Source organism: Castor canadensis, chromosome 15 (genome assembly GCF_047511655.1).
Source record: "Castor canadensis chromosome 15, mCasCan1.hap1v2, whole genome shotgun sequence".
Lineage (NCBI taxonomy): Eukaryota > Metazoa > Chordata > Mammalia > Rodentia > Castoridae > Castor > Castor canadensis.
Window position 1 is genome coordinate 44393323 of NC_133400.1, and position 72089 is coordinate 44465411.

Below are 72089 nucleotides of genomic sequence, written 5' to 3' on the forward strand. Positions count from 1 at the left end.
TGTCATCCATGAATCTCTTTTGTCTGCAGTATATAACAGTAGATAATATAACAATATTCTCACCTTGAAATTGTTTGAAAATTAGAAAAAAAAACAAATAAAAGCAACAATGGGTATTGGGTGTTGATTGGGAATACAGAGGACACAAGCTAATCTCATTTCAGATTGGAGAGCTCCCCAGCACCAAAAGTTGCTGCTAGGACCAAACAAATGTGTACCTCCATTTTAAGGCATCAAACAAATTTTATTTCTTCCTTTTTTTCAATGCAAATATTTTTTAAAATGTGAAAAAAGAGAAATTATTGATAAAAGCTCTAAGAAAACTAGGAATAGAAGGAAAGTACCTCAACATTATAAAAGCTGTATTTGACAAACCTACAGCCAGCATATACTTAATGGAGAAAAACTGAAACCATTCCCTCTAAAATCAGGAACCAGACAAGGATGCCCACTATCTCCACTCTTATTCAACATAGTACTGGAAGTCTTAGCCAGAGCAATTAGGCAAGAAGAAGGAATGAAAGGAATACAAATAGGTAAAGAAACTGTCAAAATACCCCTATTTGCACACAACATGATCCTATACTTTAAAGACCCAAAAAACTCTACTCAGAAGCTTCTAGACATCATCAATAGCTACAGAAAAGTAGCAGGATAAAAAATCAACATAGAAAAATCATTAGCATTTCTATACACTAACAATTAGCAAATTGGAAAACAATGTATGAAAACAATTCCATTACAATAGCCTCAAAAAAAATCAAATATCCAGGTGTAAACCTAAAAAACGATGTGAATTACCTCTACAAGGGAAACCATAAACTTCTGAAAAAATAGATTGTGGAAGACTATAGAAAATGGAGAGATCTCCCATGCTCATAGATTGGTAGAATCAACATATTAAAAATGTCTGTACTCCCAAAAGTAATCTACATGTTTAATGCAATTTCCATCAAAATTCCAATGACATTCATTAAAGAGATTGAAAAATCTACTGTAAAATTTATATAGAAACATAAGAGGCCATGAACAGCTAAGGCAATACTCAGTCAAAAGAACAATGCTGGAGGTATCATGATACCTGACTACAAACTATATTACAAAGCAATAACAATAAAATCAGCATGGTACTGGCACAAAAACAGACATGAAGACCAGTGGAACAGAATAGAGGACCCAGATATGAGGCCACACAACTATAACCAACTTGTCTTTGACAAAGGAGCTAAAAATATACGATGGAGAAATAGTAGCCTTTTCAACAAAAACTGCTGGGAAAACTGGTTAGACGTCTGCAAAAAACTGAAACTAGATCCATGTATATCACCCTATACCAAGATTAACTCAAAATGGATCAAGGATCTTAATATCAGACCACAAACTAAAGTTGATACAGGAAAGAGTAGGAACTACTCTGGAGTTAGTAGGTATAGGTTAGAACTTTCTCAATGAAACCCCAGCAGCACAACAACTAAGAGATAGCATAGATAAATGGGACCTCATAAAACTAAAAAGCTTCTGTTCATCAAAAGAAATGGTCTCTAAACTGAAGAAAACACCCACAGAGTGGGAGAAAATATTTGCCAGCTTCACATCAGACAAAGGACTGATAACCAGAATATATAGGGAACTTAAAAAACTAAATTCTCCAAAACTAATGAACCAATAAAGAAATGGGCAAGTGAACTAAACAGAACTTTCTCAAAAGAAGAATTTCAAATGGCCAAAAACCACATGAACAAATCATCACCATCTCTAGCAACAAAGTAAATGCAAATTAAACCACACTAAGATTCTACCTCACCCCTGTTAGAATAGCCATCATTAGCAACACCACCACCAACAGGTGTTGGCGAGGATGTGGGGGAAAAACGTACCCTCTTACACTATTGGTGGGAATGTAAACTAGTACAAGCACTCTGGAAAAAAATTTGGAGCCTACTTAAAAAGCTAAACACTGATCTACAATTTCATCCAGCAATACCACTCTTGGGGATATACCCAAAAGACTGTGACACAGGTTATTCCAGAGGCACCTGCACACCTATGTTTATTGCAGCACTATTTACAATAGCCAGGTTATGGCTATTGAAGAAAATGTGGTATCTACATACAATGGAATTTTATGCAGCTATGAAGAAGAATGAAATGTTATCATTCGCTGGTAAATGGATGGAATTGGAGAACATCATTCTGAGTGAGGTTAGCCTGGTCCAAAAGACCAAAAATCGTATGTTCTCCCTCATATGTGGACATTAGATCAAGGGCAAACACAACAAGGGGATTGGACTATGAGCACATGATAAAAGCGAGAGCACACAAGTAAGGGGTGAGGATAGGTAAGACACCTAAAAAACTAGCTAGCATTTGTTGCCCTTAACGCAGAGAAACTAAAGCAGATACCTTAAAGCAACTGAGGCCAATAGGAAAAGGGGAACAGGTACTAGAGAAAAGGTTAGATCAAAAAGAATTGACCTAGACGGTAACACCCACGCACAGGAAATCAATGTGAGTCAATGCCCTGTATAGCTATCCTTATCTCAACCAGCAAAAACACTTGTTCCTTCCTATTATTGTTTATATACTCTCTTCAACAAAATTTGAAATAAGGGCAAAATAATTTCTGCTGGGTATTGAGGGGGTGGGGGGGAGATGGAGGGGGTGGTGTGGGTGGTAAGAGAGGGGGTGGGGGCAGGAGGGAGAAATTACCCAAGCCTTGTATGCTCATATGAATAATAAAACAATTAAAAAATAAGTAAATAAATAAATAAACTGCTAGATTAGGTTGCTATTGAAAAGTATGAAAAAAAAGAGAAATTATATCAATGACTTTATTTTCCAAGTTCTTTTTTGTGTTTCTCATTTAAAGATGAGATTCTGATATTTTTCCTGACTTTTAGGATCCCCCTAAAGTGTGCTATTTTATGAAGGAGTTGAATTTTATCAAATTTTAAGGTAAATGTGGAAAAATGTCTAAGAATCCAATGAGCCTCCAAGATGTTGAGCAAACAGACTGTCAGTACAGGCGCGGGGAGATTGTGGAGCAGGGTTTGGTTTTCAGAGTCTTAATGTCTTTCTGTCTCCATGTTCTTTCTAACCTCTATTGCATGACTTTGATCTCCAGGCAGGATTCTTTGTACTGCACTCGTTCCCTGTACTATGGATGCAGTAACTTTTCTTCAGCTCTCTCATGATATACGGAGCTGTCATTACAGCTACTGTGTGTGTGCCCTTATCAGCTGACATGTGTGGCCTTTCTCATTAGTGCACATACGCATTAGTGTGCAGCCAAAGAGTATGCTTTTGCATCCACATTGGGTACTTAGTAAGCACTCAATGTCATATATATTTAAAGAATGCACGTATGGATTGCTGTAATTCAGTTTCCCCAGTTGAATCAGATGCACTCGCATTTGGAGAAATAGTTGAATTTTAGTGCAGTAGAGACAAAAAAGACAATGAGTACATAGCACATGTGGACGAGTTGATATTTCTCTGCATAATTGAGTTTTAAAGCAAAGGACTTGGCATCATATTCAAAGTGAGTTTCACCATTATTCAGTTTTATGTATTCCTTAAAACAGAAAGTTTTGACAGTGAAGCAGATTCCAGGCCATGAATACAGTCATGTGATTAGAAGAGGGGCTCTTTGTCATTGTTTCTTCACTTATTTCTTTGTATTTTCTATTTTTGTTTTATTTTCAGAAAAATGTTAAATTTAAAATCTCTGGTAATACTAATGGAAATTACAAGTTTGAATGGACAGGATGCACATTTTGCCATTCTTATCTGGTTTTCATGTTGAGGGTGATGGCTGGTTTGAAAGCAAGCTTAGGAAGTATTCTCATCTTTACATTCTGAAAGTACTTTTATTTCTGACGTTTTTTTAAAGTGTTGAAAGAATTCAACATCAAGGACAATGAGCATGGGTATTTTTTGTTTTTGTTTTGTTTTGATGAAGTATGTGTTTGCATAGAGGTGTGTACATGTATAAATATGTGTATTTTTTCATCATTTTTACCTCTCAAGGAACTTGTCCCTTTTTAATTTATCAAACTCACTGAAATAAAATTATTCATCATACTCATGGATTTTGCATTACTGATCCAGGCAAATTGACTTTTGTCTTTTAATTTAAAATCAATTTTGCTAGTTACATAAATTTTACAAGTCTTTTTAAAGTATTACCATTTTATTTCATTTACTTTATGCATTTCTGTATTTTTTCATTTTCCATTTCATTGACTTCAACTTTTACTTTGTGCCATGGTGTTTCCTCTACTTCCTCTGGATTAATTTATTATTCTTATGTGATTTTTTTAGATGGTGCAATAGATCATTACATTGGTTTTACACATTTTTCTTTTTTATTATGTCTAAAGACCTCAGTTTTTATCTAAGCACTATTTAGCTGCACCCACAACTAGTGATTTGCTTTTGTACTTTCATTTCATTCAAAATATTTTCTCTTTTCCCTGCTGTCTCATATGTTATATGTTTGAGGCATATCTTTATTTTGCAAAGTGTTATTTGACTTACAATATCTGAGGAGTACAAATGTTACAGTTATTCATTCATAATTTAACAACATTTTCTAACAATTGCCTTCTGTAAAATTATAGTTTAATTCTTGAGACTGTTCATGCTTTTATTTTATTGATAAATTACTTTTCGAAATGGGATCTTGCTATGTTGCTGAGGCTGGTCTTGAACTCATAAATTCATGCAATTCTCCAGCCTCATTCTTCTCAGGGTTTCTCCAGGTGCTTTGAATCTGTTTTCTTTTCCAGGTGCTTTGAAACTGTTTTATGGCCCAAAACATAGTCATTGTTGATGATTGTTCCACTGTTGTGAAAAAGAATATGGACTCTAATGTGATTGAGTGCTCTGTTAAGTCAATTATTTAAACTTTGTTATAATATTGCTCTAGTTTTCTATATTGTTCTTCTTTTACTCTCTACATGTTCTGTTGGTTACTGACAGATGAGTTTTAAAATCCCAAACTCAATTTTTGGATCAATTTCTTCTTTTAGTGTTTTTAATGTATACTGGAAATCAAGGCTGTATGCCATGATTAATTTCACTTTGTCTTGACGAGACTGACTGCGTAATAACAGACAGCAGAGATGTCCACAGATTCTAGGCTCTAATGAAATATAGTGGAAACATTTAAGTATAGATAATTTTAAAATTATGTTATACAGGGAAAGGAAAAATATCAATCTTTGGAGGACATTCATTCCCTGATGTATAAAGTTTGAAAATAGTTTAAACACTGTGTTTTTTGGCCATTACAAACCATAATTTACACACACATGCACACACAGATGCACATACACACACTATACCTCTTATTTACGTACATGTGAGTATACAGGTAATCAACCCATTGTTTGCTAAGTAATATGTTATTTGTTTTTAATCAACCTATAGTAAATATATCTTAATCATGCATGTAAAATAAATAAACTTTATAAAGTGCAACTTCCATGTGAGGACATTTGGGAGCCCGAGGTGAAGGGAGAGGAGCCATTTTTCCTCGTTAGACTGAAATTGAAAATATTGTCTCACAAGCCAGTGAAATACATGTTTGCAAATTTATGACTTTTTTTTTTCACAAAGGCTGTCGTTTTGAATTACTAGAACCTTTCTTATCAAAACTTGAGAACCTTCCCACCCTCAGAGGCCCCAGCCTCACTGCCATTACATTTACTATCCCTAGCTGAGACACAAAGGGCTACAAATGTCAAGTATCTTGAACACATCTTGGTAACTTATTTTCTCCCTTGAGAAAATAAACTTCCATTATTTTACCCCTGGATTTTCCCTTTCGAATGTGATACTGAGGGTCAGTCTTCTCCTATCAAATGTCCATACAGACATTTCTACCTTAAAGATATATATATGCATTTCTGGAAAAGTTTAAACATTCCAATATCCATACACTAAAATTCAGTTTTTTGAGCCAAGCATGGTAGGTCATGCCTGTAACCCCAGATACTTGTGAAGCAGAGATCAGGAGGATCTAGGTTTGAGGAGGGCTGAGGAAAAAGTTAGTAAGACCCCAAATCAACCACCAATCTAGACTTGGTGATGAACCCCTGTTATCTCAGCAACATGGGAGGCACAGGTAGGAGGATCACAGTCTGAGGCCAACCTAAGTCAAAAAACTCAAGACTCTAGCAAAAAAATACCTGAAAGTAAAAGAGTGCTGGGGGTGTGGCTCCAGTGGTAGCATGCCTGCCTACAGAACATGAGAACCTAAGTTCAAAATGAGTACTACCAAAAAATTTAAAATTAAAAATAAGTAAGGTTTTTCATAAACATAGAGAAAGCAATAAAATAACCTACAAAGCCACCATAAAACCATGGTAGTCTTAATAAAAGCATTAGCTCTGATGTATGGTAATGATAGCTATACCTAAATCTCAGTGTTCTTCCTTTCCAGTTCCTTTGGGCCTCATTTATTTTTTTGACACATAGATCTTTAAAAAAACTCTCTGTTAATTAAAACCATTTAATCAAACTGAAAGTTATAATTCCGTCCAAATCTTCTGTATCTATCATTTATATTAACACATGAAACAACATCTTTGCAGCCTCTATATCTGCACCCGTTGCTTCTTTGTAGAGCTTAACAGTGAAAGATGAAGACATTTACAAAAACACTAAATCAGACACTTCTGACACCAAAAGGAGACACTTCCCAGGCTTTCCAGGTATGTTTAAAACATCTGTATATATTGTTATATTGCTGATCCATTTTCTTAATTGTGTGACAGTTTCTTCCTTTCCCTTTCTAAACTTTCACGTGTTCTGCAAAACTCTGCTAACCCTCAAAGACTGCTTCCCTTTATACTGATGTCACTTTTGTGTTTACTTGTCCATAATGAGCTGATTCCAACTGTAGCTAAGCAAACTCTACCAAGTATTTGGTACTCTTCCAAGTACCAAGCACAGAGAATTTTAAAGGAGGATGTAAGATATTAAGACCATAGACTATATCTAACTTTCATGCCCTTTAAGGGAAAAATCCCAGGTTAGCCAGCTGTGTTAGGCTTCCTAGTGACTGAAGAAACCATCTTTAGAAAAGAAGAATCCTTGGCCTGCTACACAGAGTTACACAGGGTCCTCTTTTACCATCCTGTCTTCAGTTCTTAGGTCACCTTGCTTTCTTCTCCTCCACCATTTACATGTCATCCTCCCCAAATCTCCCCACTGCTCAACCTTTCCACTATCTCTTTCTAAGAATTTCCTTCCATACTTCATTCTTTTCTGTTAAAACTGATCTGAATACATATGTGCGAGTATCAGAAAGTTTGACCATTTATTATTATTGGATATATGTTAAGATTTTTTCAAGTCTGTGGTTAAATTTTAAAAATAAAACACTGAACACCTCTATAAAACTATTTTTTGTTTTCTCCCCTGATTCATTTCTGAAATTGAATCAGAGCTTATAACTTTCTTGAATGTGTTTTTTATCTATTAAACTACATTTTTGTAAGGCAAAAGACCTTGTTATCTTCAAAAAGAACTTCTTTAGTATTCTGGTTTTTCCTTCCTATTTCTTTGTTTCCATAGTGTTTTAACACAAGAAAATATTGTATTTTCTTGGTCTCCTTTATAGTTAAAAAAAGCTCCTCTTTCAAAAGCAATGGAATTATTTTAAACTACATGCTCTCAGCTTTTTGTGACTTTTAAAAGTGAGATTTATTGGCTAGAAAAATAATACCACCTGTCTTCATAACCTTTCTCTCCTCTTTCCCAGATACAAATTCTCCAAACCTTATACTAATAACCTATAAATGGTTATGATGTGAGGATGTCATTTAGTGCCACTAATGAGGTGAAGTAGCATTCTAAAGCAGTCTATTGTTCGGAGTTGTCCTCCTATTGAGGCAAGCCACCCCCTTTTTGTCTTAGATTGAAGAAGTTCTACAGAATTATAGTGGCAAGACTTAAATTATGGAAGAAATGAATAAGACAAGTTCTGGACTATTTTTAGTACAGATGGAATTATCAACTCATTTTTTTATTAGAAAAATGGAATTGTGCTTTCCAATGTATGATTCACTACTATTTGGCAACAAAATTTAATTTTCCCCTGGAAACTGATTTATTTACTCTGATGGGTTCCAATTTCCTTCCTATGACCAAGGACTGCATTTGAGGGATATCATGGTTGTAACTTGTAAGAAACAGGCAAGTCATCAAGAGAGAGAGGACTGCTTCATGCATTAAAATATTTTCTACACCATTTGATATTTGATCATGTATAAGAGTTAATTTGATTAAAATTAGTTTTATACAATATTTCCTGCTATTAAAACATGTTAGAACTATTTTGTTCATTAACTTGAGAAAACAGATGATTAAGAAAATGTGGTTAAAATACCACCAAATATTTTTAAAAATAAATTTAGGCAAGTTCTTGGCTCATGTCATCAACATAAATTTCAACCAGAATGAAAATTTACATATAAAGATTACACCATAACATACAATTGAATAATTCAAGGAAGGTGGTGTTTTTCCATTCAATGCCAAAGGAAAAATAATGAAAAGAAAAAATCAACAGAGTTAACTACATAATTGTTTCAATGTCTGTATTACATTACAAATAAGACATAAGTAAAATTAAAACTGAAAGAAAAACATCAAAAATACTTGAATGCCATATGATATTGGGGCTACTAGCCTTTTAAGGAGAGAGTTATTTTGGTTTTTGAACTTTTCTTGGTGGGGTTGAGGTTCGAACTGAGGACTTCATCTTTGCAAAGCAAGTGCTCTATCTCTTCAGCCAAACCTCCGATCTGTTTTGCTCTCATTATTTTGGAGATGGGTCTCACAAACTATTTGCTTGAGCTGGCCTCAAACCAAGATCCTCCTGATTTCAGTCTCCCAAGTAGCTAGGAGTACAGGCATGAACCACTGGAGCCTTTCAGGAATGAGATTTTTTAGCAACCATTAAGAAACATTTAAGGTTTTTGTGGATAATTGAACAAAGTTTTTCGTAATTTATAGGAAAATAAGTTCAGTTGCTGGTGCATATATAGAAAAAATTAATTTGTCTTGAAAAAATATAAGATAACAGTATTTTTTTGCTATGAATGTGTACTTTTGATACACATTTTAAGATGTTTGAAATGTTTTATAAAAAATAGTAATAATAATAGTAATAAAATTGGCAGTAGTGTACCTAGCACTCTGATTAACCAACCACTAGTACCGTTGATTCTCTGTGGTACCTATGGATCATATCTTCCTCCACTACCCAGCACAGAACTAATAGATTTCCTGAATTTTGTGTATGACAACTATTCTTTAAAAATAATTCTACTTTTGATATATTTATTCCTATATAATATATCACTTAGCTTTTCTGGTTTTAAGCTTTTTCTCATGTTCTAAATTTTCTTCTTTGACTTTCTTTGACCTCATTTGAATCAACTACAGCCATGACTGCTGCCGTTTGACCCAGGTTAGTCTCCCTTGCAGCTTCCTAGGAAAGTATGTATAGAGAAAACTATTTGAGTGTTATGTGGAGCCTTACACCTGGACTCTCGTACCAGGAATATACCTGACCCTTTGATGTTAAGTAAAACTAGACACATTTAAGAAAGATGTAGTCATTTGGTTCTAACCAACATATACACTCCATCTTGTGATCCAGGGACCAATAAGTGCCACCTAGACCATGCTTCTATCAGTAAGTCAAGCAACAAATTGCAATCTCTGTGGTCCTGGATTGGTCTGCCTTTTTCTTCAGTCTCCCAGTGGGGGCATAGACTGGGGACAGGCTGCTCAAGAACAGGTTCTCTACTTTCTCTTAATTTAAAGTTTTTGAAATTCATCTATGTTGGAGTCTGTAATTGCAGTTTATTCACTTGTGATACTGCATAATATGGATGCACCAAACCATATGTTACATTTAACTCCTAGTGGATGTTTATCAAGTTTCATTTTTTAATCCCTTTATGTTTACTAATTCTATGAGCAGTCCCATGATAAGTATATCTGTGAATTAAGTAATTTCAAAGTTCTATCATTATCCTGGCTCCTCTCACATTTTGAGGATTTCATCTTTCTCTTAATTATAAAAGGAACCTCACCATTATTTTAAAACTGTCTTACATTTATCCATTTTTATTTTATTTTTCTGTTATCACAAACAAGCCTTGAATGGAATAGTTAAATAAATACTACATTATTATGGCACATTTTAAAAACAAGGAAAGGTGTTTTTGTTTTTTCAGGTTTTGTTTGTTTGTTTTGAGACAAGGATTTAGTTCAGTGTCTTGAATTTGGTATGTACTTGGAAAACATTTCATGAACAAGTTTCTCTCTTCCCTCTCCACAAGATACAAGTCTTCCCTCTTCCCTTAAGTTTTGTATTACTGTTTTGCTGAGTTTACCTCTTGCTGTACTTTTCTCTCCTATAAAAATGGTTTGAAGGATTTCATATGGCAACTGGGCACAGCATTAGTTTTGCTTTTGCCTTTGTTTTTATAGAGTGGGAATCAATGGGTCAGTTTTTAAGATGTCACTCTTTTAAATGATTGATTTTTTTTCAAAATTAAATTGTTTTTATCTCCAGCTCTTGTGTTTCTGAATACATGCATATACATGAGTGTGTGTGTGTATGTGTGTGTGTGTACACTAAGGTAGAGTCAGCATTTAATCTCCCCACGTAATAGTAGTGATAAAAATTCATTGCTAATAAGATGGATTACAACTGGGGTCCATCATCTCTTTGAACTTGCTCATAAATACATTCTAAGAATGTTAATTACAGCAGAAAACTTTAAATGAGAGTAAAAAATGTATACTAGATGTGCTTCAAATATTAGGATGAGAAAATCATTAAAAATTACTTGCCTACCTAGAAAGTGTTAGGAAGCTGTTTGATTTTACATATATTTATTATCTTACACATTATCAAAACTTTTAAATGATTTCCCAAGTCCTTTATTCACTCAAGTTTTAAAAAATTTCTTTTTTATAAATTTTGACTGATGATGCTCATGAAGAAACCTCAGTGACTTTTGCTATAATTGAAATGAGAAAAACTTCAAACAGTAAATTTGATGCTGTTGGAACTAAAGATTTCTATTGGCAGAGGAGTGCAGTATCAAACAATAATTAAATTGCAGTAGGACTTGTGAGGGTCCTCCAGCAAACCCTCATGGAGCCTTTTTCCTCTCTCTTCATGGGCTTGTTATTACCATGCTGCTGTCATCACATTGCCTTTTATTCTACTTTTTTCTATTATTATATATTCTCAAATCTGTGTCCCTTGTAGACCCAAATCTTCACTATATAATATCTCTTGTTCTCTCACTAGCATGTCACTTTCCCTCTTATCAAGTTCTTCTCTTCTTAGTCAAACTGAAGCTGACTCCTGTGTTGCTTTGAAAGCTGGTGCTTTTCTGAAGTAACAGGTGTCTACATTCCAATAATTTTAATGTTTTATTTTGATTTTAATTGACATATAACAACTGTACATATTCATGGATGCAGTATGATGTTTGCACATGTGTGTACTTGTGCAGTGATCAAATCGGGGAGTTTATCATACCCATCTCCTCAAACACTTATCCTTTCTTGGTGGTAAGAAAGCTCAAAATGATCTCTTCTAGTTGATTTGAAACACACAATGTAATATGGTTAGCCATTGTTACCTGCTGTGCAATAAACCACCAAGATTTATTCCTCCCATCTAACTGTAACTTCACACCAGCTCACCAATATCTATATGCTGTTTTCTCTTCAAATTCCATAAAAATATTACCAAATATTTTTTACTATTTCAGAAATTTACCTTCTTTTTATTTTTTGAAAATTCAGTTAGCATATAATAATTTTACAGGGGAATACATGGTAATATTTACATATGTGCTTATAATATATCCTGGTTAGATTTACTCCCTCCATAATGCTCCTTCCTCCCCTAGAAATTTACCTTCTTAGGCAAAATCTGTGTGTACTACTGTAATGGTCAGGAGGACATTAATCATGTCCACCAGGCTAATGAAACAGTAAAAACATAAATGCATGCTTCCAAGCATTGAGATGTTACTTAAAGAGGTATAAATTATAACCAGACATTAAGATGGCTTCTTTTATGCCTAGAACTGCCTGATTGTTGTCCTTTTGTTTTTGCCAAGTGAAAATTAAATAAGTTCTGTTGGGGTCTGAATTTTTCCCACCCCAAATTAAGATACTGGTATTAACCCCCCTGACTCTATAGTGGAGTCAGGGTCTTTAAAGATAGTAAGCTAAAATAAGATCATTAGAGTGGGCCCTAACCTGACATGGCTGGTGTCCTTATGTAAGAGAAAATTAGAACACAGTTGTGTACAGAGGAAAGACCATGCAAAGTCACAGGGACTAGATGATCTTCTACAACTCAGGGAGAGAGGCACAAGTGAATTGAACCCTCATAACTTGATCTTTCACTCTGAAATGCCACAAGTGCAACAAAATACATTTCTGTTGTGTAAGTCACCTGTTTGTGGTGCTTTGTCACAGCAGCCTAAGAAACTGCAATAGCGTCATGGTGCTCCTGCAGCTCACAAGTTTCCCTGTGTGGCTCAACTTCCCTTTCTTCTTAAAGTCCAAGGCAGTCTCATTGCCCATGTGTACAGGTCACACTCTGCTCACTGTGGCTTGGCTTTGACTCTGCCTGTGACAGCCACCAAAGCATCACAGCAATAACAGTGATAATCTGTCCCAAACACCAAATTTACATTTGAAGCTCAACTTCAAATTTTATTTGTTGAAGGATTCATCATTTCTATACCTACACATTATGTATTCAAAGAAGCATTTTATGAATCTAAGCTCAGGGTGCCCAGTGGGGAAGCACTTGACTAGTGGGAATGAGGCACTTGGTTTCATCCCTGTACCAAAACAAACAAGGAAACAAAACTAAACCTACCTAGGACAGTGTAAATTGTCTTCCAGAATCCTTTTGCTCATAATTATTTCCACTTCCTTAATAAACTTTACTTTTCCTAAAATTGTTTCGAGCATTTTTGTTTTTTCTTTTACAAAAACAAAAAACAAACAAACATTGGACATTTGCCGGACATTTTTATTATTATTTCTCTTTTTCATATGTGCATACAATGTTTGGGTTATTTCTCTCCCATTTCCCCACCCCTTTCCTTTCCCTCTACCCCCTCCCTCACCCCCACCCTCTTGCTACCAAGCAGAAATTATTTTGTATAAGCAGTAACAGGAAGGACCAAGTGTTTTTGCTAGTTGAGATAAGGATAGCTGTACAAGGAGTTTACTCACATTCCTTTATTGTACATATGTATTACATTCTAAATTAATTCTTCTCAAACTAACCTTTTCTCTAGTTCCTGGTCCCCTTCTCCTATTGTCCTCTGCCACTTTAAAGTTTCTGCATTAGTTTCTCTGCAATGAAGGCAACAAATGCTATCTAGTTTTTTGGGTGTCTTACCTATCCTCATACCTCTAGTGTGCTCTCACTTCATCATGTGATCAAAGTTGAATCCCCTTGTTGTGTCTACCCTTGATCTAATGTCTGCATATGAGGGACAGCATACAATTTTTGGTCTTTTGAGTCAGGCTAACCTCTCTCAGAATGATGTTCTCCAGTTCCACCCATTTACTTGCAAATGATAAGATTTCATTTTTCTTCATAACTGCTTAAAATTCCATTTTGTATAAATATCACATTTTCCTAGTAGATTCATCAGTAGTGGGACTGTTCCCATAACTTGGCTATTATAAATAGCACTGCAGTGAACATGGGTGTGCAGGTGTCTCTGGAATAACCTGTGTTGCATTACTTTGTGTATATCCCCAGGAGTGGGATTGATGGATCATATGACAGGTCTATGTTTAGGTTTTTAAGAAACCTCCAATTTTTTTCCAGAATGATTGTACTAGCTTGAATTTCCACCAGCAGTGTAAAGGGTTCCTTTTTCTCTGCATCCTCACCAACACCTGTTTTTAGTGGTGTTTTTAGTGATGGCTATTCTAACAGGGGTGAGGTGGAATCTTAGTGTGGCTTTAATTTGCATTTCCTTTATGTCTGGAGATGGCAAGCATTTTTTCATGTGTTTTTTGGCCAATTTAATTTCTTCTTTTGAGAAAGTTCTGTTTAGTTCACATGTCCATTTCTTTATTGGTTCATTAATTTTGGGAGAGTTTAGTTTTTTTGAGTTCCCTACATATACTAGTTATCAGTCCTTTGTGTAATGTGTAGCTGGCAAATATTTTCTCCCACAGCTTAGAGACCATTAGTTTTTTTGAGCAGAAGCTTTTTAGTTTTATGAAGTCCCATTTATCTATGCTATCTCTTAGTTGCTGAGCTGCTAGGGTTCCACTGAGAAAGTCCTTGCCTACACCTATTAGTTCCAAAGTACTTCCTGTTCTTTCCTGTATCAACTTTAGAGTTTGGGGTCTGATATTAAGGTCCTTGATCCATTTTGAGTTAATATTGGTATAGGGTAATAAACATGGATCTAGTTTCAGTTTTTTGCAGACTTCTAGCCAATTTTCCCAGCAGTTTTTGTTGAAGAGGCTGTCTTTTCTCCATCATATATTTTTGGCATCTTTGTCAAAGATAAGTTGGTTTTATTTATGTTGCTTCATATCTGGGTCCTTTACTCTGTTCCACTGGTCTTCATGTCTGTTTTTGTATCAGTACCAAGCTGTTCTTACTGCTACTGCTTTGTAATATAATTTGAAGTCAGGTGTTGTGATACCTCCAGCATTTTTCTTTTTACTGAGAATTGCCTTGACTATTTGTGGTATCTTGTGTTTCCAAATAAATTTAACAGAAGATTTTTCAGGAGGATTCCAAGATAGTGGCTAGAGGGAGGAAGCAGAAAGTGAGCCTCCTATAGTGAAATCTTGGAGAGATGCTGGAGACACACTTTGCAGGCAAATCACCGAGAATAAGCAAAACTTTTACCCCTCCATACCTCCAGCCAGTGCAAAGAATCTCCACTTCACTTTAAACAGAGAAACAAGGAGGGCCCTCGGGTCACCAGATGCCTGCACCCAGATGGCTTGGGAAGACATGGACAAGGTGAGCTTCATGATACCATGGTACTACCACAGATAACCCTGGGCCAGAGCAGCATAGCCCCCTGGACAGACAGATCTCCACCCAGGGAAAAAAGAGAAACTGGGTAATAAGCAATAAGAACAATAAAGACATGTGGGAAATAGGGTGGGGCACACTGAGTGCCAAAGATTGGGGGAAGGGAATCCTTCCCAGAACTGTAAATAAACAAGCTGGGCAGGAGTCGGGGTGTGCACCCAGCAACCAGGAGAGGGAAAGCTTGTGAGAGTGGTGGATGGAGGAAAACTCCACAGGAGAGGAGGGAAGACTCACTTCCCACATGAGCTGTAAACAAATATGGCAGCTGGCAGGAGCAGCAGCACCGCCCAGTAATCAGGAGCAAGAAAGTTTGTAAAAGTGGTGGTGGGAGAAAAACTGCACAGGATAGGGGGGAAGACCCACTTCCCACATGAACTGTAAATAAACACGCAGGCCTGAGAAAGTGGGTGCAGTGTCACTTTCCCCAGTGTGCTTGGAAAGGGGAAAGCTTGTAGCAGAGGCTCACACACAGGAGAACTCTGAGTAAACAAAGCCTGCAGGGCCAGGTGAGTGCTAAGCTCATGCCAGAGATCTACATGAACAATGCCTCCAGCAACAGCAGGCTGACAGCAGCAGGCAGGCAAGCCACAGCTGCAGATACGATTCTCAGAACTGTCTCCAGACTCTTTTTTTTTTCTCTTTTTCTCCCTAACTTTGATGAGGGAACAACTAAATTACACCTGAATGCTGAAAAACTTACTGAAACTGTATTGCATTTGAACTTGGGACACTTGGTGGGTTTTATTTTTGTGTGTGTGTGTGTAGTTTTATTCTACTTTATGTGTCCCCTTTGATGAAACAACTACAGAACAACATCTGAGGGACCATCTCCAGGATTGGAGACTGAGACAGACAATCAAATTATTAAGACTGAAACTTCATTGCATTTGAACTTGAAGGTTTTATGGGTTTTTTTGGTTTTTTTTAACTTTTTCTATTTTTCATTTTATTTTATTTTTATATAGAGATATTTCTTTCATTTACTTATTTTTTATTTTTATTCTTATCTTAATTTTTATTTTATTTTTTATTTTCAATCCTCTCTCTGTCTCTCTAATGCCTGTTCAGCTTACTATCGATTAGAACACTAACACTCCTTGTTTATACCTTTGAAACTTTCTTGTCTGATTCTTTGTTCTGTTTTCTCCTTCTTGGCTGTTTATTTTTTTTCCCTTTTCTTTGACTTCTTACTTTCCATCTCCACTCACACTTCCATTCTAAATATGATCATTGTTTTTATTACAAGCTAGAAAATACTTAATTGCACACAGTACAGGGTCAGTAACAACACCAAAGACAATGAAGGGAAGACAGAAAAAACAGGAAAACCAGTTTCCCCACAGCAAAAAATTAGTACAAGAACCACAGGGGAATGAAGAAAACAGATACTCAGATCCAGACTCCAACAAAATGAAGATAAACTATGCCAAAGGACCCAATGAAGCCCACAAGAATAATTTAAAAGAAGACATGCTACAGGTACCCAATGAGAATTTTATAGTGATGATACTGGATAGGGTCAACCGAAATGTACAGGAGACACTCAAGAAATTCTAAGGCAACAAAAATAGAGAATTTGAAAAAGCAAAAGAAGAAATAAAGGAAACCATAGAAGCACTGTATAAACACCAAAGTGAAACAGAGAACATGATGAATAAACAGATAAATGAACTCAGGACTAAAATAGGCAACATTAAAGAGGAAACTAACCATGATATGGAAAACCTCAGAAAAAAGAACAAAGCAGAACTGCAAAACAAAACAGAAGGCCAATCCAGCAGAATAGAACAAGAAGAAGACAGAATCTCAGAACTTGAAGATGAAATGGTAATTAAAGGAAAAACCAAAGAATTATTAATTAAAAATCTCAAGAACTGTGAAAAGAAAATGCAAGAACTCACCGACTCCATCAAAAGACCAAACTTGAGAATCATGGGCATCGAAGAAGGAGAAGAGGTGCAAACGAAGGGAATGCATAATATATTCAACAAAATAATAATGGAAAATTTCCCAAATCTAGAGAAAAATATTTCCATACAGATGCAAGAGGCCTCCAGGACACCAAACAGACCAGATCAAAATAGAACTACCCCACGACATATCATCATTAAAACAACAAGTTCAGAAACTAGAGAAAGAATATTGAAGGCCGTAAGAGAGAAAAAACAAGTAACATACAAAGATAAACCCATCTAAATCACAGCAGATTTCTCAACAGAAACAGTAAAAGCAAGAAGAGCATGGGGTGAGATCTTCTGGACACAGAATGAAAATAACTTCAACACCAGGATACTCTACCCAGCAAAACTATCATTCAAAATAGATGGAGCAATAGAAGTCTTCTATGATAAGCAGAAACTAAAACAATATGTGACCACAAAGCCACCACTACAAAAGATTCTTCAAGGGATTCTGCACACAGAAAGTGAAACCCAACTTAACCATGAAAAGACAGGCAACACCAAACCACAGGAAAGGAAAAAACAAGACAGAAGAGAGTAACCTTAACTTAGGTACACACAATCAAACCTTCAAACAACTAAGACAACTAAATGACAGGAATCACCACATACCTATCAGTACTAACACTTAATGTTAACAGACTTAATTCACCGATCAAAAGGCATCGCTTGACGAAATGGATTAAAAGGGAAGATCCAACAATTTGTTGCTTACAGGATACCTATCTCACTGACAGAAACAAGTATAGGCTTAGGATGAAAGGCTGGAAGAAAATTTACCAAGCCAATGGCACCCCAAAACAGGTAGGAGTAGCAATACTTATCTCTGACAAAGTAGACTTCAAACCTACATTGACCAAATGAGATAAAGGACATTCCATACTAATAAAAAGGAAAATAGACCAAAAGGAAATAATAATCATCAACCTGTATGCACCCAATGTCAATACATCCAATTTCATCAAACATACCCTGAAAGACCTAAAAGCATATATAAACACCAACACAGTGGTTGTGGGAGACTTTTAACACCCCATTATCATCAATAGATAGGTCATCCAAACAAAAAAGTCAATAAAGAAATCCAAGATCTAAAATATGCAATAGATAAAATGGACCTAGTTGATGTCTACAGAACATTTCGTCCAGCTTCTACACAATATACATTCTTCTCAGCAGCCCATGGAACTTTCTCCAAAATAGATCATTTTCTAGGGCACAAAGCAAGTCTCAGCAATTATAAGAAAATAGAAATTATACTGCGTATACTATCTGAACACAATGCAGTAAAAGTAGAACTCAACAACAAAAGTAAAGACAAAAAAAATGCAAACAGGTGGAAACTAAATAACCCATTACTTAATGAACAATGGATCATTGATGAAATAAAAGAGGAAATTAAAAAGTTCCTGGAAGTCAATGAAAATGAAAACACAACCTACTGGAACCTATGGGACACAGCTAAGGCAGTCCTGAGAGGAAAGTTTATAGCTGTGAGTGCATATATGAAAAAGACTGAAAGATCCCAAATCAATGACCTAATGATACATCTCAAACTCCTAGAAAAACAAGAACAAGCAAATCCCAAAGCAAATAGAAGGAGAGAATTAATAAAAATAACAGCTGAAATCAACAAAATAGAAACCAAAAAAAAAAGTTATACAAAGAATTAGTGAAAGAAAAAGTTGGTTCTTTGAAAAAATAAACAAGATCAATAGACCCCTGGCAAACCTGACTAAAATGAGGAGAGAAAAAACCCAAATTAGTAGAATCAGGAATGCAAAAGGGGAGATAACAACAAACACCATGGAAGTCCAAGAAAGCATCAGAGACTACTTTGAGAACCTATATTCAAATAAATTTGAAAATCTTAAAGAAATGGACAGATTTCTAGATACATATGATCATACAAAATTGAACCAAGAGGAAATTAATCACCTGAATAGATCTTTAACACAAAATGAAATTGAAGCAGCAATCAAGAGTCTCCTCAAAAAGAAAAGTACAGGACCTAATGGATGCTCTGTTGATTTCTATCAGACCTTTAAAGAAGAAATGATACCAACCCTCCTTAAACTGTTCCACAAAATAGAAAGGGAAGGAAAACTGCCAAACACATTTTATGAAGCCAGTATTACACTTATCCCAAAACCAGCCAAAGACACCTCTAAAAAGAACTATAGGCCACTCTCCTTAATGAACATTGACAGAAAAATCCTCAACAAAATAATGGCAAACCGAATTCAGCAACACATCAAAAAGATATTCACCACAACCAATTAGGCTTCATCCCAGTGATGCAGAGGTGGTTCAACATATGAAAACCAATAAACGTAATAAACCACATTAACTTAAGCAAAGGCAGAAACCACTTGATTATCTCAATAGATGCAGAAAAAGCTTTTGATAAGATCCAACACCATTTCATGATAAAAGCTCTAAGAAAACTACGAATAGAAGAAAAGTACCTCAACATTATAAAAGCTATACATGACAAACCTACAGCCAGCATTATACTTAATGGAGAAAAACTGAAACCATTCCCTCTAAAATCAGGAACCAGATAAGGATGCCCACTATCTCCACTCCTATTCAACATAGTACTGAAGTTCCTAGCCAGAGCAATTAGGCAAAAAGAAGGAATAAAAGAAATACAAATAGGTAAAGAAACTGTCAAAATATCCCTATTTGCAGACGACATGATCCTCTACCTTAAAGACCCAAAAAACTCTACTCAGAAGCTTCTAGACATCATCAATAGCTATAGCAAGGTAGCAGGATAGAAAATCAACATAGAAAAATCATTAACATTTCTATACACTAACAATGAACAAACTGAAAAAGAATGTATGAAAACAATTCCATTTACAATAGCCTCAAAAAAAAAATCAAATACCTAGATGTAAACCTAACAAAAGATGTGAATGACCTCTACAAGGAAAACTATACACTTCTGAAGAAAGAGATTGAGGAAGACTATAGAAAGTGGAGAGATCTCCCATGCTCATGGATTGGTAGAATCAACATAGTAAAAATGTCGATACTCCCAAAAGTAATCTACATGTTTAATGCAATTCCCATCAAAATTCCAATGACATTCATTAAAGAGATTGAAAAATCTCCTGTGAAATTTATATAGAAACACTAGAGGCCATGATTAGCCAAGGCAATACTCAGTCAAAAGAACAATGCTGGAGGTATCACAATACCTGACTTCAAACTATATTACAAACCAATAACAATAAAAACTGCATGGTACTGGCACAAAAACAAACATGAAGACCAGTGGAGCAGAATAGAGGACCTAGATATGAAGCCACACAACTATAACCAATTTGTCTTTGACAAAGGCGCTAAAAATATATGATGGAGAAATAGCAGCCTCTTCAACAAAAACTGCTGGGAAAACTGGTTAGCAGTTTGCAAAAAAATGAAACTAGATCCATGAATATCACCCTGTGCCAGTATTAACTCAAAATGGATCAAGGATCTTAATATCAGACCACAAACTCTAAAGTTGATACAGGAAAGAGTAGGAAATACTCTGGAGTTAGTAGGTATAGGTAAGAACTTTCTCAATGAAACCCCAGCAGCACAGCAACTAAGAGATAGCATAGATAAATGGGACTTCATAAAACTAAAAAGCTTCTGTTCATCAAAAGAAATGGTCCCTAAACTGAAGAGAACACCCTCAGAGTGGGAGAAAATATTTGCCAGCTACACATCAGACAAAGGACTGATAACCAGAATATATAGGGAACTTAAAAAACTAAATTCCCCCTAAAACTAAAGAACCAATAATGAAATAGCCAAGTGAACTAAACAGAACTTTCTCAAAAGAAGAAATTCAAGTGGCCAAAAAACACATGAAAAGATGCTCACCATCTCTAGCAATAAAGGAAATGCAAATTAAAACCACACTAAGATTCCACCTCACCCCTGTTAGAATAGCCATCATTAGCAACACCACCAACAACAGGTGTTGGCAAGGATGTGGGGAAAAATGAACCCTCTTACACTGTTGGTGGGAATATAAACTAGTACAACCACTATGGAGAAAAATTTGGAGGCTACTTAAAAAGCTAAACATTGATCTACCATTTGATCCAGCAATACCACTCTTGTGAATATCCCCAAAAGAATGTGACACAGGTTACTCCAGAGGCACCTGCACAGCCATGTTTATTGCGGCACTATTCACAATAGCCAAGTTATGGAAACAGCCAAGATGCCCCAGCACTGATGAATGGATTAAGAAAATGTGGTATCTATACACAACGGAATTTTATGCAGCCATGAAGAAGAATGAAATATTATCATTCGCTGGTAAATGGATGGAATTGGAGAACACCATTCTGAGTGAGGGTAGCCTGGCCCAAAAGACCAAAAATTGTATGTTCTCCCTCATATGTGGACATTAGATCAAGGGCAAACACAACAAGGGGATTGGACTTTGAGCACATGATAAAAGTGAGAGCACACAAGAGAGGGGTGAGGATAGGTAAGACACCTAAAAAATTAGCTAGCATTTGTTGCCCTTAACGCAGAGCCACTAAAGCAGATACCTTAAAAGCAACTGAGGCCAATAGGAAACGGGGATCAGGAACTAGAGAAAAGGTTAGATCAAAAAGAATTAACCTAGACGGTAACACACACGCACAGTAAATACATGTGAGTCAACTCCCTGTATAGCTATCCTGATCTCAACCAGCAAAAGCCCTTGTTCCTTCCTATTTTTGCTTATACTCTCTCTACAACAAAATTAGAAATAAGGGCAAAATAGTTTCTGCTGGGTATTGAGGGGGTAGGGGGGAGAGTGAGGGGGCAGAGTGGGTGGTAAGGGAGGGGGTGGGAGCGGGGTGTAGAAATGACCCAAGCCTTGTATGCACATATGAATAATAAAATAATAAAAAAAATTAAAAAAGCAAAAAGATGCTTAAAGAATACACAAAAAATAAAAAGAATTTTCAATCTCTTTGATGAATGTCATTGGGGTTTTGGTGGGAATTGCATTAGACATGTAGATTGCTATTAGGAGTATAGACATTTTTACTATTTTTACTATATTGATTCTACCAATCCATGAGCATGGGAGATCTCTCCCTTTTCTAAAGTCTTCCTCAGTCTCTTTCTTCAGGAGTTCATAGTTCTCATTGTAGAGGTCATTTACATCCTTTGATAAGTTTATACCTAGGTATTTGATTTTTTTTGAGACTATTGTAAATGGAATTGTTTTCATATATTCTTTCTCAATTTGTTGATTATTAATGTATAGAAATGCAAATGATTTTTGTATGTTGTTTTTATATCCTGCTACCTTGCTGTAGCTATTGATGGTGTCTAGGAGATTTTGAGTAGAGATTTTTGGGTCTTCAAGGTATAGGATGTTATCATCTGAAAATAGGGATATTTTGACAGTTTCTTTACCTATTTGTATTCCCTTTATTCCTTCTTCTTGCCTAATTTCTCTGGCTAGGAATTCCAGTACTCTGTTGAATAGAAGTGGGGATAGTGGGCACCCTTGTCTTGTTCTTAATATTAGAGGGAATGGTTTCAGTTTTTCACCATTAAGTGTAATGCTGCTGTAGGTTTGTCATATATAGCTTTTATAATGTTGAGGTACTTTCCTTCTATTCCTAGTTTTCTTAGAGCTTTTATCATGAAGTGGTGTTGGATCTTATCAAAGGCTTTTGTAGTGGTACCTTTGTGGTCATATATTGTTTTAGTTTCTCCTTATCATGGAGGACTTTTATTGCTCCATCTATTTGGAATGACAGTTTTATTGGGTAGAGTATCATAGGGTTGAAGATATTTTCATTCAGTGCCCAGAAGACCTCACCCCAAGCTCTTCTTGCTTTTAATATTTCTGTTGAGAAGTCTGCTGTGATTTTGATGGGTTTATCTTTGTATGTTACTTATTTTTTCTGTCTTACTGCCTTCAAAATTCTTTCTGTAGTCTCTGTTTTTGTTGTTTTAATGATAATATGTTATGGGGTAGTTCTATTTTGGTCAGGTCTGTTTGATGTTCTTGAGGCATCCTCTAGATTTGGGAAATTTTCTCTTATTATTTTGTTGAGTATATTATGCATTCCTTTTGCTTGCATCTCTTCTCCTTCTTCAATGCCCATGATTCTTAGGTTTGGTCTCTTGATGCAGTCAGTAAGTTCTTGCATTTTCTTTTCACAGGTTTTGAGTTGTTTAACTCAAAGAACTTAATAGTTCTCTGGTTTTTCCTTTAATTACCATTTCATCATTGAGTTCTGAAATGCTGTCTTCTGCTTGTTCTAGTCTTCTTGATTGGCCTTCCATTTTGTTTTGCCCTTCTGTTTTGTACTTTTTTCTGAGGTTTTCCATATCCTGAGTTACTTCCTCTTTAATATTGTGTATTTTCATCCTGAGTTCATTTATCTCTTTATTTATCATGTTCTTTGTTTTACTTTGGTGCTTACACAGTGCTTCTATAATTTCTTTTATCTGTTTTTGTGCTTTCTCAAACTCTCTATTTTTCTTGTCTTGGAATTTCTTGAGTGTCTCCTGCACATTTTAGTTGACTATATCCAGTATCATCTCTTTAAAATTCTCACTGATTTCTTGCAGGATTTCTTCTTTCAGGTTGTTCTTATGGGCTTCATTGTTTTCTTTGCTATAGTTTATCTTCATTTTGTTGGAGTCTGGATCTGGGTATCTGTTTTATTCATTTCCCTTTGGTTCCTGTACTAATCTATTATTGGGGAAAAATGATTTCCTTCTTTTTTCCATCTTCCCATCATTGCCCTTGTTACTGGTACTATCACTGTACTGTGAGTAATTCAGTATTGTCTAGCTTGTAATAGTAATAATGATGATATCTAGAATGTAAGGGTGAGAGGAGAGGAAAAGCAAAGAAGGTAAAGAAACAGGAAACAAAACAAAACAAAACAAAAATGAAACAGAGGCAAAGGAATAAACAGGAGACATAGTGTACTAACCAATGGTGAGCTAAACAGGCATTAGAGAGACAGAGAGATGATAAAAAAAAAATCCCCAAGTTCAAATGCAATAAAGTTTCAGTCTTATTAGTTTTGGTGTTAGTCTTTCTGAATCCAGTCCTGGTGTTGGTGCCTGAGTAGTAGTCTTGTTGTGTCATCAGAGGGAAAAAAAAATAATATATATATATATTATATATATATTGGGATATATATATATATCCCAACTTCAAATGCAGTACAGTTTCAGTAAGTCCTTTAACATCCAGTCCTGGTGTTGGTGTTTAAGTAGTAGTTTTGTCATCTCATCAAAGGAAAAAAAAAGAGAGAGAGAGTATGGAGAGAGCCTTGTGAAGATCTATCTGAGGTTATGGCTCATCTGCCACATAATGTCAGCCAGCTGCTGCTGCAGGCTTTATTTACACTCACCTAGCCCCACAGGCTTTGTTTATTTAGAGTTCTCCTGGACACATGCCCCTTTTGTTTTCTGCAGTATACAGCCCTATATGACTGTTGAAACTGCAGTCTTTTTTATTTAGAGTACACATGGGGACTTGCCCCTCCCTCACTCTCCAGAACTCAGGGTGCCCCACCCTCTTTGCTACATGTCTTTTTTAGTTCAGCTGCTTGTTTATTATTCAGTTTGTTTGTTTTTTCCTTTTTTCCCAAGACAGGGGTGAGCCTGTCCAAGGGGCTATGCTGATTTGTCCCAGGATTGTCTGTGGGATAATCGTGTGCTGCTTATTTGCTCACCTGTGGGTCTGCCATGCAGGTTAGGAGCTGGTGTCTGGCAGCATGGAAGCCCTCCTGGTTTCTCTGTTTAATGAGGATTGGGGATGCTATGCACATGCTGGGGGTGTGGAGGTGTCGGAGTTTTGCCTCTCCTTGCTGGTTTTTCCTGCCAGGTGTATCTCTAATATCTCCCCAAGATTTTACTTTAAGCAAGCTTTCTGCTTCCTCCCTGTAGTCACCATCTTGGAATCTAAGAATTCAGTTTAAATTCCAGCACTTCTATTTACTCTAAGGGTACATTTTTCAACCAGTCACTTAATTTTCTCAAATACATTATATACTATTCCTCCTTTTTATGGTTCTCTCAAGAACTGACAGTCTACAGCTATGGTAGTGGAGATTTCTCCTGCAACTTCTTCTGTGAAATCCTTGCATCATACTTGTCAATATCTTAGCAGGCTGTAAAGTGCCCAAGCTCTCTGTAACTTTTCTGGAATCATTCACTGCAAGGCTAAGCTTTTCCTACCAGAATCTGGGGTATTCCGGATCCCGAAACTCTCAGGCTTCCCCTTTGTTTGTTCTTGACAGTCAGTGTTGTGTGCTTTTCTTTTTGCTGATCTGGAACTAGGTCTGTATTGAGTTATTTATTCCTTTCAGGCTTTTCTTGGAGTTTATTCTTTCACCTTTGGACTTTTATTGCCTTCCTTTCCCCATAATCATGAATAATGTTCCTTTCTATCTATGATGTTTTTTCACAGGGACTTAAATTCTGGAAAAATGCACTCTATTAATTTCTCAGAATTTTTTCAGTTCTCTTCCCTCTTCCGTAGAATTCATGCTACACTATCTTTACATTTTCTTATAGAGAAATATCTCTTATAACGTTTATTTTTCTTTAACCATGATTCATATGTAATTTCAATAATAGACATAATTATTCCCATTTCTCTAATCAAAGACATATCCAAAAATTGAATGATTTTTCAAGTTCATGCATGTATTAAGTTTTGGCTATGACATGTAGAGCCAGGTCTTTGTTATTTCACAATCCAGTTCAACCCACTCATTATATGGCTTCTTTTTAAAGAGAATTTTAATTTTGAATTCTGTAATATTCAATGTATTGTATATAATTCATTCCTAAGAATGTTTATTATTTTTTTCCTTATAAGATAAATCTATGGTAATTTGTACAGGGTATAATTTAAAAAATAAAAAAAGAAGAAGGAAATCTGGTAGTATAAAATGTATTTTATACTCACAGCATAAAAAATGAATATTTAATACATACCCTACATATTTTTATATAGCTTTTCTCATTCTGTTTCTTTTTTTCTTAATTTAGGAGAAGCTGGGCTTATGGTAGGCATTTAAATTAGATATGATCAATATGGATAAAATTTATTTTTTCTTTCCAGATAACATATTGGCACAACTATTTCTAATTTTTATATCAGCTTTCTAAACTTATAATAGCAATGAAACATTTAACTAGGTGGATAGACCCAAAGTTAATTAAAAATTTCCCATATTCTAACATACAATAATATATGATTCTTGCTTTATATATTAGGGAATTCCTGGGTTTTTTCCTTACAAGTAATTAATTCACTGAGCATCTTTCTATAAACTTTAAGTTTTAGAATAGTTTTTGATTTACATAATAGTTGAGATGCTACTACAGAGAATTCTATATACATGATTAAAATCAGTATTGATAAATACTGATTGAGTAAAGTCCATATTCCGTTCAGATTTCCCTAAGTCTTACCTCTGCACAAGGTCCTGTATTATACTCAGTCCTCCAGTGTCATCAGGTTCATCCAGGTAGTCTTACTATTCCTGCTTCCCTTGTTCTTGGTGACCTTCATATTGATGGCTCTGGGAGAACAGATGGAAAATAAAACATTTTGTCTTTTCCTGATTAGGACAGATGCATTGGGTGTTCCCTATACAGTTCCTCATTATCTTCTTTATTTTTCATTTCATTTTAAAACATTTAAAAGTTACAAAGTCTACCAGCTTCTGTGATAGAAATCCACTCCACATGCATTGGCACAATCTTAGATAGACTAAGTGTGGAAACAAGCTCTCAAGTGTAAGGACATAAGTGCAAGGACTCCCAGTTAAATAAAATGTCACCATGTCACAGCTCATGAAACCAACCCTGCTCCATTCCAGGGTTCCTTGTGTTATTTCTTAAATGTTGTGCAAGGGTCTCAAAGTACCTTACACAATGCTGGCTTTCAGAAGATCATAAAAGAGAAAAGAGCACTCTACCAGTTCAGCCACAACTGCAGCTCTCCAATACTGTTGGTAATGCACTTGGAATGAACAAATTCTAAGTCATTTAAAACACACTTATAATAATTTCCCAAAAGCTAAGGTACTCATTTCCACACTTCTGTATTTCTAGTCTATGGTGACATTGTAGGACAACTACTGCAGGACCTGGCAAAGAGCAGACACTCAATGGTATCAACTGATACACTATGACACAGCTCCCATAATCCATCAGATCTGAGGAGTCAAGGTCAGGGGCTTGTAGAGGCATGCCATTGCTCTGATGCCCAATGACTCCTGGTCTTGAGGATGATTGTGTCATTCTGACCTTGCAATGACCCTGAGCCACAGACCTCCTGCAGGAAACAGTTCAGGCCTCAGAACCCTCAGGATAGCTCTGTTCTAACAGTGTTTGGATCAGCCATGTGCATGCAAATGTAAAGTAAACAGTCAACCTAAAACATCAAGAACCACATGCCATGCTTATATCTCAGGGTTCTTTATTACTTTCCCTCCCTCCTTTCATGGCATGTTTTGGAAGGAACAGACTTCATAACAATTTTTGTCTTTGTAGACAAAATGCACAAAATCCTTGTAGAGCTTTTTAAGGAATCATCCAAGTACCATAAAAAGTCTACTGTTACATACCCTGTTTGTAACATGCAATTCATAATCCTAAGAAAGCCATAGCTCAAGCACAATAGGTTGTTTTACTGGTCTTCTGTGTGGCTGGCTGAGCCTCACAGATTCATTTAAGTAAAGTAATATCCTGTAATATCAATGCTTGTCTTGTTTCTGGCAATTTATATGTTGGCATTCCTGCTGTCTAAGTTTTGAAGTTAATGTTTGCATCAATTTCTTCTTTTTGCCATCAATTCTAAATTGAGCATAATTGAAACATGTATGTAGTGTAAATGCAATAGAAAATACACTGCTCTTTGCACCCTTCTGAGTCCTAAGACCCTAACTTTCTGAAAAATAGCAATATATGCTTTACTTCCCTGCTCTCTCTGCCTGGCTCTCTGAGCCTTTGCAAGATTACATTTCTTTTTAAGTACCTGCTCTACAATCCCAGTGTGCTTTGCTATAGACACATTTTTGGAAACATGATTTTATACCATCATTAATTTTTCTCACATTGCATAGTTCTGCTTATAGTTTCTATCTCCTGCATAAAAGAACTTTGTTTGAGACAGAGCACCGTGGCTATAATTTAGTTTCTTACAGATGGATCACTGGGAAAATTCTGGATATAATATTCTTTTTCAGGATAAGAATGATACACTTTGAGCAATACAGGAATAACATTTGACAAAATTGAACTTCACTTTTTAAAAAATCTATATCTCACAGCAAGTGGGCATAATAAAAGAATCATGTTCCCTCTGAACATTTTGATTCATTCAAAAATTATACAAGCCTTAAAATGCAAATGACAAAGTGTTATCATCCATCTAAGTAGATTTAAATATAGCAACAAGTCACCTTAACCTTTTCTAGAAATTATGACCCTCAGGAGCACCACATAATTATCATACTGGTTTTGTCAATCTCAATGTCAACTCTGATATCTTTTGGAAATTAAACTGAGATTCAGTGTGAACTAGTGAAGTCCTAAGAGACTCCCAGAATTGCAGATTCTGCCAGCTGTGACATCGCCATCCAGAAAACAGCAGGCTGCTCCTAGCTTTATTTCCTCCTCTGCACTTGGCTCAACTCTGTGGTATATTGAAGAATGAAAGCTGGACCCAAAGATAAGGAAATATATATGTGTGTATATGATCTATAGTACATCAGGTATATAGATGAATGTATTATATTCATACACATGCTCACATACACACATAGAAGCTATAAAATTGACAGTTGAGCTAGACACAGTGGATGTCAAGAGTCACACATATTTAAAGCTAAGTTGAGAGCATTTCCACTTCTCCCCCAGTTAAGACACTGACTCAAAAACAGCAGTTGTACCTGTCCCCATCATGGTAACACCAACTTCCCCAGGAAAGCTGAAGAGCAAGACAGTGGGCCTGGCAGGCAGATACACTTAGCAGGAGTTCATAGGGGCCACAAAGTGGAACTTGACAGCTCGTGAGCACAGCATGTCTCAGCTACCTCATAGAATATCAGCTTCTTAGAAAATACACTAAATAAGCATTGAGTTTTCCTTAAGTGGAAAGGCTTCTTGGGTTTCAGGTCCATTCATGGAGGCAGAGGAGGTCCAGGCAGGCAGAAGCTTCAGAACTTTTGGAACATGGAAGATAGACACATATTCATGAGCCAAGACCACAACATCCATGGAATCAGGAGAGAACCCTACAGAAGCTGGCAAGGTGGGTTTGCTCAGCACTATAGTGGCGGGAGAGAGGACCCAGAGTAACTTACCTCTACCAGTTTAAGCAAAATCCTGGAAGATATTACCCCTAAAATAAGACAAGGCCATTAGGGATGTGGCTTGGCCATCTGTGTCTGCAAAGTGGACCTTACTGGAAATGAGGCCCCTATGCACCCTGAGAGGCTCGGTGGGACACAAGGGACCTTACCTTCTGGATAATTACATTCCAAAGGAAAGACCCCAGATCCAGACTAAATACACTCCTCTGTTGAAGAGGATACCTACATATCTCAAAAGGACAGAGAAATACTTTACAATTCCAAGTTTTCTAAAGTAAGTATTCTGAGAATGGGGAAGACAGTAGCCCCCATCAGTTTTTGACAAGAACAAGTAGGATCTTTTGGCAGCTCTGACTGAACATTTGCAAACACCAAACACCCTCCACCTTTACCCCAGATTGTGCTGGCACAAGTCTGCTGGTGTGTCTGCTGGTGCTGGGCCTGGTGGAGTCTCTTAGTACCAGGGTTGGAAAGAACCTTCCTGTGTTAGTTTCCTAATTCTCTGTACTGAGGGATGACTATATGATACTAGAAAATAAAGTGATGTTAGCAAAGACAGAAACACACATTGTTCATGATTACCAGCCCCCAGCAACCACTTGGAGACCATGTAAATATCCAAGGAAATGAAATATTAATTATTGTCCCAAACTGCAAAGCAAACAAGTCCACAATTTCTCCTTGGCTGAAATTTGCAGGAGAGTAGAAAGGAAGGCATTGAATAAAACTGAAGACTTTGAACAGGTTCAAGATTCTTTAGAATCAAGTGACAGGTGAGTTAGCAGAGTCTGCAAGTCTGCAAGTCAAGAGGGCTTTTCCATGGAATGTGTCTGCAGAGACTGCCAGGTGAGGACAGTTATCAGTGACTCATCAACATCCACCTGCAGAACTTTTCTATCTTTCAGAATGAAACCCTGCCTCCATGAACACTAACTCTCCACTCCATGTTCCCCTGACACACACCCTGGTACCCATCCTCCAGCTCTCTGTCTGTGTGCATGTTCCCTTTCTGGGTACTTCATGCAGGAATCCTGTAGCATTTGTTCCCCTTGTTACTGCTTGTTTCAGTTAGCTTACTGTCCTCAAGTTCATCCATGTTGTAGCATATGACAAAATTTCCTTGCTTTTTGAGGCTGAATAGTGTTGCATTACTACAATAGGGGAAGAATAATATTGTAAATATGTTGTAGCATATGCCGCATTTTTAAAGTCACCTTATACATGGATATTTGGATTTTATTCTTCCTTTGTCAATGGTGGATCATGCTGTAATGAACACAGTCTCTGCTTTCAATTCTTTTACATGTAGAAGTCTCTGCTTTACATTCATTTGGGTGTGTAACCAGAAGTGGGAATTCTAAGTCATGTAGTGGTTCTATTTTTAAAGTTTTGGTAGCTGTCATACCCTTTCTATAGCTGCTGCAACATTCCCACTAGCAGTGTGCGGATTATAGTTTCTACACATCCTTACCAACTCTTGTTTTTTCTGTTTTTATTGATAATGAACATCTTAATGAGTGTGAAATAGTTGATATTTTATTGTGGTTTTGATTTATGTTTCTTAAAGACTGGTGAGGTTGAGCATATTCCCTTATGCTTGTTATTCACATGATTTGTATAACTTCTTTGGAGAAATGTCTGTTCAAATATGTTGAGGATTTTTGATCAAGTTGTTTTTCTGTGGTGTTTCTGAGTTAGTGGAACTCTTCATACAGTCTAGGTATTATCCTACGTATCACATATATTTGTAAATATTTTCCCATTCTCTGAGCTATTCTATTGGTAATGTCCTTTGACACTATAAATGCTTTTTTTTGAATACTATATATTTCAATTTGTCTATTTTTTTCTTATACTCTCTGGGCTTTTGGTGTCATAGTCAAGAAATCATTGCTAAACACAATTTCATGAAGCTTTCCCTCAGGGTTTTCTTCAGTAATTTTGTTATTTTACCTTTTATGGTTTGGTCTTTAACCTATGTTGAAGTATTTTTTACATAGAATAGGCAAAAGGCTCAACTTTATCCTTTTGCAACTGGGCATAAAATTTCCGCAACACCATTTGTTGAGAAGACTGTCCTTTCCCTGTGAATTTGGCAGACTTGATGCTTTTTAGACACAAACAAGGGCAAACTGTACCAACAAGAGCTCAAGCAACAATCATGGCTTGTGAGCTTTGAATTTTCATTTTGTATGACCTGCCCAAAGTGAGCCAATCAGTCCTTGACCCAGGCACTCTGTCCTGTGGAGAGATGGCTTCCTTCCTCCTTGCTTTCTTTGTTTTCTGGCATGTAGTTTCATTTCCCTGTGGAGCCTAGATTGTAAGTACTTCTGTAGCTCAAAGAAAGGAGTAAGAATCCATCCAAAAGCCATACGCACTAACTACTTTAAAAATTATAATTGCTGTCAATATTCCTTTCTATAATATTTGTACTTTAAAATTTTAAAAGAATAAATACATATTTAAACAGATTTATATTTAGCCAAATTGTCATTATTTCTAGTGTTTTTCACTTCTTCCTTTAAATTTGAGTTATTGTCTAGTGTTACTGCCTTTCTTCCTGATAGGATTCCTGTAAAAGAAGTATGCTCACAACACCTTCTCTCACTCTTCACTTCTTCGGAATTTAAAGCTAATCCTACCAGTTAATTTTTCTTGATGCATTTTAAAATTTTCTTTTAGTACATTGAATGTCATTCTACTGTCTTCTCATTCTGGTAAGTAGTCAATTGTTAGTTATATTCCAAACTCAATTAGGTCCTTTTCTTTTGCTACTTTTACTGTTCATTTTTTCCTTAGCATTAAATAATTTGATTATGATAAATACAGGGCCTGGACTCCTAATGTTTACCCAATTGAAGAATCAATACAGCAAGGACTTCTAGAAAAAGGGAATACCCTTGGGAGTCTGTGCTCTGAGACTTCACTGTCTGATTTTTGGTTTTTCAGACAAGGTCTTGCTATGGATCCATGATTGGCCTGATAGTCACAATCCCCTTGCTTCAGCCTCCTGAGTGCTGGGCTTACAGGTGTGAACCACCATGTCAGATTTCATCCTCAGTAATTTTATGTTTTTCAAATGATCATTTTATAATGCAGGTCACTTTACATTAGGGAATTTGATAATGGATTATGACCTGTCATTCCCCCAGTCAAGTGAATCCAGAATGTAGGCTGTCCTGCTAATCACAGATAATAAAAACAAACACAGGATGAAAGGAAAGGCCAGATGACCTTGGTCCATGTTGTATACAGTAGAATATCCAGATATTTGTTTGTTACAATTCTAGAGGCTCAGAGGCCTAAGATCATTATATTAGTGCTTGGTGAAGACCTCCTTGTTCTGTCCTTGTGTGGCAGAATGCAGAAAAGCCAATTTTGCCAAAACAATCTGAGCATCCAAGTGTTATGAGCTATTTCTAAAATTTAAGACATTTAGTTATATATATACACACATACACTTACAAACATACATACACAAACACATACCTGCACATACATGTATGCACACACACATATCATATCCTTAGTATTCCATATTCATATTCTTTTTGAATCCCCAGAATCAAAAAACATTTGAAACATGTAAGAAGATACCCATAATTTATACATAAAAATTATACCATCAACATAAGACACATGATTATCTGCAGATTTTGATATCTGCAGTATGGTCTTGAACCAATATGGAAGGATGATTATAACTCATACACATATGTATGTATAATTTAGGAATTAAACATGGCAATTAACCATAACAGTCAGTTGAACATACCAGTTAAGATTGTGGTTCTGAATCCTTGCTCCATCACTTATTGTGTGATCTTGAGAAATGTATTTAACCTCTCTTAGCCTGCATTATAGCACCCAACTTTAAGAAAACACAACATTACCAGGTGTGGTGATGAATGCCTATAATCCCAGCACTCAGGAGGCTAAGGCAGGAGGATTGAGAGTCTGAGGCCAGCCTGGGCCTCTCCGTGGTTGCTAGGGTTACAGATTCAGTCACCATGTGCAGCTTTTAGTGAGTATCTTGTGGAACATTTTTGTCATGGAAGAGCAAATTAGTTAATCTTGTATATCATGTCATAATATGATGATTATGAAGAATATTTTGTGAAACACATGCTTAAGTTTCTGGTGAAATGAGTCTGCAATCTAAACCTCTAATTTTTATTTTTTGGGGTAAACAATTTATTTTTAATACAAATTATTTGTTAAATAATTATTAATCCCTTAAATAATTAAGTAAATTAATGAAAATAAATTCCAGTCTTGGATGACTACCCCACCCAAGTCATAGTCTCAATGTACATTCTGTGTCCATGCTGCCATTGGTTCAACTGATATAAGGAACACAAAAGTAAGAAGCTAAGCTGAATGTATAACTACCACCCCAGAATATGATTAAAATTGTTTTAATTAAATTAGTTTTTAAAAAACTTATAATATGCTCATGGTGGCATGTGCCTAGAATCCTAGTGCTCTGGATGCTGATGAAGGAAGATCATGAGTTCAAGGTCAGCCTGGGAACCAGCAGAGTGGGAACCAGCAGGCTCAAATTGTAGAGTGCCTGCATTGCAAGTGCGAAGCCCTGAGTTCAAACCCCAGTACCACCACAAAAATAAAAAAAATGTCAACCTGGGCTTCATAGCAAGAACCATCTGAAAAAATAAACTTATAAGGTGATATTTTGTGTGTGTGCCTGGGGTTTAAACTCAAGGCTTCATGCTTGCAAAAACACTTGACTCACATCTCCAGGCATCTTGTTCTGTTTATTTTGGAGATTGGCCTTTGACAACCATTGCCAGGGTTGGGCTTGAATATCAATCCTCCCAATCTCAGCTCCCCAATTAGGTAGGATAGGGTGTGAACCACTCCTGCCAAGCTGAATTTTAGTCTTTTCTTTATTATTTTTTATTCTATTATTGTTGTACATTATTAAGGTACATTGTGACATTTGCAAAATTGCTTATAATATGTCTTAGTTAAATTCCCCTTTTCCAGCATTCTTCTTTATCCCCCTTCCTCCTATTCCTGGAACAGTTTAAACAGGTCTCATTTTTCCATTTTCATACATGAGTACATAATAGAACACCATATTCACATATTCACTCTCCTCGCCCTTTCATTATATCTTTCCCCTCCTACTGATAACAACTCCCAGACAAGATTTGTTTTACCTTCTTGACCTCTGTTTCTGAAAAACAGACATTTTTGTTTGTTCAAGATTGCTATACAGGAAGTTTCATTATGACATTTCCATGTATATATGTGTATTATAACCCAAATTGGTTCATGACTTCCATGACCTTAGTAACCTTCTTATGATGGTTACAGCAGGTTTAAAATTCAATATTCCTATATAGAAACTACATCAACCATTTTCATTATCTAAACTTCCTTCTTTTACTTCCTTCCCCCATTATTGACCTCCTTTTGGTGTGGCCTGTTTTTCACTCTTGTGCTTCCTCATTTATGTATCTGTTCCTTGTTTCATAGGATTTTTGACTTACTATTATACTCGTGCTTGTATTATATTTAAGTCAATGTAACCCCCTCCTCTGTACTTCCTTTCTGTTTTTCCCCTACTCTTTTTAAGTCTGTTCATTGGTATATAGAAATACCACTGATTTTTGTAAATTGATTTTTTATCCTGCTTCTTTTCTCTCTCTCTCTCTCTCTCTCTCTCTCTCTCTCTCTCTTGCTGGGACTGGGCTTTTAAACTCATGTCTTCACACTTGATAGGCAAGTTTTCTACATGGAGACACTTCACCAGTTCTTCTGCCACTTTCTTGCTGCCACTGCTTGCTGCTGTTATATGACTGTTATCTCCTAAGCCAGCTATACTGAAGATAAAAATAAAAACTAAGCAAAAAGAAGACCCTTCAGGAGAAGCCTTTTACTGGGCCTAATTTTACAACACCAGGGTACAGCACTGGAGGATGTCTCCTGGCTGACTTGAAAAGTGAGCTGAACAGCCTGCTTATGTAGCCAGGAGGGGCGTATGGCAAGGGCATTGTACCAATCATGGCACAGCCCTTCATATGATTGAAGGATTGTTTTTGCAATAATCACAGCCCTTCTGCTGGGCCACCAGGAGAAGGGCTGTCACCCTGGCCTGGGTGAGAATGGTTGCCAAAGTTTGTAAGGTTGATGATGGCAAAAAGTCCTATGCAACTTGTTTGAAATAGTAATTGCTAGAATCTTGGCCTTCTGGAGGCCAAGTTGTGGTTTGGTTGCAAACAATGGTGGGTGCAGTGTAGCTTCCCCAAAGTGTTTATGGAGTGCTCAAAGCAGCCAGTCTTCCCTAAGGACAGTCTATCTGGCAGCCAAAGAGGGGCTGCTTAGATGATACTTCCCTGCTAAAGGCCAGCGGGTATAAGGGAAGGAGCCATCAAATGACTGACTTCTGACAGATTTACTCATTCACAGACAGCATTAAACAAGTGTTAACAGTAAAGACTTAACAAAACAGTACAGAACTAATCACTTTAATAGCATGTAGCACTATTCAAAAGCATTTAACAATTCTTAGCATTGCTTAACTCCTGACTCGGTGCCTCAAGGACAAGGAGGATCCTTTTGATCTATCAAATTTTCATGAACAATGATCCCTGTATAGCAGAAGGAGAAAGATAGTAAAAATAAGAGGTTAAATCAATTAGAGACCAAAAAAAGCAACCTTACAAAGAATCAACAAAACAAAAATTTTGTTCTTTGAAAGATAAACAAAATTGATAAATACCTAACAAATCTGACTAAAACGAGGAGAGAAAAGACATAAATTAATAAAATTAGAAATGAGAAAGGAGAGTTCACAGAAAAAAGCAACAAAATTAAAAGAATCACTAGGAATTACTTTAAAAACCTATATTAAATAAAATCAGAAAATCTAGAAGGAATGATAAATTTCTAGACACATATGTCCAAACAAGACTAAAGCAAGAGAATATAAATCACTAAATAGATCTATAACAGAAATTGAAATTGAAGCAGCAGTAGTCCTGCAAAATCTGATGGATTTACTGCTGAATTCTATGAGATCTTTAAAGAAGAACTAATACCAACACTTCTTAAACTTCCATGAAGTAGAAAGGGAAGGAATCCTGTCACAGTCATTCTATGAAACCAGTATTACCCTCATGCCCAAACCAGACAAGAACACACAAAAAAAGACAATTATGGGCTAATCTCTTTAATGAAGTTAGATGCAAAAATTCTCAAGAAAATACCGGCAAACAAATTCAACAATGTATCAAAACGATCATACACCATTATGTCCATTTCATCCTAGGGATGGTTCAAAATATGCAAATCATTAAATAAAATATGGCATATTAATTGAAGAAAAGACAAAATTCACATGATCATTTATACATATGCAGGAAAAGCCTTTCATTAAATTTGACATCCTTTCATGATAAAAGCTCTATGAGCCACTGCCCATGTCTCACATCTGTAATCTTAGCTACTCAGGAGGCAAAGATCAGGAGGGTTGCCATTTGAAGTCAGCCCTGGTAAATAGTTGGAGAGACCCTATCTGGAAAATACCCAACACAAACCAGGGCTGGTGAAATGGCTCAAGTGATTGAGTGCCTGCCTACCAAGTGTAAGACCCTGACTATGTACAGTAAGTCCATAGAAGAAGAAGAAGAAGAAGAAGAAGAAGAAGAAGAAGAAGAAGAAGAAGAAGGAGAAGAAGAAGGAGAAGAAAGTGGAAAACAAATTCCAGAGAGTGGTGTGGTATGGTAGGGAATAAAAACAGTAGAGACAGTCATGAAAGGTGGAAGTATAGAGATGGCTATGAAGAACCAAGGACAAGGGACTGCAGGCCCTCATTGCTGCAAGAGTTGCAGGGAACTTCCAAGCCTTAATATTTGAGGCTCCTTTCACTCAAGTCCAAGAGCTAGAACACTAGGCCAAGATCCTGATACCAAAGATTCATGGGGTATCATTAGAAGCCATCGGTCCCAACACCAGAGTCTTTTTTTTTTCATTTTTCTTTTATTATTCATATGGGCATACAAGGCTTGGTTCGTTTCTCCCCCCTGCCCCCACCCCCTCCCTTACCACCCACTCCCCCCCTCCCTCTCCCCCCACCCCCTTAATACCCAGCAGAAACTATTTTGCCCTTATTTCTAATTTTGTTGAAGACAGAATATAAGCAATAATAGGAAGGAACAAGTGTTTTTGCTGGTTGAGATAAGGATAGCCAAACAGGGCGTTGACTCACATTAATTTCCTGTGCATGGGTGTTACCATCTAGGTTAATTCTTTTTGATCTAACCTTTTCTCTAGTACCTGTTCCCCTTTTCCTATTGGCCTCAGTTGCTTTAAGGTATCTGCTTTAGTTTCTCTGCGTTAAGGGCAACAAATGCTAGCTAGTTTTTTAGGTGTCTTACCTATCCTCACCCCTCCCTTGTGTGCTCTCGCTTTTATCATGTGCTCATAGTCCAATCCTCTTGTTGTGTTTGCCCTTGATCTAATGTCCACATATGAGGGAGAACATACGATTTTTGGTCTTTTGGGCCAGGGTACCCTCACTCAGAATGGTGTTCTCCAATTCCATCCATTTACCAGTGAATGATAACATTTTGTTCTTCTTCATGGCTGTATAGAATTCCATTGTGTATAGATACCACATTTTCTTAATCCATTCGTCAGTGCTGGGGCATCTTGGCTGTTTCCATAACTTGGGTATTGTGAATAGTGCCGCAATAAACATGGGTGTGCAGGTGCCTCTGGAGTAACCTGTGTCACAGTCTTTTGTGTATATCCCCAAGAGTGGTATTACTGGATCAAATGGTAGATCCATGTCTAGCTTTTTAAGTAGCCTCCAAATTTTTCTCCAGAGTGGCTGTACTAGTCTACATTCCCACCAACAGTGTAAGAGGGTTCCTTTTTCCCCACATCCTTGCCAACACCTGTTGCTGGTGGTGTTGCTGATGATGGCTATTCCAACACCAGAGTCTTAAAAGCTATAACAGTAGCTGGTACTGACTGTGCTACCTGTTACGGCCATTAAGAGTTGAGGATTATACTAACTGCTGAGTGGCCAATCAAAGCCCAGAGTAATACTCCTCAAACTTCAGCATCTAGAGCTGTGTCTGGCCTCTAGAGCCTGGGGCCATAATCCTACAGTTCTCAGGACTTGGAATTATAAGCCTCTGAGACTGTCAGCTGAACCCATAAGACTTTGGCATTTAAGGGCCTAGGTCTACTAACCCTTAAAAGACTAAAAACTCCTAACCTCTCACAATTCCTCTCTGCATAGAGCAAAAGGACCCCAGCAAACTGGATGGAACAAAAGTCGATATTTAGTTTTTACTCTCAAGGAGCTAATGTTCTAAAGTAGGATTCAGTCATAACAGTTCCAGTCAATGCTTGGGGGATTTGTTTGGTTTTGGTGGTACTGAGGTTTGTACTTAGGGCTTCAGGCTTGTTAAGCAGGTGCTCTAATGAGTAAGCCATGTCTCCAGCCTTTTGGGAGTAGAGTTTTTATTTTTATATAGTAACTAACAATTGTTAGACCATGGGTAGTACCTGGTATTGGTGGCTCACACTTACAATCTTAGGTACTCAGGAGGCAGAGATTAGGAAGATTGCCATTTGAAGCCAACCTCAAGCAAATAGTTCTCAAGATCCTATCTCAGAAAAAAATCCAGCACAAAAATAGGACTGGTAGAGTGGCTCAATTGTTAGAGCACCTGCCTAGGAAGCATGCATCCCTGAGTTCAAGCCCCAGCAGTGCCAGAAAAAAAAAAGGTTGTTGACTTTGATTAGCAAAGAGGATATCTTTTGACAATTGCCTGCCTTAACATAAGGTGTCTGATTAAGATATGAAGAGTTTGAGAACATTGATGTGAATGCCATTTCAGAGAGTGCAGCACAGATCAGGAATTAGAATGCTTGGAGTGGCTCTGGAAGAAGAAATTAAATTACAAACATCTGCTATTGCCAGCTTTCAATCCATGTAAGATGAACTGCATGTCATAAAATAAAAAAAGACACACTGAATTTGTTAAATGGCAGGGGGAGGTGTTTACTTTTTTCTTGTCTGCCTATCCTGCGCTATTATGTCTGTACTCATGACATGTTAGAATAAATTATAAATTCTGACATTTCATTTTCCCACCTCAACACTGACACAGTTGCCAAAAGGTCAGCAGAGCTTGCTAGGGTCCTGCATCCTGAGATCGAAGATTTCAGGCAAAGGGAAAGGCAGCATATTAAAAACTATAGTTTAATCAGAGCTGCAAAGCTTAGCATATGTGGATCACAGTAAGCATAAGGCCGTGGGATCAAGTCCCAGGACCACACATACACACACAAAGTTTATTAAAATAGAAAAACATTTTCAGAGATGAAAGTGGGTCATCACAGAAAGACAATTATTTCTCCCCTGGAACAACTTTATATTGAAGTGTAAAGGGCTTTAAACACCAACTCCCTCCCCAAAACCAACACACAGGGTTATTAACATGCAAATTGTATAATAACTACAATGTCTTAAGAATCATTTTGCACATGTGATTACACATGACGATCTAAGGAACACTCACGGACCAGGTACCAGTGGCTCTCACTTATAATCCTAGCTATTCAGGAGGCCAAGCTCAAGAGGATTGCAGTTTAGCCCCAGACAAATAGATCATGAGACCCTATCTTTAAAAAAGGGCTGGTGTAATGGCTCAAGTGGTAAGAGCACCTGCTCAGTAAGTGTGAGGCCGTGAGTTCAAATCTCAGTGCAAAAAAAAAATACACAAGAGGGAGGAAGAGAGAAAATCTGTAATTACAATGAGATTAAAATGACACTTTAAAGATCCAAAGGAAAATTTTGGTCACTGTAACCTGTTTGAGCTAGATCCTGGGCAGTGGGCTTTGGCAGCCCTTACCTTTTTATTTTTGAATAACTTGACAGGATAATAAAACTTTTGTGTAGCCGATTGTTTTAGCCTTCAAGAGCAGTATGTTATGAGACATGAAGCAAACACTCCCTTACTTTCCCTTGGCTCACTGCTTAGGTTTACCTGCTACCTTACATGTTCTTCATCAAGGACTGGAGGCCCTAAAAATTGCATTTGATATATCATAAGAACTTCTGCAAATGCTGCAATGTACTTCCACCCAACATAACAATAAAGGAAAAACAAAAGAGCACTCTCATTTTTAGGTTCCTTTGTTTGTCCTCATCAGTGAGGTATAATGGCAACCAAACAATACTGAAGACCAAACTCCCAGCAAGTGAACCTCTGGAAAGGGTTGTTGTCAGACCATGACTATGGCTTAAGTGGTAGAGGGCTCGCCTAGCAGGCATGAGGCCCTGTGTTCAACTCTCAGTACTGAAAAATAAAGAAAAAAAGAAAGGCTTTTGTGATTTCCTCTAAGAAATGACAGGCTTATAAAATTTAAACAATTTTATTTAACTAACAGAAACATTTTCCCATTGTATTTAAAACCTCTCCATTAAACAAACCTCCTCCACAAACCAAAATAATCTAACCCATGTCTAATATCAACTTTCTTCTAATTTTACTCCAAATAGCTACTACAACTTAACTATTGCAATCCAGATATCACTACCATATCATATTGTAGAGTACTCTTTTCTCCTTTGTATGTCAAAGGATAAAGTGTGTTAGTAGATAGCACTATCTGGAACAAGATTTTTGTTGTATATGGCTATAAATCTAAGTTGATAATAAAGAGGAGATACATATGCATTCAAATATTTTAATTAACTCAAGAGTAGAGCTGGGTGTGGTGGCATGTGTCTGTAATCCCAGGTTCAGAAGGCTGAGACAGTGAGGTCTAAACTAGCCTAGGCTACATAGTGAGTTCCAGACAAACTTGGCTACAAAAAATTTTGAGAGGAAACTATGGAGCAAAAGACAAAACTACCAGTCTTATTTTGGAAAAGTTTACTTTCATCTTTAAAAAAATTCTTGGATAATGAAAAAAAATATATATATATATACCATTTGGTCAAAAAGAAAAATGAAATTATATCATTTGCAAGAACGTGGAGGAAGTAGAGATCATCATGTTGAGTGAGATGAGCACAGCTCAGAAAGACAAGCATTGCTTTTTCCTCCTCATGTGCAGACCCTAGACTGAATCATCTTCACCATCATATGACATGAATGTGGAAGGCAGAATGTTAGGGAGGGTCAGCAGGGGGGAGGAGGAAGGAGAGAGTGATGAGAGGAATAGGATTGAAGTACATAATGAAACCCAATAGAAACTGTCAAATAAAGGGAGACATGGGGGAGGGGATAAGAAAGAGTAATGGAGGGGTAATTTGATCAAAGTATATCATGTGCATGTACAGAAATAACAAAATGAAACCCCTTGTACAGTCAACAAATACTAATCATTCTTGTAATTTTTAATATTTTTCCTTTTGTTACTTGTTATTTAATTTTAAGATTTTTTTTTTCTATTTTTTGTGGCCTCACGCTTGCTAGATAGGTACTCTTACCACTTGAGCCACTCTGCCAGCTCTTCATTTTTTGAGACAGTCTCAAGATGTAGCTCTAGCTGGCCTTGAACTTGAGGTTCTTTTCCCTTAGCCTCTCTAGTGCTTGGAGTACAGGCATGTGCCACAACACCTGGTTAAAAATTTTTAAACACACACACACACACACACACAAAAGAAGAAGATGAGGAAAAAAACCCTTACTTTCAGTAAATCTTTCTTAAATTGCTTTCAGAGCACAAAATTGGCTGAATGAAGGTTTACCGCTTGCCCACCTCACCTCCCAGGTACAATTAGCAAAAGTTCTAAAACACAGGCAGGAGCTCCTTGAGTAAGAAAAGAAGTCTTGTTAATCCTTAAGCCTATAATCAACAATCCTGAAAGGCATCTCTGGTTCAGAGAAGGCAAGATTGTAGTCTCTGTCCATGTCTCTGCATCACATCTGCCACTCATGATGCCTGAACTATGACAGTAATTGCCCCTTGTGGGCCTCCATTTCTTCACACATCAAATGAGGGAATAAAAATAGAACTCCCAGGTCTAACTCTCCATAATTCTATACCAGCATAATAAAATTGTTGTCATTCAGAGCAATCTTTGAGGTTATGTATGAGTGAACTCCACTGTTATATATATTTCTAAGCACACAATAGCATTCTTCTCCTCAATCCCCCCACTACTGATAGCTTTATTTCCTAGGACACTCATTATCTGTGCAAATGGACTGACTTACTGAGGTGCTGGAATGACATGGTGTGGTTGGATTGCCACATGCAGAGAATGCTCAAACATTTCCACCTCGCTCTTCCTCCCCAGATCAGGAGACTTAGTAATAACAAAGAACAATTGCACCCAACTGTCTTGAGCATGGATCTGTTGCTACGGAGCCTCGAAAGGCTGTCACCCTAAATGAATTGTAGCTTGGTCTTCCAGCAAAAGGGATATTATATACAATATTTCACTCTGTCCACTGATGAAGCAAAACTGTAAGAAAATCAAACTGAGGTGAAACACGAAGCTCATTGCAGGCAAATGCAATGAAGGTTAGGAGAAGGTGCTGGTGCTTTCTATAAATAAATAATGAAATGCAGATCATGGCTTCTACTTGACTTTCTGCATAAAATAGAATCAAGAAAATGATACATAACAAAAATGGAAATCAGCACTCCAGTACCATACAAATCTGAAAAAGGCATACATCATTTTTGAGCTCTCATTAACTCAAAATAAATGTCAGAAAACATTTATTAGTGAAGATAACAAACCATTTCTTTTCCTATCATTTTAAGTCATGCCTAACTTTTTTTTTTTTGGTGGTGCTGGGGTTTGAACTCAGGGCTTTGCACTTGCAATTATTTATTTATTTATTTTTGAGACATGGTCTTGCAATGTAACTAGGCTGGTCTCAAATTCACAATACTCAGTCAGGTGCAGTGGCGCAGGGAGGTAAAGATCAAGAGGATGACAGTTTGAGACCAGCCTAGGAAAAAGGTTCTGATTCTCTCCACTCCTTTCTCAGCCAATAGTTGGGTGCACTGACACATGCCTGTCATCTCAGCAAAATAGAAGTACCATGGTCTAGGCTGGCCAGGGCGAAAAGTGACACCTTATCTCAAAAGTAACCATTGCAAGCTGGATGCAGTGACTCACATCTGTAATTCTATATATTTAAGAGTCTGAAATCTTGAGGACTACTGCTCAAGGCCAGTTGAGGTGAACAGTTTTTGAGACCCTATCTGCAAAATAACCAGAGCAGCATGGACTAGAGTTGTGGCTCCAGTCTTTGAGTGCCTCATTTGTGAACATGAAGCCCTGAGTTCAAACTCAACTCTCACCAAAATAAAATTAAATTAAATTAAGTTAAAATCAATTTAGGAATTTTAGTAAAGAATTTATTGCACCAATCTCCCCAGGTGTGTACCACCACACCTGGCTCCTAAATGAAATTCTAGACTGAGAAAGCAGCAAACAGCAGGATAGGGGGCATTTATTTCTCTCAAGGAGAGTAAAATATTTTGAAGAAATACTAAGTGAAAGGCACAACTGTGAGAATCTTATGATTCTGCTGCTTTGCAACGGGATAGACAAAAGAAACAGCAGAGAAGCTAAGAGCTATGGATGCCATCAGCAGGTTGAGGGCATTGACATCCCTTCACTTTTCATTTCTCTTTATTTCTGAAATAATAATGATCTACCATTTAAGATATATTCATAAATTTCTGCTTTCTTACATTTTGGAGGATAAGATGCTTCTTAGGCACACATTTAGAATTTGTCAGATTACATCAATGGATGTAGAACTTCTCTTGGATTACAATGTGTTTAGAACTACATATACCTCATTTTACTCTCTCAAGCTTATCCACATAAAATATTGCCATTTAGTACACAATTTTTCAAAGCAAAATACGCAATCTGGCTTACATAATTCCATTTTTTGACAGTTTAAATTCAGGTTTATAGTGTAAAATTCCTTAATTCTTTGTAAAAGCTTACACATATAACCAGAGGACAAGGTTAGGAGGTGAATAAATACATTATAAAAAATCTTAGCAATGAAGTGTATAAGCATGGGTGTAATGCCAAGGTGGTAAGGTAAGTATATATTTTTTTCTGTTACACAAAGACGCAATAAATTTGTCTTAGCTACAAATGGTAATACAGTAAATTCAAATCTTAATCTAGTCAGTTCTTAGAGACTGTGTCATTTTAATCCTTGGTACCCACATATTTAAAGATTACAATGCCACATCTAAAAATCATTCACTAGTAACTCATTTAGCTAAGATTTAGTAGTTTTGCAGGTAAGAACTTATCTTCAGATGGTTGAAAACAAGCCAATTATTGAAAACTCACCAATTGAGTCACTTCATTTGTCTTAATAATGTATTAGGGCAATTAAAATATAAATCCCAAATTAATTCTAAGGATTATAAAATATTTCAGTTGTTTTGATTTCCTCTCATCATTGGGATTGAAATAAACAAACAGCTAAAGATCTGAGGTATCCCCAGCCCTGTCCTCACCATTGCTGGTAAAACTGCCCTCCCCAACTCACATTGTGAGGCTCCTCCAGTCACCTTCTATGTGTTCTGAAGTCAGTAACTGAAAGTGTTGTTTTTTTTCCCTACTTAGAATCTACAAGTTATCCTGCTATAAATTAATGTTTTCTCCCCAAAATACAGACTCACAAGACAGAGACAAGGGACCTTATTACCTACAATATGGCATGCCGAATAAATTTCATGTTCATATCAACTTCTCATTTCCCCTGCGTCCCCCAGGGTAATGAACAGATAGACTGAGGCTGAAGGTGTACATACATAGGTTTGAGTTACTGGTGAGGGGCACTGAGTGTAGGAAATCCTCAGTTTTTTAAGGAGGCTCCAAATTTGTCCCATAAAGAAAGATTATCTTTATTATCCTACTCAGAAAAAGTCTTTCCTCTGCCCTAGAGGAAGGTTCTCACCTTCCTCTGTTGTCCAAGTGGCTTGTGATCCACACTTCCTTGCAAAGAGTACAGAACCAAAGCTTCCAGGTACAAGCAGATACTCAAGAAAAATCCTCCAGCCCAATATCTGGCTCCTTAAGCATTAACTAGAATGAATGTCATTCTCCCTTTTAACATCACCTCAAAACTAGAGATGGGTAGGTTAAGCAAGGAAGAGTCAAAGTAATATTTATGGAAATATAAATTTCTATAATACAGTTTTCATAGATAAAATTCATGCTGTAAATATTTCTATATCACTTCTGGTCTAAAAGGGTTAACATTCTAAAGAACTACTGAATTTAATATGAAGCCCTGCAGTAAGTTACATGTTCATGCTCAATTTTTTTTCCTTTATACCATCATTTATTCAATGCATAAAATTCAAGGACAAATGCATGTATTTTTCCCCAAATTGAGCTAGTACATATCACACTTTATTTGTAAAATGACAATTATCATTGTGGATATCTTGTGTGGTGGTCTGTATTCTCTGTGGATGAATTCTTAAGATTTCCCACTGAATTCTTCCAATATATTTATTCAAATGTTGAAGATATTAGAATATCATTATTCCAAATTTTTCACCAGAAATTTTTTTCTAGATAGAATATAATTGAGCCAGTGAAGTAAATATTTAAGACACTATACAAAATTTCTTTTAACACATTTAAAGTACCAAATGATTTCAAATATAATATATATGTTAAAATGCTTGGTACTTACTTAGCATCCTTTCTAAATGCATCTGACAATAAGAGTCATTTCTGTGACTTTAAGATTACATTACTTGATCTATGTCACAGTCATTTCAATTAGATTATTTTGTCAAGGAATATTTTGTTATATTACTAGTAAGCTTTCTCACTCAAAGTGTTTCTTCCATGGTGCTCTCCTTGGAACTGTATACTGGCTGTTATCAAGTTTGTACTGTAACATAGACTGTAACAGTTAGTTATGGCTTTGAAACACACTACCCCAAATAATACATGACTCTCAGTCATCTAATCTCAGGAGTGCATACACATGTGTCTGTAACCAGTTGGGGACATGGCTGGGAGATCATTGGGAAAGATCCCAAAAAGCCCAACAAATTCCTTAAAGGTGGCAAGCAAACCCCTCAGCTTATTATGATGGAATTCCTGGGAGGACAAAGACAGCTGTTCCTGTTATGATACTGCTCAAACACTAACCATTATTCCAATTATAAACAAAATCCTCTAAAACAGGATACTAAGGAGGGAGTACAACCAATTGTTAAAGATTCTTAAAGTACCTTGTGTTAAAATCTTGTCAATCTCCCTGTAACATCACTATCTTACCTGTAATAAAACTTACAGGAAAATATAGGATGGTCCAGGATTTGTGGCTGGTAAATGAGGCTGTGGTTCCCATTCACCCTCTAGTGGCTTGTTGGTATACTATCCTATCTCAAATATGTAAAGGGAGTAAATGGTTCACAGTTATGGACTTAAAATATGCTTGCTTTACCAGCCCTCTGCATCAATATTTCAAATACCTTTTATCTTTGAGTGGGAGAATCCCTTTGTAGGATAAACAACAATATACATGGACTGTACTGTCCCAAGTTTTGTGAAATAACCCCCACTTGTTTCCCAGGGCATTAGGAAAAGATTTCAGGGAACTTCCAATTAAGAAATGTGGACTTCTCCAATATGTAGATGAGTGCCTGAGCTGTAGCCCAATCCAGGACATTTTAACACCATCTTGGTTTTTAATTTCTTAACTGATAGGGGATATAAAGCCTCAAAGAGCAAGGCCCAAGTCTTCTTACAGGAAGTTCACTGTCTAGCTAATATCCACAGTCCTGGGACCCTGAGTCTGTCAGTTGAAAGGACAGAGGTTCACCTGTAGACTGGAAGTGCCCCTGGCTAAACACCAACTCTGTTCATTCTTTGAAGTGAATTCTTTGAATCTGCCAGATCTGGATATCCAACTTTGGCGTCATAGCCAAGCCTCAATATGAGGCTACAAAAGGGGTCAGATAATGGACCCTTAGAATGGAGTGAAGAAACAGATGATGCCTATAGGACACTAAAAAAGGCTTCACTGAGGCTCCAGCTCTATGGATTCCCAATTTGGCAAAACCTTTCCTACTGTATGTCAGAAAGAATGGGAATTGCAGTGGGGGTCCTAATACAAAACTTGGGGACAGAACCTCATCTATGAAACAGCCTTAGACTGGCCAGGATGTCTGAGGGCAATAGCTGCTCTTCTCTCCTAGTTAAGAAGACCACAAAGATAACCCCAGCCCAACAGCTAGAAATTCTGCTCTGACACATCATCAGATCAGAGTCACTTAACATTAAAAAGTCACTTCTAGATGTCTGGGGAGTGATTAAATAAATATCAATTTATCCTTTTAGAACCCCCAATAAAGACTTGCAAAATCTTGATTCCTGCATCTTTGCTGCCTTCTGAACTAATCACTGAGTATACTTGTGAGCAGGTGATCTTAAAAACCTATGCCAGCAGGCCAGACTTGAAAAACAAGCCACTTCTCAATCCTGAGGACTAATGGTTCACTGATAGAAGTAGTTTCTTGCTAAGTGGAGAAAGGCAGAATATGCAGTGGTGAGTCATGAAAAAGTCATAGAGGAACCACCCTTGGCAGCTGAGACTTCTGTCCAAAATTAATAGCTTAACTAGAGGCTTGACTGTAGGAAAAGAAAAATATGCAATATCTATACTGATTCCATGCCTGCCTTCCTAGTGCTACATGCTCATGCATCTACATGGAAGGAAATGAAACTTCTGTCAAGGAGACAATCCCCAATGAAACATGGAAAGGAAACTCTCCAACTATTGGAGGTTATTCATCTACCAGAGGAAGTAGCAGTGATTCACTGCTCTGCACAACAAAGATATTTAAATCGGGTGCTGCAAGGAAACAACTGAGCAGACTAAGAGGTAAACAGGCAACTCTGCAGCCTCTAGGTGCCTCACCAGTCAGTCTCTGCTCTGGCACTCTTTCCCCATAGAAGCTGATAAACCCAAAACATACTCTTGGTGAGGAAAAAAAGTTTGCCCAGAGAGGAGGATGTAAAGAGGTGGCTTGGTGAAAAGCTAGTCTTGCCCCAAGTAACCCAATGGAAAGTGATAAAGATATACTTTGCTTGTCTGTGTGTCTGACCAACTAGCTGTTATATGATCTACCTCTTAGACAGTTTATGACATATCATGTTATTATAGCCCTGTCAGAGGCTTTTCTCTTTCTTTTTTCACCTATTCAAAAGGACAAAGCTATAAATCACTATAACAGAAAATATGTTACATGCAATTTGCAGTTATTGGAACTCATCACAATTTTTTTTACACATTGCCTTTGGAATTGTGTTTGCTTCCAATATTGTTGAAAAATAAGCATATGTAAGTATTGAAAAAGCAAGAAATGAAAAGCTTGTGTTTACTCATCTTTTAAAAATCTTTCTCTTATCAAAATCTTGTTGGAATGATCTTATTTAAAGCATGTGTGCTTTTTAGAATTTACATAGCAGGACCCTGGTGAGAACATTTAGTTATTCATAGGTCATCAGTCCCAAACTGTTAACACTTGACCCACATTTCACTTGACACATCAGTCATATTTGAATAGCATTTTTAGGTAGTTTGACAAAAGTAAAAGTCTTGTGCATTTGTAGAAGTCATTCTTGGGGAACTGGACATTATGCCTCTGAAAGACAAGTATTCAACCCTTTACTATACAGCTGAAAATTTAACATCATATAAGGAGTATGATGTTGGGACACTGTTAAGATGTGGAAGAAAAATTGTATGGGGGCCCTGGGTTTTCCATAGCACACAGTCTCTCTCTGTCTCTCTCTTTCTCTCCCTTTCTTATACACACACACACACACACAAACACAGACATACACCCCATATATTAGGAACAATAAAAACAGACACTTTAAATTGATATTTCCTTTTCTTTGACTCTTCCTCTAAAAAAATGCAAGTGAGGATAAAGGTATATCACATGAAGTTACTTAAGTAATATCAGAAATTGAAAGTACACAAAATGTCATAAAATAAGTATATGACAAATCATGTTATAGTCACATAAGGGAGATGTATGCAGCCTTCAAAAGTGCTTTTAAAGACAGGATAACAACACAGAAATAAATCTGAGAGCTTGCATTAAATAAAGGGCTTAATAATAGTTGAAAGTGTACTATGATAGTTCTTCCAGGACGTGTGGTACCTTTGAAAAAGTTTTAGAGAACATATAATAAAATTGTGATGTAATTGGTAAGAATGTGCCAGAGGGATTTCTTTATTCCTTTCCACTTTTTCCATAGTCATCATCTTTATGTTTATATTAGAAAACACATATATAGATAAAATCACATACTACTCTTTTCACAGAAGAGAAGATAATGAGAGTGTAAGGATTAGCGATCATGCAAGGCATTATCAATAAGGTCTGGTCTGTGTCTATGTCTTCATTTATAAGGTTATGAGTTACTTTAATAATGTTATAAATGAACATCAGTCAGGTGAATTATACTAAATGATTGTAATTATTAAAGCATATGAGGTGAATGTGTCCAAAAATAAACCCTGTGTTGCAACATTGAAAATATACATTTGAATATTTCAAAATGGATAAGTAGTTTTTAAAAACTATTTCATTATAGGAAATAACCACAGAATTAAGGCTTCTATGCCTGTAATTAACAAGTATTTGTCAGATTTGAGGAGCAATGGCAATATTTTGCTCCATTTGTTACTCTCAGCAAATATCATAAAGCTTCAATCTCATATATCAACTATTTTCCAAGAAGTTGCTATCAGCTTTTAAGGCAGGAGACACATGGGGCACACAAGACATGTAGCCTGAAGTATAGAGGGAGAGGAGAAACAATAAGGAAAATCATACACCAATACTTTAAACAAGTTGGTGGACAAAAAGACAGTGGGGAACCCATTAACCTGGCAGTCAGAAGTAACCTCTTGAGAATGCACCATCTGAGCAGAGATCACAAGGAAAAGTAGCCAGTCATGTAAATATATAGGAGTAGCATTTCAAACTTTGGGGATGACTCAGGCAATGTACAATGTGAGGATCTGGAATGTGCAAAATCAAAGGGAAAGAGGGATGAGATTAGAAATGGGTTGGCAAAGTCACATGCCCATGCACATTAGGAAACCCTTAGTAGGGTTCAGCAATACATAACATGCCATGGTTCATGCTGTGAGAATCCATTCCCTCTGCTCTGCAGAGAAAGAATTCCATGGTAAGACATGGACCACAATAAAAAGAGTTACTAGACTTTAGGACAGATAAGCAACTTGGCATAGAGTGAAAAATTACAGCAGAGGAAGTAGATGGGATATATTTTAGGAGCAGTCCTGGTTGCACCCATGCAGATGTTGGATTAGGAAAGGCAAGCACTGAGATAAATGACACATTAGTTGTAAGTTTTGATCAGATGGGTGACAGTGCATTTGTCTGATGAAGGCAATGGTCAGAAGAACAGCTTTGCTGGGTGGTGACCAAGAATGTTGTTTCAGATATGTTAGTTGTTTTTTTATTGTTATTATTATTCATGTATTCACATGTGCATGCATTGTTTGGGTCATTTCTACCCCCTGCTCCCACCCCCACCCTCTCTCCTCCAACCCCCACCTCACTTCCAGGCAGAACTTGTTCTGCCCTTATCTCTAATTTTGTTGAAGAGAACACGCAAGCATAATAAGAAAGACAAAGCATTTTTGCTAGTTGAATTAAGGATAGCTATACAAAGAGATTCTTAGCATGGTTTCCATGTACAAATGTGTTATAACCCAACTCAATTCATCTCTAACTGATCTTTAAACTGGTTCCTGATTCCCTTCATGAGTTGACCTCTGTCACTTTAAGGTTTCTGTATTAGTTCCTCTGGAGTGGGGACATCAAATTTTTTCATGTTTTGGGTTTCCTATGTATCCCCATACCTACCATATGTGCTCTCCCCTTGTCATGTGACCCAAGTCCAACAACATTGCTGATTTGTCCTAGATCTAACATCCGCATATGAGGGAGAACAGATGATGTTTGGTCTTCTCAGCCTGGCTAACCTCTCTCAGAATGATGTTCTCCAGTTCCATCCATTTACTTGGGAATGATAAGATTTCATTTTTCTTCATGGCTGATGTATTTGGTTTGATTGTCTACTGAACATTCAAGTCTCACATAGAAATGTCAAATAGAGAGTTTATGTGTCTGTATATTTTCAGCTCAATGGTCATCAGGAGTGCTTTTCAGATTTAATTGCCAATGTCTTGTATCAATGGCATTTAAATGCAATGGGAGCAGAGGAGATCACTTCAGCAGATAATACAGAAGAAAAAGAGTAGAAAGCCAAGAAATAGTCCTGTGAAAATTCAGTATTAAGAGAGGAGGGAATTGTCAAGTGGGCCAGCAGTAGCTTGTAATTCAGATAAGATGTGGAATATAGTGGGGAGGGAATAAACACTAACGGTCTTGAAAGCACCAAACTCAGTGGTGTAATTGATAGAAAAGTTTGATTAGATGGGCCTGGAGAAAAAATGGTGTAAAAGAAGGCAAGAAAAATAGAATGATACTTGAGATCACTTGATAAAAATTCTTCCAGTTATTTTTCCACAATAGTTGGGCATCATCTGAGAGTATCCATAAAATATTTATTTATTTATTTTTATATGTACCTGCACACACTTTAATAGACACACATACTTATGTACATATATGCATGCCTGCACACACATTTTTTTAAAATAACAAAGCTATTGTAGTACATAAGATTACTTATAAGAAAAAGAACATACTGTCAATTAAAAATATTTCACATACCTACATAAAATTGGCAGCATAACCTCTAGTAGTTTTATTTTTTGTCAGTGGTTGTCAATGTACTGTAAATGGAAGATTTGATGAACTCTGAAGACATTTCCACAAAACCAAAATCTTCTGAGTGTTTATATGCACTGTTGTAGAAATTCTTTTCATACTAATGTAGTTTGAAAAAGCGGTATTTCCTGCTTGATGTTAATGAGCAGTGAAAGTTAGCTCTGAGACTCTGCCTGCAGAGAGGCATGGAGAAGTGTCATAGCAGCTCTGTCCAACATGGAGCAGTCTCAGTGCAAGGCCTGAATGCACATGTTGTGCATTGACTCTACTGAGTATGTTGCATTATTTCCATTTTAAAAGGAAGAACTATACTGGAAAAGATTAAGTGCCTTAACCAACTGACAGAAAAATAGCACTTTTCCAAGTGAGTGAGTACACAACTTCAGAGTGTTTCTTTTTCTTTTTTTAATTTTATTTTATTCATATGTGCATATAATTTTTCAGTCATTCCTACTCTCTTTCCCCACCCCTTCTCTTTCCCCCTGCCCCCTTCCTCTCCTCCCCAGAGTGTTTTTAAATATGAAACTAAAGGGGACAGAAAGTACTCAGGAAGCCATTGTCGTCATTGTCTGAACAGAAATCTTAAGTCAGTGTTCTTTTTTTTTAGTATCTCTGTCAATTTTTACCTCCTTCCCACAAAAAATAGTAATTAAATCACAAAAATCTAAGTGATACATTTTTGTATCTCATTTAACTTGAGGCCAGTGGAGTTCCAAATGCTCACCCACCTTTACCTATAACTGAGATCGACTCTGTTCTACTGACACAAACACAGGTAGTCCTCGAGGCTAAGGTTATTATGGTCAACAAGAATAATGAAGCTAAGTTAAAAGTACTTGGCTAAGCATTCTCACAAACCAAGGGGATTACATGTATCTGATATCATCTTCAAGTGGACCATGTTGGTGTCTGAGAGCTGGTGAAAAATGATGAGTTCAGACTCAATGGTGAGTAGATGGAAGTGACAGGACTTCATTGAAGAAGAAAAAGGGGTGAGAATCTTCTTGCAAGGGGCTGGAGGAATGTGATCCAAGTCACAGCAGGCAAGCTGTTTGGGGATATTTAAGTGACTTTTGGAGGGTTTGGAGGGGTTGGGACTCAAGGATCTTTCTGATAGGTTGATGGATGCTGGTGTCTTTCTGAGAGGTAGATTTGAAAGAATCCCTTAAATGAGTTTAAGCATAAAGGTTTAGAGTCATCTGATTGATGTGTTTAAAGGGTTCCTTATATAATTTTGATGCAAATATCTGGCACCAAGGGTGTTGTTTCAACGTAATTTCCTCCTTCCCTTTCTCTATCCTGTATGGCATTCTTAAAGATGTGTATGCTCTCATGTCTGCACTCTCTGTCTTTGCTTTCTGGCTGAACCAGTATGTCTGCATTCTTCTTTTGTTTTCTTACTGAATTTTGATCTGAGGTATTGACACTTCTTGGTCCCCACCCTAAATATCTACATCCAGAGCTAACTCATTTCTACCTGGGGGAAAATTGGCATATTCAATATTTTTGTATTCTAATACATGAACAAAGTTTCTCTTGCCATTTATTTATACCTTTAAAAATTTATTTCATTAGCTCTTTGTAGCTTTCATCTAACAAGTCCTTAACACATCTCCTTAGACTTACACTTATTTGATTTAGACTGGCAATTTTAAATTGTATTGCATTTAAATTTTTCTGCTCCTGTGTTCATCGCTACTCTGCACATTTGGACTTTGTATGCTTTTCTAGTATCCTGCCATATTGGCGAACATGGAACTTAGCTCTTGGAGGTTTTATTTTAATAAATTACTTTAGATTTTTAAATATATATTATCAGGTCCTCTTCAAATTGTATGTCTTCATTTTCTTTCCATGTCTTATTGCCTTATTGAAGAGAATACAACTTTCAATGCTATGTTGGATAAAAGTGGTGAGAGCACCAATCCTTGCTTTGCTTTTGCCATTTTTGGGGATGAAATTCTTCTTTAATCATTAAATATACACTTAGGTGTAGGTTTTTTTTGAATAATTTCCTTGTCAGGATTATCCCCTGTATTCCCATTTTATGAGTGTTGCTAATGTGACAATGTAAAATTCATCATATTCCTTCTCATTACTAATTGTTTTGATTTTATGATTTTTCTTCTAAGTTGTTGACATGATCTGATTGATTTTCAAATGTAAAGTCTGCAATTTATAACTGCTATAAAGCTTCTTGTTCCACCAAAATATTGTTTCATTCAACTTGTTAATATTTTTTGAGATTTTGCATCTAAGTTAGTAAAGGACTGCTTGCCTTCTTCGGATATATGTGTGATAGAAACTTCATAAAATAAATTGGGAAATGTTTCTCTTTTATTTTCTGCAAGAAGTTGAATAGAATTAACATTTCTTTAAAGATTTGGTACCAATCTTCAGTTAAGTCATCCAGTCTTAAAAATTGCATGTGTGTGTGTGTGTGTGTGTGTGTGTGTGTGTGTGAGTGGGAGAAGGCAGCGGAATTACTTTCCAAATTCAATTTCCTTAATGGGTTTAGAGAGAGTAAAATCATTAAGCATATTGGATAAGTTGTGGCAGTTTTTATTTTTTCAGAGATTTATTTCTTTTAAGTAACAAAATTTATGTGTGCAGTTTGTGTGGTATTCTCTTATCACCCTTTTAGTGTCTACAATGTCTGTAGTGGTATCCTCCCTTACTTGTCTGATGCCATTGTTTCATGGTCCTTTTGTCTTTATCAGTCTTGATGGATGCTATAGAGAAATATGAACATGTAGGAAAGTTAGATAGCCAACCAAAATACCAAGCAAAATACCAAGGGTTTTCCTTGAAAACTCCACTGTGACCTGAAGTGCCAACTCTATGGGGCTTATTCCTGTAACCACTTATTCCTGGTAACCACTCCCTGATCTGAGGAGGTGGGTGGGAATAAGAAAGAAGGAGGAAAGGAAGGATGGACCTAAGTGGGAACTGTGGGCTGTCCTTGATGCTAATAAATGCAGTGCAGTTCTCCAATCTGCACTCACTGTGTTGGCATTAAGCCAATGAACATAGCACTCTTGTGCACCTAATTCACAAACAAGCAGAGCAACACAGATAAAAATTCCTAAACTCTGGTAATTCACTGGCAACCCTCTATGGAGATATCTCTCACCTGGTAAGAGCTTTGCTTCTTTCCTTCTTGCTTTCTTTTACAAATTGTATACTTTCACAGTTGCCTTTGGCTGTCTGTGGATTTCATTTCTGGAGTTTGGTGGATCTGTTATGCAGCAGGCCCTGCCTAGCACCAGCTACAGAACTAGAAGACTGCTAACACTTTCCTGACTCTCAAAAAAAGCAGTATCAGCTGGTCAATTTTACCTTTTTTCTTTGTTTTCGAGGAAAAGCTTTTTGTTTCATTTCATTTCTCTATTAGTTTCTGTTACTAAATTTAATTGATTCCTGTTGTTGTTTTTATTAATAATTTCACTCCTTTTCCTCTGACATTGCTTACTTTACCAGCCTTTTTGAACTAGAGCTTAAGTTACTGATTTAAAGCTCCTCTCCCTTCCTTATGAAGCATTTAGTGCTATGGATCTTCCTCTATTCCACTGCTTTGACTATGTTCTACAAGTTTTGATATTTTGTGTTTTCACCTTGTTCACTTGTGTTCTCAATTTTGCTAGAGGCATTACTTGCATCATTTTGGAAGGTGTTCTTTAATTTTCTACTCTTTTGGAGACTTTGCCATTACCTTTCCCTTGATAACTACATCTCTTTTCCCCATTATGGTCAGAGAGCAGGTTGCCTCATGAAATTCTCTTTAACTTTGATGACCCTATCCTCTATTTGCTGTCCATTGTTGAGATAGGCATATTGGAGTTGTCAAATATAATTTTAGTTTTGTGTATTTCTCTTTTAAGTTTAATCATATTTTGATTCACATGTTTTGACACACTACTATTGGTTCACACACATTTATGATTGCAATGTGTTATTTGTGGATTGACACTTTCTTTGGTAATTTTACAGTTTTGAAGTATATTTTATGTGGTATTAATACAAGTATTTGTGATTACTTTTTTGTAGTAGTGAGGTTTGAAATCACAGTCTAGTGCTTGCTAGGCAAGTGCTCTACCACTTGGCCCATCCCTCAGCCCCTGGTTTCTCTTATTGAGAAAACCACCTTTCCTATGTCATTTCATTTGTATTTGATTTTGGTTAGACCATGTAAAGTTGTTCAGTTTAAAGAGGACAGGACCACCATCTACATCATTACATTGACACATTCATATTTAATTTAATTATTTCTGTCTTTTGGTTTAACACTACTATTTTATTTCTTTATTCTCTTTTTGTACTATTTTTTGGAGGTATTGGATTTTTGAACTCAGGGCCTTGCACTTGCTAGACAGGCACTTTACCATTTGAGCCACATCCCCAGCCCCTGTCTACTTTTTAATGTTTCCTTTTTCCTGCCTTGCTGTGGATGACTTGACATTTACTATAATTTAATTTTGATCAATGTGTAGTATTTTGTGATATACTTCTTTGTTTATCTTTTTAGTGCTTCCTGTAGGAATTATAATTTCATAACTTACTGAAGTATATTGTGTCATCATTTTAGTAATTTGAATAAAGTATAAAAAAGGTACCTCATTTTCTATGCTCTCATTTAAAACATAATTTCTTTCAATTTATTCTTTGGGTACACAGTGTTATAATATTGCTTCAACTTTCAATCATAACTTGGAAACTCAATAGGAAAAGGAGAATTCATTATACTTAACTGTATGTTTATTTTTACTTATTCTTCCTTCTTTCCTGATACTCCACATTTCTCCCTTTTGTTATGTACTTTTATCTAGGATCTTCATTGGCAATCTTTTTAGGATACATTTCTGGGACACATTCTTTCAGTGTGAACAAGAAGATTATCTCAGGCAAATCCATGTGACATGAGAAATTTCCAATTAAAGCTACAAAGAATTAAAGGGCCAAGACAAAGGGCATCATGTAGAGATAATCTCCCATTCCTGCCTTCCTTTATCTCCTTGTAAATAAACTTTCCAAAGCAGATATCCCCTGCTACTCTTATCTAAACAACCTTAAGTCTCTGACTCACCATAGCTCACGTATTAACCCCAGCACATTCCTTGTAACCTGATGTCATGCACTACCATTTAAATATCCTGTAAATCCAGATTATGAGTATGAAGTCATCTGGGACCACTGGTGTAAAATAAAATCTGAGCTCTCCACTTTTCTGAGTGTCTCTTGATTTCTCATCTAACAATATTTCCCCAATATTTCTGGAGGCCCCAGCAAGATTCCAATCATTCTGGCCTTTTGAGCCATCAGCTGGTGACTGAGCTGTACCAGAGTAGGGAAGGACTTGGGATGAACGACGCGACATGCCCTGGAGATCCAACCCTCTGAGCAGTCTTGACCCAACTTGGACTCCAGGGAGAAGTGGAACATCTCACCTGACAATTTTGTCCAGACTCGGTATGCCCTCCATCCTGGGAAAATCAGCCCTCATTCAGGTCTTGTCCCACTGGGAGGAAAGGAAATTTGATCCACTCCTGGGAACATCTGAGAGGAGTTCCACAGGTCAGGGACTTCCCAAGAGGGGGGAAGGATAACTGTAATAACTTCCATGTGAATGTGTGTGTGACTGAGCAGCTGATTCATCCTCAGTTCAGACTCGAATTTGTGGCTTCACAGCTGAAAGGCTGCAGAATCTGAGTGGGTCTTCCCTGTGGCTCTGTGGTGATCCTCATACAGCTCAAGGTGGCATCAGGAAAACTCAATCAAGAGTTACAAGACTGACCCTGCCATTGATGCTAAAATGCACTAAAGTTCCCTCAAGATGCTGCCAAGCAGACATCTGATTGGTCTCTTCTCTTGAAGGGACATCCACCTTGTTTGTCTTTGTGCCACCGATGCAGGAAGGGAATGCACAGGGTGGAAATAGGGAATACTTCTAATTGCCATGAGTAGAAGTTCCTCAAAACCCACAGTCCTAGGGTGTATGCTCAGGTGATTATGGGATCAAAATGTCTCCCGGAAGGCTGTGCATAATATGTGAGTTAGAATGGCCCACTTTTGGAGTCAACTGGCCCCTTGAAGCCACCCTAAATTTTCCCACTCTCAGAGCCACTTATCAGATCATAACAGGAAACCCTGGGTACCTTGACCAGTTCCCATATATCAACTCATGGCTCCATGTGTCTCAGACCATGCCCTCTTGGGTTCAATTCTGAACTAACAAAAATGGGCAGAGCAGAGTTTTCACTGGTACCCCTGCTGAACATTCCCAGCACACCCCCACCATCAAAGCAGCCAGTGCCACCTTTCCCAGATAGCCTACCACTCTAGGTGAGTCCTCCTCAGTCCCATCAGCAGCTTTGCAGTCCCAGTGATGTCCCATACCCATCCCCGGCTTGGAATCTGAGTCCACGGCCCCTGAGCAACCACCTTTGCTCATCCCAGGCAGCAGCCCCTTAAGACAGGGCCCTGCAATTGCTACTGTCTGAGATTCAAGGGCCCCAGCAGATTGTTGCTGATGGCATGGCCCAGCCAGATGCTCTATCCTCTATTACCAGCCTTTCGGTACAACTGACCTCTTAAATTGGAGGAACCACACACTGCCATATTCAGAAAAACCTCAGACCATGATTGACCTTCTAGAATCAATATTTCAGACCCATCAACTCACTTGGGGTGACTGCCGACAGATCCTTCTGACATTTTTCATCACAGAAGAGCAGCAGTGAATTCTGACAGAAACTTGGCTCAGGCTTCAAGGACAGGCCCCAGCAGAAACCCTAGATGCAGAAGCTTGGACAAGAGAGGTGACCCCTGATGCTCAACCTACCTGGGACTTCAATATAGAAGAAGGATGAGGGTTCCTCACTCAATGTTGTGCCACCTCCTACACAGGCTCAGGGCTGGAGCTAAGGGACCTTCCAACATGTCCAAAACTGTGGCAGTTATCCAGAAGCCAAAGGAAACCCTGACTGATTTTTATGAAGGACTCTGTGAGGCTTTCCAGGTATACATTCCCTTTGACCCAGAAGTGCCAGAAAACCAGTAAATGGTCAATACAGTGTTTGTGGCCCAGTCATATGGCAACATTCATAGGAAACTTCAGAAACATGAAGGTCTCACTGGAATGAATGCTACCCAGCTGTTAGAAGTGCCAAATAAAGTTTTTGCAAACCAGGAGAATGAAGAAAAATAGGAAGTGATAAAAGAATGAAAGCCAAGGTGTCCTCATTGGCTGCAGCACTGGGGAAACCAGTTAGATCCACCACAGAAGGGGAGACCCATTGGGAGGGCCCCACACTGATGAGACCCATGTGCCCATTGCAAGGAGATTGGCCACTGGAAAAATTGAATGCCCCCCCTGCAAAAGAACAGCATTGGAGCTTAACAAAATTACTCCAGGAAAGAAGACAGAATGGCAACCTGAACTGGAGGTCCAGGAACTCATTTGCATAGCAGGAATTGAGTCAGACTAGGAAGTCCGGGCTTCTTACTACTAGACCCTGAGAGCCCATGGTTGAAATGAAAATATGGGGCCAACTAATGATCTTCATGGTTGGACTCTGGTGCTGAGCATTCCATCATCATTAAGCCTGTGGCCCCACTCGCTCAGTGGAGGCCCACAGAAGTTGGAACCACCAGCACCCAAACTTTCCAGCAGTTTTGCCAACTGCAGACATGCCAACTAGGTGGGCACATGGTGACCCAGAAATTCCTGTATTTACCAGAATGTCCAATTCCTCTTCTGGGAAGTGACTTACTAACAAAGCTCAGAGCCCAAATTATCTTCAACCAGGAAGGGCCTACAAGCCTTACAATGAGAGGACGAAATGCCTCATCATGGGAGTAGCCATGCCTACAGAAGATGAATGGCAAGTTTATTGCCAAGAAAAGTGGGACCTGGAAAAGCACATCTGCCTGCTGGAGGAGTTTCCTGATGTCTTGGCTGAAAAAGTCCTCCCAGACTGGCTCACAATCATGTGCCCATAATGGTAGATCTCCAACCTGGGGCTCTCCCTGTCAGACAGAGGTAATATCCAGTACCACGGGAAGCATGCCTAGGAATTCAGACCCACCTACACTGGCTGAAGTGTAGTTGATATTAATCAACCACCAATCACCATAGAACATCACACTGTTGCCTGTTAAGAAGGCAGGGGGAGATGATTACTGGTCTGTCCAGGACCTGCAGGCAGTCAACACTGCCATTATCACTGTGCCCTCAATAGTTCCTAACCTATGCACTCCCCTGAGCCTTCTACCACCACGCAAGCTGGCTCACCTCCCTGGACCTAAAGGACACTCTCTTCTGCTTCTGTCTGGCTCTGGTTAGACCACATCTGTTTGCCTTTCAACGGGAAGACATCCCATACTGGAAAAGAGCCACAAATGCCCTAGACTGTCTGACGGATTCAAAAACTCACCCACCATGTTCAGGGAACACCTAGCAGTGAATTTGTGAACATTCCTGGAAGAAAATCCAAGCTGTACTTTGCTCCAATGCATGGATGATCTGCTCCTGGCAAGCCACGAATGGGAAAAATTCTGGGAGGGGAAAAGGGCATTGCTAGCCCGACTCTCTGAGGCAGGCTACAAAATCTCCTGAGGAAAGGCTCAAGTTTGTCAGCAAGAGGTCTGATACCTCAGATTCATCATCACAAATGGAAAAGGTGCCCTGGGTCCAAAGAGAAAGCAGGTTGTTTCTTCCATCCCTCATCCAAAGATCAAAATGGAAGTCTGAGAATTCTTAGGAGCAGGAGGATTCTGTTGTATCTGGATACCTGGACATTCAAGCCTGGCCAAACCACTTTATGAGGTCAAAACAGGCTCTGGAAAGGACCCTCTAAACTGCAGACCAGACAAAAAAAGGCTTTCCAGGAAATAAAGAGACTGTTAACCAGCACCCCTGCACTAGGGCTGCAAGATATAACATGACCATTCAATCTCCTTGTCTGTGAGAAAAATCACACAGCTCTGTGGGTCCTCACTCAAACGGTGGGAACATAGCAGTGGTCAGTGGCTTACCTGTCAAAAACACTTAGACACAGTGGCCTCAGGGTGGCATCCATGACAATGATCCATGGCTGCTGTGGTAATCCTAATCAGGGAGGCTGATAAGCTCACCCTGGGACAGGATATTAATGTTAATGTCCCTCATGCAGTCATGGGTTTAATGAACAGACAGAGTCATAAATGGCTGGTGGCGCATTACCAAGGAATACTATGTGAAAATCCTCAAGTCAGGCTTGGAACTGTATGAACTTTAAGTCCTGTTCCTTCTTGCTGACAGAGGAATGGCTCCTAGATCATGACTGCAAAGAGGTGATGGATGAAGTGTACTCTAGCAGGCCAGACGTAATTGGTGTCCTCCTCTTAGATCTTGAGCTCAAACTCTTCATAGATAGAAGAAGCTTTGTACAAGGTGGATGGCACACAGCCAAGTTCACACTTATCACTCCAAATGATATCATACAAGCTGAAGCCCTACCACAAGGATGGTCTGCACAACAAGCTGAACTTTGGACATTGGTCCAGGCATTACAATATGCAAAGGGAAAGCAAGTGAAAATCTACACAGATTCTAAGTATGCTTTTGCCACCTTGCACATATAAGGAGCAACATACAAGGAAAGAGGATTGCTGACAACATGGGGAAATGAGATTACAAACAAAGAACAAATCCTCCAATTGCTGGAAGCAGGTTGGGAACCATCTCAAGAGGCTGTCATGCACTGGAGAGGCCACAAAAGGGGCACTGATGATGTCAGCAGAGGAAACTGCCTGGCTGACCAGCAGCAAAAAGGGCAGCAGAAGAGCTAAACTCCCCTGAGGCACTGGAGCAAACTACAAAACTTCTTTTGACTCTGGACCTGCCTCTCACCCTGAATTACACCAAGGAGGAAGAACAATGGGCAAAAGATGAAAAAGGAATAAAAGAAAATGGAGGCTAATGAAAGTTCCCTGGCCAGAGACTCTTTGTCCCCAGTGCTGTAGCAATCCCCTGGTAAAACAACAACACAAGCTAACGCACTTGAGGAAAATGGCCCTGGAAAAACTCTTGGGCAAACACTATTTCATTCCCAAGCTCCCCAATTTGTGCCCTTAAGTGAGTGCTAGGTGCATCACATGTGCACGAAACAATGTGAGTCAAGGGCCTAAGCCAAACCCTGGGATACAAACAGAAGGCACCCTGCATTTTTGAAGACCTGGGAGTGGACTTCATAGAGGTCAAGCCCTGTGGAGGATACTGGTACATTTTGGTTCTTCTCTGCACTTGCTGAGGGTGGGTTGAGGCTTACCCCCCACACACACAGAGAGCAAGAGAGGTAGTAAAGACCCTTTTAAGAGAAATTATCCCCAGATATGGCCTTCCCCTTTCTATCGGATCAGAAAATGGACCAGCCTTTGTAGCGGAAATAGTCCAGGGCCTGGCTAAAATTTTATTTTATTTTATTTCACTTTTTTTTCTTAATTTTAAAAATAAAATGGAAGTTCCATACAGCATACAGGCTTCAGAGTTCAGGGAACATACCGCCTGTGAATCAAACCCTCAAAATTACCTTAACTAAACTCTTCCAAGAAACACATTCTCCCTGGATACACATGCTACCATTAGCCCTGCTCAGAGCATGCTTACCTTTGGACGCTCCGGCTACTCACCCTTTGAAATTCTCTATAGCAGACCCCCTCCCATAATAAACAGACTCAGAGAGGACCTCAGGCAAATTGGAAATCTAAACATGTCCTGACATCTCCAGACTTTAGGAAAAACTCTATGCCACATTTTCTGGGAAGTTTTAGAAAGGACCCCAGTTCCCATGGTTAACTGGGCCCATCCCTACTAACCTGGGATATGTTATGGGTAAAAGATTGGAAAAAGAAACCACTCTAACCCATTTGGATGGGTCCCCATCTAGTAATACTAGAAACTCCTATGGCTGTTAAAGTTGCAGGTATCAGTCCCTAGATTCATCACTCCTGGATAAAAAAGGCAGCCATTCTTGCAGAGCCCAATGACTGGCAGGTTGTCTGTGATTCAACTAACCCCCTCAGATTAAGGTTCCAGAGGACATCACAACAGACCACCATCACCCAAGAGAGCTCCACCCCTGCTCCAGCCACTTCCTGGAAGCTGGTTGATCAACACAAAGTGGAAGCCTGAGGATTCACCCACCAAGACATAAATGTATCCCCTTTCCTGCCACTCATACCCTATCCTGTCAATTAGCATTGTTACAATACTCTTTGCACTAGGACTGGCTGTCACTGTTCCCCATGATTGGAATGCAGACCAGTGATCACAGCCAGCTTTCTGTTATAACCTCATAGTAGGAAAACTTAATGCAGACCAGTGATCACAGCCAGCTTTCTGTTATAACCTCATAGTAGGAAAACTTACTGCTGTTGGTGCTATCTGTAGCCCAGATCTCAGTCTCAGGTATGAGGTCTCTGATGTGTTATTGCTTTCTGACACTAGTACATTTTAAGGTTGTTCTATCTAGAGGCTGGGATAACTGCTCAGCTTGCATAAAACTGTTCTCCTTCCAGGGAAAATTGCCTTCACCTTTTATCAATACTTGTCACCTGCTTGCAACATATCAATTTCTGAATGCACCAGAGGAAGGACAATTTCCTATAAGGGAAAACTGACAGGCTTGACAGGGTTCTGCAAGAACAAAGACACTATAGGGTATATGGTTTGTTGGCAGAAAGATGGAGACCCCTTAAAGGCATGGAATGATGAAATGATAGTGGTGAAATAAACTTCATTATGTCTGGGCAGCCTATCTGCCCTCCCCATCCCGATATCAGTTTACTAAAGGGAGAGCCACAGATCTAGAGAGGCCATCCAGAGGTGATTACATAGGTGGATATGAGCTTATAAAAGACATTGATCTGCCACCACCACAACCCCCACTAAAGCTTCCTTCTGAGACAGGGAATCTTAACTTGGAACCCCAACTCTACAACTTGTTAAATGCAACTCACCGCCTCCTTAATCTTATGAACCCACCATTGGTGGTCTCTTCAATCAGAGGTGCCTCTCAGAAGGCACCTAATTGAACTTATAATTCAAGAGGATATTATCCATTGTTGGAACTGACTAGTAGCCAGTGTGCCCAGATCCAAAACTGTACAGCTACCACCATTAGATGCACAGTTGACAGACCATGGTGCAGCAGCCCAGGAACATTCTTTGTTTGCAGGACCCTTGCTTATCAGTGCTTGCCAGGTAACTGGAAGGGCATTTGCACATTAGCATTCCTCACCCCCAGGTAAACATACTGCCTAACAATCAGACCCTCCCTTTACCTTTAATGGCCCACACACAATCAAAGATAGCTGTCTGATTCATACCTTTATTAATTGAATTAAGGATAATTGTTTAGATAGGAACAGGCATAAGAAGAATTGCCTCATTAGCCTTCTACTATAATCAATTATCTACAGACCTAACAAATGACATAGAACAAGTGGCTAGATTCATAGTGACTATGCAGGACCAGCTGGGCTCCCTACCATCAGTGGTCCTCCACAATTGGAGAAGGCTGGACATACTCACTGCCAAAAAGGGAGGGCATTGCCTTTTCCTAAGTGAATAATGTTGGATTTTGTGAATCAGTTGGGAATAGTCAAAGATATGGCCCAGCAATTGCACATAGGAGCAAGTAGCACATAGGAGGCAGGAAGTAGCAAATTTCTACAACAGCTGAAGCAGCATCTGGGATTGGGTCTTGTGACTACTCCCCTTGTCTGGCCCTCTTCTCATTCTCCTACTGCCACTGGTATTTGGTCCTTGCATTCTTAACACGATAACTCCCGTTATTAGCTCATGAATGGAGGCAATAAAGTTACAGCTCTTGGTAATGCAATATAGCCCTTTGGGACAGGAGGAACCATATGGAATTCCTGAAATTTAGTGTTAATGCTAATCCACAAGGAGGAAAAGCATTGAGAGGAGGAAATGAACAATTCTGTAGGACATGAGAAATTGCCAATTAAAGCAATAATAGAAAGTTCAGGGCCAAGACAAAGGACATCATGTAGAGATAATTGCCCATTCCTGCCTTCCTTTATCTCCTCCTATAAATAAACTTTCCAAAGCAGATTTCCCTTGCTGATCTTATCTAAACAACTTTAGGTCTCTAACTCACCACTAGCTCACCTATTAACCCCAATACATTCCTTGTAACCTGATGCCCTGCACTTCCCTTTAAGTATCCTGTGAATTCTTTACTCAGGGTCCAGATGATGAGTATGAACTCATCTGGGACCACTGGCATAAAATAAAATCTGAGTTCTCCACTTCTCTGAATGTCTCTTGGTTTCTTATCTGGCAATATTTCCAGAACAAGTACTCATTAGAAATATCTTCATTTCCCCTACATTCTTGAAAACCAAAACCCAAACCCAAAGCAAAACTGAAACATTTTCTCTATGTAGAAGTCTGGGTGAGAGGTTCTTTGATCTCCATAGTTTGTGATGAGAAATCTGCTGTATCAGGATTATTTATTCTTTATTAGTTTGACTTTTGTTCTTTCAGCTGTTTTCAAACTGCTTTGTTTTTATTACTTGAAGTGTATTGGTGTGGATTTGTCTGAGAATCTTGTTCAGGACTTGTTCAGCTTCCTGAATACAATTGTTTGTGTTCTTTGTAAAATCTGGGAACTTTCAGCTGTTATTTCTTTGATAATTTTCAGTTCCATCCCCTGTATGATTTAGACTCTAATGATTTGAATGTGAGAACTTCTGTTGTTTTCCACAGGCTACTGAGTTTTTTTTTCCATCCATTTTCGTTTTCTTGCTCATATTCAGAATTTTCTATCATTCTCTCTTCAAGTTCACCAACACACTATTTTTGTTTCCATTTCATGTTTATCCTATGCAATGACCTAATGCTAGTTGATATAGATTTTAGTTCGGAAATTTCAATTTGTCCCTCCATTTTATCTTGTGTTTTCCCTGAAAGTCTTTGCTCCTTTACTGGGCCTTTATTTTTTAAATATTTCAATTGAGTTTGCAATTGTTAATTAATTAATTTACATGATGATTCTTTATATCTTTACAGGTAATTCTAACACTTCTATCATCTCAGTGTTGATTGCATTTCCTTTACTTTGAAATTCTCCTGGTTCTTAATATGATAGGTGACTTTCAACTGAAACTTAGATTTTGAGTATAATGAAAAGTGTATGATTCTTATTTAAAGTATTCATTAAGCTGGTATTCTCTAGCTAGAAAGGGAGCATTCTACCTTGTTACTGTAGGTGGATGTAGGTCCATTCTTTCCATCTGGCCTCATGGACACTCAGCGTGGAGGTTCTCTTCTTATTACCTAGTTAAGAGAGTTCTTACAATCCACTGGTCCTTCCCTCCCACTATCCTGATCAGGAGGTAGAAGGGCCTTGTTACTCTTTTCCATGAGTCTTCCATAGACACCAGAATGTCATTTTAACATGGAATCATGATTAAAGTCTTTCAATTAGACACCAGCAGAATAGAAGAGTCAACTTATTATTACTGGAGTGAATAGGGACAAAGTTTTTCTATGGTGTTTGGGTGAAAGAGAGTGACTAGTATCTAAACATTTTCTAACTTAGGCTTCCCAATTCCTGGTTTTTTGACATAAGAGAGAAGGCTTTTTTGGGGGCTTTGAAGAAAACTCTGATTTTAAAAAACTTTTTCAATTCCAATTCTATAATGTATGAGGCTAAAAGGAACCACTGCAACTCTTAATAATGTCATTTTTCTTGCCTGGGTTTTTATGTACAGATAGTTTTCTTCCTTGATATTTGGGCCATTAACAAGAAGCAAGAAGCTCTATGAAGACTGCAGGAATGTCATTTTTCTTGCCTGGGTTTTTATGTACAGATAGTTTTCTTCCTTGATATTTGGGCCATTAACAAGAAGCAAGAAGCTCTATGAAGACTGCAGGAAACAGAGATGCTGAGGCTCAGCCTGCAGGCTTCTTTTCCAGATGGCAGACTGAGCTAATTGCTCAATTTTGGAACTATATTCTTTTTCACTGGATTTGTGATCAATGAATGAATTTTTTTCTAGATTCTTGAAGCTCCTCTATCAATATAATCTTACTTATATGAGAGGAGCTAGGCACTGTGGCAAGAGTGTGGCCCAAACATTCTAAGGCATTTCAGAACCCTGCTCTTGGTCCTATTGCTGATATTCTTTCTGGACTTTCTTAGTATATTGTACACTCAGAAGATCTTCCCCCATCCTTTACCCTTTTAATCATTCATTTTTGTACTGAACAAATCTAAATTGAAGTGTTCACTGCATGGGGAGCATTGCTATAGCAATAGGAAATCCAGCACATGACACATGAAGTTTTCATTCTCACTCTACTATAATTATTTCAGAGAAAGTTTAGAGACAAAATGTTTAACACTCTTTCTTGGAGGAGAAAGTAGAGGAATTGCAGTATCACTCGTTATTTTTTTTTCTTAACCTCATTTAAGGAAAGATGTGATTAGTTTACATCATTATATGTATCTGGTGTCATTTGGGCCTTGAATCCCCAGTCAAGTTCTTTCTCACCTTAGAAGTAATGCACATTTGATTAAAAATCCCACCTCGGCATGGTAGCATGTGTTTCTTATCCTAGGAGGCAGGGGCAGGGGATGGTGGGTTTGAGGACAGATTGGGTTATATAGTAAGGTCTTGTCTAAAAAACCAAAGTACAATAGCATCAACAAAATCCTCAGTCTTGGCATTATATCATTCCAATTTCACAAGAGGCAACAAAATAAACAGTTGAATTGGAAAATTCTTACTCAATGCCTTTCCTCATTTCTTGTAGCATCTTAATCAGCTTGAAGATCATGGTGGCTTCTAGAAATATGAGTACTTACAAACTCCATCAGAAGAACAGAATAATTTTATTTTAACTTCATATTTAATTGGTACAAATGTAGATTTGTAGCTATAAGAAACTGTAGAAAGATATATGAAAATTTCCTTGTGGTAATATGTTATAGAATGATGGCATAATGTGACAAAAAAGGATATTGACATTGCTACAATCCTCTCCCCAGTTCCATTGTGTGTGTGTGGTGTGTTGTAAGTATGTGTTCATGGGAAGGAAAATAGTGTTATCACTTGTGTAATTTCTGTTTTACCACCACAACCAACAAACTGAACTATGCCAAGTAATTCTGAGTCACATTCAGTAACACCAAAGATGCTGTAGCTATCCCACAGTTTCTCATTTCAGAATTATTATGTAAATGGAGTTACATAGTGTGAAAATGTCTGACACTGACTTTTTGGCTCTGTGTAATTTCCTGTAATTTTCTAACTTGTTAGGTGCATCAAGTCCCTTTTGTTGTTCAACAAGATTCACTGGTATGGATGTCATAAAGTTTGTTTAGCCAATAGACAGACACATATTCCCAGTTTTTTCTATTTAGATAAAGTTGCTGTCAAGAAGCATTTTTGATGTGAAAAATCTATAAATTTGTGATTGCTGGGTCAGCTTACAATAGCAATTTTTGTTTTATAAGTAATGACCAAACTTCTTTCCATGTTCTCATTACCAATTTATATTCCCACTAGACATGTGTGATTTGTAAGCCAGTATTTCCTTCTGTCCTAAGCAGCATTTGGTGCAGCACTTGGTATTTTCTTTATTTTCAGTTTTAACTTAAATCTGATGTTTTATTATTTTCTTCTGGAACCAATCTCTGATCCCAATTATCCTGTCTCTTTGTTCTTGCTTCCTTGTGTGTTATTTAACATTTTAGGACTATATCTTGATTTACAAGCAAAGTTTATGAACGCATAATTCTACTTTTCATATTAGTTGCTGTGGGCATTGAAACATGTGAGATTCCCTTGGCTGTATGTACTATTGTAACAAAATACCATATGCTGGTAATTTATAAAAAACCAAAACTTACATTTACTCAGTTGTAAAGCTAGGAAGTAGAGGATCAAGTTTTCACCATTGGTGAAGGCAGTCATGCTGGGTCCTCACAAGGGAGAGGCAAAGTGCAAGTTAGTTTTGTGATGTGTGAAGCCTCTTTTCTTTTTTAAAAAAAACTTTTTTATTAATATATATTAATTGTATGGAGGGCTTTGTTCTGAGATTTCCATAAATGCATAAAAGGTACCCTATTTTGTTTCATTCCCTACATTATTTTTCCTCTTCCCCTCTCCCTTCTTAAAAATGGTGTTGGCAAGCTTTAATGTTCCATATACATACATGTATAGTATAGAAGTATATTAACCATGTTCACCCTCCTTTATTCTCTTCATTTACCTTCCCACTCCCTTTAGTACCCTCTCCTTAACATGACTTGTATTACATTCCTGACCTTCATTCTGATCATTAATTGGGTTTTGCCTTGGCATTTTAACAAAGGTTAAGCACTCATTTAAAAAGACCAAATAAAAAGTCCAAGAATAAATTGACTAATCACTTCCAAAATATTATAAATATAAAAAAGCTGAAACACTGAAAGTCTAATTGCATCAAATGCATTACATAAATGAAGGGCATACTGACTGTGTCATGAAAAAGACAGAACAAAAAAAATCAATGTCTTTTTCTATGGAGAGACAATTGGTCATCCATTTAACCCCAGAGATGGAAGATCTTAAAGGCTGAAGATGCTCAAGGTTTCCCCACATTGAGCTATTAAGAGTCATCTTTCAAATTATTTTTAAAGTCTCTGATCTTTCTAAATGTAATAAACATCATGATAAAATTCATTTAAGTATTGGGGTGTAACATTCTGCCATAACTAAATTCCTATGATCACTTTTTTGCAAAAACAAAGAGAGAATTCACTCCATTCCTTATCTAAAGGTCTAAAAATATTAACTGCTCACTAAAATCTAACCAAATGGCCAACTCCAATATTAGACACAAATGTTTTGAATACTTCAAAGTTACCCTACAGAGGAGTAACCTCTCAGCCTATTGTCACTCACTTTTACAGCTCCCCTCATTATCTTCATGAAAACCAGTATCTTGTTAACTTCAAATTGAAATCAGAACCACAACCTTCAATTACTAAATTGAAATAATGTAAATTAATGGAGCCTTGCCAATACCCTTCTAACTTCACCTATTATCCAAAAATAGCAAAAAGAATTTATGCATATCTTAGAAAAAAACTATGGCTCCAATTCAGCACATTGCCCTTAAACCTTATAATATTTTTTACTAAAATACTTACATGTGTTTCTTGTTTTCACAGTATTATTTTTAAAAATAGAGATTTCTGTGTTCCTCTAGTGCAAAGTTCAAAATTTTTGCTTATTTTGAATAAACAAATCCAGACACTATTTTACCTCATTTGCATAAAAATCATCTCCATTTAAAAAATATACTATGGATAAAATCTAAAGCTATAACTCTAGGTCAAAATTCTGACCCATTAGGTGAATAATTTTCTAACTTATAGCCATGCAATATATTAAAATAATAATATTTAAATTATTAATGAACATAACTAATGAAACTACAGCTAATGCAACTTTACAAATGGCCTGTTAACAACATTATACAACACCCTAAACATACAAAAGGATTCAGAACCAAAACAACTATTAACCATGCTTCAAAATGTGTGCTCTCAAAAAAGACTTTAAAATTTCCACAATCACCTAAGATGTAAATTAACAATCATAAAACCTTAAAAACAACTGTAATTTTAGAAAGACTATTTTCTCTACTTAATTCACATTTTAGTCCAACTTACTGAAAGACACTTTTATTTAAAACAGTAAGACAATATACATAATAAAATTGCCACTAAATGCATAATTCTTCTACTAATTATAAAATCATTTTACTACTAATACACTAATTAGTATGTATCTAATAAAATACAAAGAAATTACATCAAATACTCCAGTAAAAAAGCTCATAATGAAGTGTGATAGTTATATGACAATAGACCATAGCTCTGCCTAACCCTAGGTTGAATAAGAAAATGTACAATCAGATTACCCTATCCAGAAAAATGATAAAGACCTTACCAAGCCTACTAACTTACCAGTACTGAGTCATGAATAAACAGTAGGTATGATCAAGTAGACTCTATTTTTATCACTTCAATAGCATTAAAAATATAAAATAACAAAATCACTCAGCAACTTTACTCAAAATTCTTTCTATAACTCAGTTCAAGACATGTTTCTCTTAAAATAAAAATAAGAAAATCCAATGTTCTTCAAACTAAAATATCCCTAAACATTCTTAATGTGCCTAGGGGGACACTAATACTGTCATGGAACTTAGCTGCAATGTTTAAATTACAAATATCTCAATGTCACCTTAGTCCTGAATGAGGTTCACAACCAGAAACAGTGTTATGTATAATTGTACAGTCTGCATTAGTGACCTGTAAGCTCATGGTTTACTGGGGTCTCCTGGTTAAAATAATTGCAATAATTGTTTTAATTTTCATATCTCTAAAATTCTGCTAGTCTTTATGTTTTATTACCTTCACTAGTATATTACATAACATCTTTTGGAATACAAAAACATGCTATATTCCTGGTATCATACTATTCTGAGATATCAGTGACTAACTTGTCCATGTCACCTCTCCACCAAATAGCATGCATTATTTCATACGATTTTAGGCATCTCTGATGCACCTTTTCAACTGAAAAGCCTCATCAAACAGAAAAATTGACCCATTAGGGCTCCTTAAGATTAAGGAACTACATTGATTTCAGGATAATAATAAGGGAGGCTAA